Raw genomic sequence first — 72,089 nt, 5'->3', positions numbered from 1 at the left:
TTATTATTATTATTATTATTATATTTACATGCCACTTTTATCGCTTGACTGAGATGCAAAGCAGCTCGCAATATTAAGAAACCATTATGCAGCTTGCGTATTGCACTTCACAATATTAAGAAACCAATAGAATCACAAGATTTTATATTATTATTATTATTATTATTATTATTGAAGAGAAATAAGAAAAGGGAAAGGGAAGAGAGTAAAAAAAGGAAGAAAGGAAGAAAGAGAAACACGAGGGAAAAGGATGGCGGGAGGAAAGAGGATGAGAGAAAAAGAAGGGAAGAGAAAAGGAAGGAAAAGAAGTGATGGGAGGAAAAGAAAGGGAAAAGGTTTGAGGGTAAGGAAGGAAAGAAATAGGAAGAAAGGTAAGATGTACAATGAAGGGAAAGAGGAAGGAAGGAAGGAAGGAAGGAAGGAAGGAAGGAAGGAAGGAAGGAAGGAAGGGAGAAGAGGGAGAGGAAAGGAAGGATGATAAAGGAAAGAGAAACAGGTCTGAAGGGAGGGAAGAAATAGAAGGAAAGAAGGGAAGAGAAAGGAAGGGAAGTAAGTAGGGAAGAAAGAAAGAAAGAAAAGAAGGGAAGAGAAAGGGAAGGGGAACAAGAAGGGAAGAAAGAAAGAAAAGAAGGGAAGAGAAAAGAAGGGAAGTGAAAAGGAAGAAAAGAGGAGGGAGAGGAAGTAAGAAGGGAAGAGAAAAGAAGGGGAGCAAGAATGAAGAAAAGAAGAGAAGAGAAAGAAAAGGAAGCAAGAGATAAAGGAAGGAAAGAAAGAAAAGAGAAGAGAAAGGAAAGGGAGCAAAAAGGGATGAAGGAAGAAAAGGAAAGAAAGTAAAAGCAAATAAAGAAAGGAAGAAAGATAGAGACAAACGAGGGAAAAGTAGGGAGGAAAGAGAAAGAAAGATGATAAAGGGGAAAAGGTGTGAGGGGAGGGAAAGGAAGAAAGGAACGGAAAAGAAGAGATAAAAGAAGGAAGGAGGAAGAGAGAAAAAGAAGAAAGAAGGGAATGTATATGAGAGGAAGCAAGGGAAGAAAGAAAGAAAGAAAGAAAGAAAGAAAGAAAGACAAGAGAGAGGAGGAGGTGTATGAGGGAAATGCAAGGGAGGAAGGAAGGAAGGAAAGAATGAAAGAAAAAGAAAAAGAAGGGAAAGAAAGAAAGGGAAAGGAAAGGGGAAGGGGAAAAGATCTGAGGGGAGGAAAGGAAAGAAAGAGAAAGGAAAGGAAGAAAGAAGGAGGAGGAAGTGTATGTGGGAAATGCAAGGGAGGGAGGGAGGGAGGAAAGAATGAAAGAAAGAGAAAAAGAAGGGAAAGAAAGAAAAAGAAAGAAAGAAAGAAAGAAAGGGAAAGGAAAAAGATCTGAGGGGAGGAAAGGAAAGAAAGAGGAAGAAAGGGAAGAAAGGAGGAGGAGGAGGAGGAAGTGTATGAGGGAAATGCAAGGGAGGGAGGAGGGAAGGAAAGAATGAAAGAAAGAAAAAGAAGGGAAAGAAAGAAAGAAAGAAAGAAAGAAAGGGAAAGGAAAAAGATCTGAGGGGAGGAAAGGAAAGAAAGAGAAAGGAAGGGAAGAAAGAAGGAGGAGGAAGTGTATGTGGGAAATGCAAGGGAGGGAGGAGGGAAGGAAAGAATGAAAGAAAGAGAAAAAGAAGGGAAAGAAAGAAAGAAAGAAAGAGAAAGGAAAAAGATCTGAGGGGAGGAAAGGAGAGAAAGAGAAAGAAAGGGAAGAAAGGAGGAGGAGGAGGAAGTGTATGAGGGAAATGCAAGGGAGGGAGGAGGGAAGGAAAGAAAGAAAGAAAGAAAGAAAGAAAGAAAGAGAAAAAGAAGGGAAAGAAAGAAAGGAAGGGAGGAAAGAAAGAAAGGGAAAGGGAAGGGGAAAAGATCTGAGGGGAGGAAAGGAAAGAAAGAGAAAGGAAGGAAGGAAAGAAAGAAGGGATGAAGGAAGAGAGACAAAGAAGGAAAGAGAAAGAAAGAAGAGGGGAGAAAGTAGGCAGTCAGTGGTCCCAACGAAACCTGTGCAACATTAGGTAGATATGCTCGTTCTTATCATATTTAGAGCTGACTTTCCTTGCTTAGGTGAGACTCAAAGCAGGTAAGTACGTGAAAACGAATACTGTTTACAATTGAAATGTGTTCAAGAATATTCCAATTTTCCTGGCAACCGCCCTCGCCCTTCCCATAGTATTTCCAATATCGGAAAGCTTTGCAGGGCATTGGAAAGAGAAGATAGGGGAGAGACAGAAATGCACTGAAACCCAGATAGAAAAGCAAGCGAAAGAAAGAGAGGAAAAGCCAGAAGAGAATAGTCATCCGGAATAAACAGTGTCTGATATTGATTTAGGCCCATGGTTAAGAAGAAGAATGTGAATTGCTGCAAAACTCGGAGTGGACAGCCGGCGTTTGGCGGGCCTGATCAATAGCCCAATACATCAGGCAGTCGCCATGGCAACCCCAGGTTGGAGATATGGGGGGGGGGGAGAAGGCGTGCGAGGGGGCACACACGTGTGTTTTGCGTGTGCAAAAATGAAACCCGGGGATTATTAAAAAGGAAAAGGTTGGCTGTTTTGTTTTGTTTTTTTGTCCTCCATCATTATAGATTCAGGGCAAAACGAATAATTTCCTTCCCTTCCCGACATTGATCGCAATGATGGAGATACAGGTCAAAGAGGGCTTATTATTAATTTATTTATTAGTTTATTATTATTATTATTATTATTATTATTATTATTAATTAAAAATCATGGCGTTCGTAAGTTAGGTTTTGAAAGCAGCTTCTGGTGTCGACTTCCAAGACGCATCCACACTGTAGACTTAATGCAGTTTGGTCCCACTTTTATGGCTCAATGCAACCTTGGGATTTGTAGTTTGGGATATAGTTTAGGATTCTTAGCCAAAGAGCGTCATTACTTTGAAAGACCCAATTTCTTCCATTCTAAGGCGCCATCGATTGTAAGACGCACATTAATTTCAGTACCAGTAACAGATTCCTCTTTCTCTCCCTCCTTCCTTCTTTTATCTTCCTTTCCCCCTTTTCTTTCCCTTCCTCTTTCTTGCCTTCCTTCCTTCTTTTCCCTTCCTTCCCTCCTTTTCTTTCCCTTCCTCTTTCTCTCTTTCCTCCCTTCTTTTCCCTTCCTTCCCCCCTTTTCTTTCCCTTCCTCTTTCTCTCCTTCCTCCCTTCTTTTCCCTTCCTTCCCTCCTTTTCTTTCCCTTCCTCTTTCTCTCTTTCCTCCCTTCTTTTCCCTTCCTTCCCCCCTTTTCTTTCCCTTCCTCTCCTTCCTTCTTTTCCCTTCCTTCCTTCCCTCCTTTTCTTTCCCTTCCTCTTTCTCTCCTTACTTCCTTCTTTTCCCTTCCTTCCCCCTTTTTCTTTCCCTTCCTCTTTCTCTCCTTCCTCCCTTCTTTTCCCTTCCTTCCCTCCTTTTCTTTCCCTTCCTCTTTCTCTCTTTCCTCCCTTCTTTTCCCTTCCTTCCCCCCTTTTCTTTCCCTTCCTCTCCTTCCTTCTTTTCCCTTCCTTCCTTCCCTCCTTTTCTTTCCCTTCCTCTTTCTCTCTTTCCTCCCTTCTTTTCCCTTCCTTCCCCCTTTTTCTTTCCCTTCCTCTTTCTCTCCTTTCTCCTTTCTTTTCCCTTCCTTCCCTCCTTTTCTTTCCCTTCCTCTTTCTCTCCTTACTTCCTTTCTTTTCCCTTCATTCCCTCCTTTTCTTTCCCTTCCTCTTTCTCTCCTTACTTCCTTCTTTCCCCTTCTTTCCCTCCTTTTCTTTCCCTTCCTCTTTGCTTCCTCCCTTCTTTTCCCTTCCTTCCCCCCTTTTCTTTCCCTTTCTCTTTCTCTCCTTCCTTCCTTGTTTTCCCTTCCTTCACTCCTTTTTCTTTCCCTTCCTCTTTCTCTCCTTCCTTACTTCTTTTCCCTTCCTACCCTCCTTTTCTTTCCTCTTTCTCTCCTTCCTTTCTTTTCCTTCCTTCCCTCCTTTTCTTTCCTTCTTTCCTTCCTTCCTTCCCCCCTTTCTTTCCCTTCCTCTTTCTCTCCTTCCTTTTTTCTTTCCTTCTCTCCTTCCTTTCTTCTCTTCCTCTTCTCTTCCTTCCTCCCTTTTCTTTCCCTTCCTCTTTCTCCCCTTTCTTCCTTCTCTACCTATTCTTGGACTGCAACTCCCACCAGTCCTCCTGATCGATCTACCAACCTACCTACCCATCTATCTCTATCTAATCTAACTATCTGGAGGATTGCTGGGAGTTGCAGTCCAGGAATAGGAAATTGGAAATCTGCAGGGATTGGGATGCTCTCAAAGAAATCCAAGGAGAATAAAGCTTACATCTTGGAAGCAGTGCATTTGGATCACCCTCCTCTCCTAAAGGGCCTTTTCTAGGGGATGCTGGGAACTGTAGTCTGGAAGAGAGTGTGGATATGCTATTGTGTGTTTTGTTTGCCAGGGGGAGGCATTTTGCGCATGCACAGTATCATGCTTTTGCATTTTTGACTTTTTATATCCCTTATGCTGTGTTTTCCAGTGTTTTTTTGAGTGAAGGACATACATTGGGTTGTTGGGTGTCTTGTGTCGAAATTCGGTGTCAATTTGTCCAGTGGTTTTTGAGTTATGTTAATCCCACAAACGAACATTACATTTCTATTTATATAGATTACAAGCCATCCCCTGCCCCACGTTGCTGTGGCCCAGTCTGTGTATTTGTGTTTTGGGTGTGTATATATGTGTATATGTGAGTGTGTGTGTTTGTGTATATGTGTGGTTTTGGACATGCGTTGTAATGTATTTTTTGTCTTTTTATACCTCTTCTGTTGTTTTTTAATATATATATATAGAATTGTCCTTCTTTAGGGGTCCCTTTCAAATCTATGATACTATATCTTTCTGTGTGTGAATCATATCTATCTATCTATATCTATGGCTGGATGGCTCTCTGTCAGGAGGGCTTTCATTATGTTTTCTTGCCCTGGTGAAGAAGGGAGTTGGACTGGATGGCCTTAAGTATTTTCTGTTGGTCATGGGGGATTCTGTGTGGGAAGTTTGCCCCAATTGTGTTGTTGGTGAGGTTCAGAATGCTCTTTGATTGTAGGTGAACTATAAATCCCAGTAACTTCAACTCCCAAATGTGAAGGTCTATTTCCCCCAAACTCCATCTGTGTTCACATTTGGGCATATGGTATATTAGTGCCAAGTTTGGTCCAGATCCATCATTGTTTGAGTCCACAGTGCTCTCTGGATGGAGGTGAACTACAACTCCCAAACTCAAGGTCAATGCCCGCCAAACCCTTGTAGTGTTTTCTGTTGGACATGGGAGAACAGTGTGCCAAGTTTGATTCAATTCCATCATTGGTGGAGTTCAGAATGTCGTTGGTGGGGTTCAGAATGCTCTTTGATTGTAGGTGAACTATAAATCCCAGTAACTTCAACTCCCAAATGTGAAGGTCTATTTCCCCCAAACTCCATCTGTGTTCACATTTGGGCATATGGTATATTAGTGCCAAGTTTGGTCCAGATCCATCATTGTTTGAGTCCACAGTGCTCTCTGGATGGAGGTGAACTACAACTCCCAAACTCAAGGTCAATGCCCGCCAAACCCTTCTAGTGTTTTCTGTTGGTCGTGGGAGAACTGTGTGCCAAGTTTGATTCAATTCCATCATTGGTGGAGTTCAGAATGTTCTTTGATTGTAGGTGAACTATAAATCCCAGCAACTACAACTCCCAAATGACAAAATCATTTTTTTTTTTTAGTGAAGGACATACATTGGGTTGTTCAGTGTCTTGTGTCCAAATTTGGTGTCGATTTGTCCAGTGGTTTTGGAGTTCTGTTAATCCCACAAACTGTCATTACATTATTATTTATATTATAGATAATACGAGGTTGCGTCAAAAAGTAATGCCTCCGTCACGCTAACTTTTCCTTCTTTCACAACTACAGGAGTATCGATGCATGATCTGATAGAGGCTATTGATATAGTCTATTGATATAGTCTATAGACTATTGATATAGTCTATAGACTATTGATATAGTCTATTTCTCCCCAAAATTGTTTTCGATGCCTGGGTTAAACGATGGCACAAAAGTGTCCAAATGGATGGAGACTCCACTGAATGGTAGGTTTACATAGAGGACAGTTGAGGCTCTGATCTGGAGCAAATTCTGCTGTTCTAGGTTCATTCATAATGTTTTTATGACATAGGAGGCAAAACTTTTTGACCCACCTTCATATAGACACACAAACAAACAACCACCGCAGTTGGCCACCTTGATTTGCATTGAATGGCCTTGCAGCTTCAAAACCTGGCTGCTTCCTGATGCAAGTGTGAATTGCAACATTCACGCTTGCCTCCAACAGACATTTCATTCTTTCTCCCACCCTGGACATCATTCCACAGATATAGAAACCCCATTTGCCGAGTTTCCAACACAACCTCTGAAGATGCCTGTCGTAGATGTGGGCAAAATGTCAGGAGAGAATGCTTCTGGAGCATGGCCAGACAGCCTGAAAAACTCACAGCGAACCAGTGATTCTGGCCATGAAAGCCTTTGACAACAACAACAATATTTAATAATGTACAATAATAATATTAGGCTTCCAATCCTGCCAGCTTCTGTAGATGCATTGTTGTCGTCGTTGTCGTTAGTTGTTATTCTCCTTTCCAGCTTCTCATCAACTCCAGTAAATTGCCAAATAAGAAAATATGTGTTGTCAAGGGCTTTCATGGCGGAATCACTGGGTTTCTGTGAGTTTTTCAGGCCGTCTGGTCATGTCCCAGAAGCATTCTCTCCTGACTTTTCAGCCACATCTATGGCAGGCATCCTCAGAGGTTGTGAGTTGAGCAACACAATAATAATGTAACTACAGAAGCTTGCAGGATTGGAAACCTAGTATTATATTATATTGTTGTAAGGTCTAAGAACGTGATTTCTATGCTTCTTGCATCCATTCTCGGCTCAACAATTACGTATATATCCAGAAAAGGTGCATAGCCCCCAAATGTACATTTATTTGACCACCGCAAACAAGGAAAACAAGAATCCATATACCGTAGCTTTGCAAACAGAGGCAGAATTCCGCATACAAAATTGCCCGCAACTGCAAAATCCACATACAAAACCATACATGGAGAGGGGAGATGATGAAATTTTGCATACAAAATTGTGCGCAATAAAACTGCAACATCCACCTACAAATCCATACATCGATAGGGTAGATGGTGAAATTCAGCATACAAAATTGTGCGCAACTGCAACACCCACCTACAAATCCCAAAATTCAGCATGCAAAAAATTCCCAAAACTGCAACATCCACCTACAAATCCCAAAATTCGGCATACAAAAAAATCCCAAAACTGCAACATCCACCTACAAATCCCAAAATTAGGCATGCAAAATTGTGCCCAACTGCAACATCCACCTACAAATCCCAAAACTGCAACATCATTCGGCATGCAAAATTGTGCAAAACTGCAAATCCCAAAAGTGCAACATCCACCTCCAAAATTCGGCAAAAACTGCAAATCCCAAAAGTGCAACATCCACCTCCAAAATTCGGCATGCAAAATTGTGCAAAACGGCAACATCCACCTACTAATCCCAAAACTGCAACATCCACCTACAGATCCCAAAATTCGGCATGCAAAATTGTGTACAACTGCAACATCCACTTACAAATCCATACATTGATATGACAAAATTCAGCGTACAAAATTGTGCACAACTGCAAAATCCACACGCAAAACCATTGCTAGGGTAGATGATGAAATTCTGCATACAAAATTTTGCACAACTGGAAAATCCACATACAAAACCATATATAGATAGGGTAGATAATGAAATTCGGCATACAAAATTGTGCGCAACTGCTAAATCCACATACAAAACTGTACACTATGTAACACAATTTTTCTTCCTTTGTTATCAATGTCATTTCCTGAGAAAATGGGTTTATTAAACTGCAAAAAACTTTGTTTCGGCACAGGATATCCTGCGGTACATTTTTGCTCTGATTTTTCTCATCGTGGAGTGTGAACCAATTGTGGCAGACACAAAAACGAAATTTCTGGAATATGACAACTACTTTCAACGCAACGGTCGCACTATTAAACAGGAAATAACACTTTCGAACCAGGAACGGATTTTCTTTCCAGGTGTTCCACCCTTTCGTTCAAATTTCCAAAAACTTGGGCCGCCCAAAATAGCTCCGCAAAAACATTGCGTCAAAATGGGATGCAAAATTTCGCGATTCTGGTTAACAACGATACAAAATTCGGATTGTGCGTTTCTCCCAACAAGTGGAAAGGCGCCCCCTGCTGGCGTCAACCAGCGGAACCTCTCGCCACTTGATATCCAGGCCTACAATGCGACAGAGAATGAGTGCCGAATGGATAAGACACAAGAGGGAACGGGCCTGACCGAGACCAGGATGTGGTATCAACCGAGGTGATCCGGTACCTCTCTTTCGTGCTCCCATTGACTCACCTGCATCTGCAAGACGAAGGTGGAGTGACCCAAGAGTCCGGCCCGGCAGCCGAGCCTCCTTCCGGCCTCCCTCTGCTCCTTCCAAGCCGAGGAAAGGCAGGCGGAGCGCACACTCGCACCGTCCTTCCGGCACATTATGCGCCGGGCCCCGGCGAGCGAATCCTCGAAAACCCAGAAACATATCGCAAAGGGTGGGGGGGGGGGGAAGGAGAGGTTATTGATTTTCATTCCTGCGGTGCCCCCCCCATCCCTTTCCACCAGATCAATGCGGCCCCGATCAATACGCCGAGTGGGAGATTCACCCATGTGGCACACACACACACTCCAACGTGCGCTTTCTCTCTCTCGCTCGCTCTCAAACGCACACGGCTCTTGATGAACAGGGCACGCGATGGGTTTTTTCTGTATTTATTTGCACAGAGAGAGAGACGAGAAGCCTGTGCCCCATTCAAAAGGGGGTTTGAGGATGCTCATATGCAGTTGGAGGTCTTTGACATTGCAATAGGAGGCCTTGAAATAGAGGCCAGACCAGTGGTTCCCAACCTGTGGTTCGTGGACCACCAGTAGCCCACACACACTAAAATATGGCGGCCTCACCATTACTATGCCGTTGCAACAAGAGCGAATGATTGCGCAAAACCTTCTTATAGTGCTGAGGCTTATTAAATACAAGCATATGGCAACTACTGGATGGCATATGTTCTGTATCAGAAACTAGAGCTGATGTGGTCTATCCAGTGCAAAATATCGTCCACAGCCTCAGCGTTACTATACCATTGCAACGAGAGCGACTGGTCTCATGAGATCTTCTTACAGTGCCAAGGCTTATTAAATATGTTTTTCTATGAGTGAGTACATGATCACTACTGGATGGCATATCTTCTGTATCAGGAACTAGAGCTGATGTGGTCTATCCAACGCAAAATATGATCCACAGCCTCAGCGTTACTATACTATTGCAGCGAGAGCGACTGGTCTCGCAAAACCCTCTTATAGCGCCGAGGCTTATTAAATACGTTTTTCTATGAGTGAGCACATGATGACTACTGGATGGCATATGTTCTGAATCAGGAACTAGAGCTGATGTGGTCTATCCAATGCAAAATATGGTCCACAGCCTCACCATTACTATACCATTGCAATGAGAGCAACTGGACTTGCAAAACCCTTTTATAGTGCCAAGTTTTATTAAATATGGTTTTTTTGTGGCAACTACTGGATGGCATATGTTCTGTATCGGAAACTAGAGCTGATGTGGTCTATCCAATGCAAACTATGATCCGCGGCCTTACCATTACTACACCATTGCAACTAGTGCGACTAGTTGTGCAAAACCAGTCGCCCTTATTAAATATAAGCATATGGCAACTACTGGATGGCATATGTTCTGTATCAGAAACTACAGCTGATGTGGTCTATCCAATGCAAAATATGGCCCACAGCCTCAGCGTTACTATACCATTGCAACAAGAACGACTGGTCTCGCAAAACCCTCTTATAGTGCCGAGGCTTATTAAATACGTCTTTGTGTGAGTGAGCACATGACGACTACTGGATGGCATATTTTCTGTATCAGGAACCAGAGCTGATGTGGTCTATCCAGTGCAAAATATGATCCACAGCCTCACCATTACTACACCATTGCAACTAGAGCGACTGGTTGAGCAAAATCCTCTTATAGTGCTGAAGCTTATTAAATACAAGCATATGGCAACTACTGGATGGCATACGTTCTGTATCAGGAACTAGAGCTGATGTGGTCTATTCAATGCAAAATATGGTCCACAGCCTCAGCATTACTATACCATTGCAACGAAAACGACTGGTCTCACAAAACCCACTTATAGTGCCGAGGCTTATTAAATACATTTTTCTGTGAGTGAGCACATGATGACTACTGGATAGCATATGTTCTGTATCAGGAACCAGAGCTGATGTGGTCTATCCAGTGCAAAATATGGTCCACGGCCTCAGCGTTACTATACCATTGCAACGAGAGCGACTGGTCTCACGAAATCCTCTTATAGTGCCAAGACTTATTAAATACGCTTTTCTGTGAGTGCGCACATGATGACTACTGGGTGGCATATATTCTGCATCAGGAACTAGAGCTGATGTGGTCTATTCAATGCAAAATATGGTCCACAGCCTCACCATTACTATACCATTGCAACGAGAGCGACTAGTCTTGCAAAACCCTTTTATAGTGCCAGGGTTTAATAATTATGGTTTTTTGTGGGCAAGCAGATTGCAACTACTGGATGGCATATGTTCTGTATCAGAAACTTGAGTTGATGTAGTCTATCCAATGCAAACTATGGTCCACAGCCTCACTGTTAATACACCATTGCAACAAACAGCGACTGGTTGTGCAAAACCAGTTGCTCTTATTAAATATGAGCATATGGCAACTACTGGATGGCATATGTTCTGTATCAGAAACTAGAGCTGATGTGGTCTATCCAATGCAAACTATGGTCCACGGCCTCACCGTTACTACACCATTTCTTTCCTTGAAGGTGTTCAAGCACAGACTGGCCATCTATTGGGAAGGCTTTGATTGTGTCTCCCATCATGGCAGGGGGTTGGATTGGATGGTTCTTGGGGTCTCTTCAAACTCTAGGATTCTAATAATAATAATAATAATAATAATAATAATAATAATAATAATTTCAATTTCCTTCTTTGAAGGTGTTCAAGCACACTGGTCATCTATTGGGAAGGCTTTGATTATGTCTCCCATCATGGCTGGGGAATTGGACTGGATTGCTCTTGGGGTCTCTTCAAACTCTAGGATTCTATTAATAATAATAATAATAATAATAATAATAATAATAATAATAATAATAAGTTCCTTCCTTGAAGGTGTTTAAGCAGAGACTGGCCATCTATTAGGAAGGCTTTGATTGTGTTTCCCATCATGGCTGGGGATTGGACTGGATGGCTCTTGGGGTCTCTTCAAACTCTAGGATATTATATTATTATTATTATTATTATTATTATTATTATTATTATCTCCTTCCTTGAAGGTGTTTAATCAGAGACTGTCTGGCCATCTATTGGGAAGGTTTTGATTGTGTCTCCCATCATGACTGGAGATTGGACTGGATGGCTCTTGGGGTCTCTTCAAACTCTAAGATTCTATTATTATTATTATTATTATTATTATTATTAGTGGTAGTAGTAGTAGTATTAACATTTTCCTTCCTTGAAGGTGTTTAAGCAGAGACTGTCTGGTCATCTATTGGGAAGGTTTTGATTGTGTCTCCCTTCATGGAAGTGGCTTTGTCTGGGTGGCCCTTGGGGTTTCACCCAACTATAGCGTTCCATTATTATTATTATTATTATTATTATTATTATTTATTATATAATGATCATAATAATTTCCTTCCTTGAAGATGTTTAAGCAGACTGTCTGGCCATCTATTGGGAAGGCTTTGATTGTGTCTCCCATAATGGCTGGGGATTGGACTGGATGGTTCTTGGGGTCCCTTCGAACTCTAGGATTCTAATAATAATAATAATAATAATAATAACAACAATTATTATTATTATATTAAGTTCCTTCCTTGAAGGTGTTTAATCAGAGACTGTCTGGCCATCTATTGGGAAGGTTTTGATTGTGTCTCCCATAATGGCTGGGGATTGGACTGAATGGCTCTTGGGGTCTCTTCAAACTCTAGGATTATTATTATTATTATTATTATTATTATTATTATTATTATCTCCTTCCTTGAAGGTGTTTAATCAGAGACTGTCTGGCCATCTATTGTGAAGGCTTTGATTGTGTCTCCCATCATGACTGGAGATTGGACTGGATGGCTCTTGGGGTCTCTTCAAACTCTAGGATTATTATTATTACTACTATTATTATTATTATTATTATTATTATTATTATTATTATCTCCTTCCTTGAAGGTGTTTAATCAGAGACTGTCTGGCCATCTATTGTGAAGGCTTTGATTGTGTCTCCCATCATGACTGGAGATTGGACTGGATGGCTCTTGGGGTCCCTTCAAACTCTAGGATTCTAATAATAATAATAATCATAATCATAATCATAACATTTTTCTTCCTTGAAGGTTTTTAAGCAGAGACTGTCTGGCCATCTATTGGGAAGGTTTTGATTGTGTCTCCCTTCATGGCTGGGGATTGGACTGGATGGCCTTTGGAGTCTCTTCCAACTCTAGTATGTTGTTGTTGTTGTTGTTGTTGTTGTTTCTTCTTCCGGCTGGCCCTCTGTTGGGATGAAAGAGACGAAAGCGATGCTTTGCAAAGGGAAAAGGAACTGCTTTCTATTTTTCAATCCTATCGATTTTCAAAGCCATTTCAAGCCAGGCTCCCAACCTTAAAACGCTTGGCAGTTTTTATTTGGCCCCTAGATGGGCCAAATAGATGGGCAGCAAAGCGGAACCAACGGCCGTGACAACGGTTCTCTTTGGGTGTAGAATTAGTGCAGTTTGCCACTGCCAGGGCTCAGAATAATGGGAGTTGTAGTTTTACACTGTCCTGGAATAATAACCCTGTGTCCAGTTCTGGTCAAAGCAAGATGTCCAGAGAAGGCCCACCAAAATGGTCAAAGGCTTAGCTTGAGATCTGGTGGAGTCTCCTTCTCTGGAGGTTTTGGATGACCATCTTTTGGGAGTGATTAGATTGTGCCTTTCTGTTTTGCAGAATGAGGTTGGACCGGATAGCGTTTGGGGTCATTTCCAACTTTAGAATTCTATAATAATAATAATCATTATCATCGTCTTTGATAATAATCATGGTGATGATGAGTGAGCTAGATGACCATCTGTCGGGTGGGCTTAGATTGTGTCCTGCTGTTTTGCAAAATGAAGTTGGACTTGATGAACTTTGGGGTCTCTTCCAACTTTAGGTTTCCATCATCAACAGCGTCTTTGATAATAATAATGGTAATGATAATGGAGGCCCCTTCTCTGGGAGTTTTAAAGCAGTAGCTCAATGGCCATCTGTTGGGAGTGCTTTGATTGTGTCTTGCTTCTTTGCAGATTGAGGTTGGACTGGATGTCCCCTTGAGGTCCTTTCCAACTCTTGGATCCTATAGAGCTATAATTAAGGGGCTGGATGGCCATCTGTCAGGAGGGCTTTGATTGTGTCTTGCTTCTTTGCAGAATGAGGTTGGACTGGATGGCCCCTTGGGGTCCCTTCTAACTAGGACCCTATAGTTCTGTGATTCGGGGGCTGGATGACCATCTATCAGGAGGGCTTTGATAGTGTCTTGCCTTCCAACTCTAAGATCCTATAATTCTATAATTCAAGAGCTGGGTGGCCATCTGTCAGGAGGGCTTAGATTGTGCCTTGCTTCTTTGCAGAATGAGGTTGGACTGGATGGCCCCTTGGGGTCCCTTCTAACTAGGACCCTATAGTTCTGTGATTCGGGGGCTGGATGACCATCTATCAGGAGGGCTTTGATAGTGTCTTGCCTTCCAACTCTAAGATCCTATAATTCTATAATTCAAGAGCTGGGTGGCCATCTGTCAGGAGGGCTTAGATTGTGCCTTGCTTCTTTGCAGAATGAGGTTGGACTGGATGACCCCTTGGGGTCCCTTCCAACTCTCAGATTCTAGGTTTCTATGATTGAGGTGCTGGATGGCCATCTGTCAGGAGGGTTTTGATAGTGTCTTGCCTTCCAACCCTAAGTTCCAATAGTTCTATTATTCAGGGGCTGGATGGCCATCTGTCAGGAGGGCTTAGATTGTATCTTGCTTCTTTACAGAATGAGGTTGGTATGGATGACCCCTCAGGGTCCCTTTCAACTCTTAGATTCTATAGTTGTATGATTCAGAGGCTGGATGGCCATCTGTCAGGAGGGCTTTGAAAGTGTCTTGCCTGCTAACTCCAGGATCCTATAGCTCTATGATTCAGAGTCTGGGTGGCCATCTGTCGGGAGGGCTTAGATTGTGCCTTGCTGCTTTGCAGAAAGAGGTTGGACTGGATGACCCCTTGGCGTCCCTTTAAACTCTAGGATCCTATACTTCTATAATTCAGGGGCTGGATGGCCATCTGTCGGGAGGGCTTAGATTGTGTCTTGCCTTCCAACTCTAGGATCCTATAGTTCTATGATTCTGGGGCTGGACGACCATCTGTCAGGAGGGCTTAGATTGTATCTTGCTTCTTTACAGAATGAGGTTGGAATGGATGATCCCTTGGGGTCCTTTCCAACTCTAGGATCCTATACTTCTATAATTCAGAGGCTGGATGGCCATCTGTCAGGAGGGCTTTGATAGTGTCTAGCCTTCCAACTCGAAGATCCTATAATTCAGGAGCTGGATGGCCATCTGTCAGCAGGGCTTAGATTGTGCCTTGTTTCTTTACAGAATGAGATTAAACTGGATGACCCCTTGAGTTCCCTTCCAACTCTCAGATTCTAGGTTTCTATGATTGAGGTGCTGGATGACTATCTGTCGGGAGGGCTTAGATTGTGCCTTGCTGCTTTGCAGAATGAGGTTGGACTGGATGACCCCTTTCAACTGTCAGATTCTATAACTGTATGATTCAGAGGCTGGATGGCCATCTGTCGGGAGGGCTTAGGTTGTCTCTTGCTTCTTTACAGAATGAGATTAAACTGGATGACCCCTTGGGTTCCCTTCCAACTCTAGGATCCTATAGTTCTATAATTCAGGAGCTGGACGACCATCTGTCAGGAGGGCTTAGATTGTATCTTGCTTCTTTACAGAATGAGATTAAACTGGATGACCCCTTGGGTTCCCTTCCAACTCTAGGATCCTATAGTTCTATAATTCAGGAGCTGGACGACCATCTGTCAGGAGGGCTTAGATTGTATCTTGCTTCTTTACAGAATGAGATTAAACTGGATGACCCCTTGGGTTCCCTTCCAACTCTAGGATCCTATAGTTCTATGATTCAGGGGCTGGATGGCCATCTGTCGGGAGGGCTTAGATCGTGCCTTGCTGTTTTGCAGAATGAGGTTGGACTGGATGACCCGTTTCAACTGTCAGATTCTATAACTATGATTCAGAGGCTGGGTGGCCATCTGTCGGGAGGGCTTAGGTTGTGTCTTGCTTCTTTGCAGAATGAGGTTGGACTGGATGACCCCTTGGGGTCCCTTCCAACTCTAGGATCCTATAGTTCTATATAATTCGGGGGCCACCTTGAGCATGCCTTGCTGCTTTGCAGAAGGAGGTGGGACTGGATGGCCTTTGGGGATCCCTTCCATCCCTCTTGGCTTGAATTGGGCCAAGGGAAGCCAGCGAAGAGGAGGAGGAGGAGGAGGAGGGCGGCCTTTCTTTCTCCGTCCAGGAAGGCACCCTCTTCTCCTCTTCTCCTCCTCCCTCCCTGCCTTGCTGAAAATGTTTTATCGAGCCGTTCCCCGGCAGCCAAGAAGTTCGGAGCCATCCGGCAAACAGGCCCTAATTCTTGTCTTCCCCGTTGCCATAGCTGCAGCGCAATTCCGGGTGTATTGATGTTCCCCCATTGATCTGCGCGATGGTGCGGTGTCTGGACATGAGGCAGCCGGGCCATTGTGCCGGGGAGGCTGACAGACACCAATCAATACCACTCTGCCTTGTGCTCCCTCTCTCTGCCATCTGACTCTCCAGCACCAGCCTCCCTTTCGCACCCCCGGCCGGCCGGCCGGGAGAGACGTAGCGCCGGGACCCGGGGTCACTTTGGGGGGAGGCCTAGGGGTGCGTCTGCACTGCAGGCTCAAAGTGGTTCAACTTCCACTCCCATGGTGCCATGCAATAGAATCGTGGGGTCCAGAATGCAGAAAGCAGGACAACAGTTTGCCTTAGAATTAGTCTAGATTTGGAGTCGATCCGTTGACCCGCGGATATGGGGGCCCAATGGGCTTCCATATCCACAGTTCAGGGGAACACCGTTTTGGCCTCCCCGGGACGCTGTAAGAGCATGCCACAGAAAGCGAGGTAACAGTTAGCCTTAGAATTAATCTAGGAAAAAGATGGCTGGTTTGGAGTCGATCCGTTGACCCGCGGATATGGGGGGCCCAATGGGTTTACGTATCCGCAGTTTAGAGGAACGCAGTTTCAGCCTCCCCGGGACGCTGTAAGAGCATTCCACAGAAAGCGAGGTAACAGTTAGCTTTAGAATTAGTCTAGGAAAAAGGTGGCACCGGTTTGGAGTAAATCCGTTGACCTGCAGGTACGGGGACCAAATGGGTTTCCGTATCCGCAGTTTGGAGGAACACAGTTTCAGCCTCCCCGGGATGCTGTAAGAGCATGCCACAGAAAGCGAGGTAACAGTTAGCCTTAGAATTAGCACCGGTTTGGAGTCGATCCATTGACCCGCGGATATGGGGGCCCAATGGGTTTCCGTATCCGCAGTTTAGAGGAATGCAGGTTCGGCCTCCCCAGGATGCTGTAAGAGCATGCCGCAGAAAGCGAGGTAACAATTAGCCTTAGAATTAGTCTAGGAAAAAGGTGGCACCGGTTTGGAGTCGATCCGTTGACCCGCAGATATGGGGGCCCAATGGGTTTCCGTATCCGCAGTTTAGAGGAACGCAGTTTTGGCCTCCCTGGGACACTGTAAGAGCATGCCGCAGAAAGCGAGGTAACAGTTAGCCTTAGAATTAGCACCGGTTTGGAGTCGATCCGTTGACCCGCGGATATGGGGGCCCAATGGGTTTCCGTATCCGCAATTCAGAGGAACACAGTTTCGACCTCCCCGGGACGCTGTAAGAGCATGCCACAGAAAGCGAGGTAACAATTAGCCTTAGAATTAGTCTAGGAAAAAGGTGGCACCGGTTTGGAGTCGATCCGTTGACCCGCGGATATGGGGCTCCCAATGGGTTTCCGTATCCGCAGTTCAGAGGAACGCAGTTTCGGCCTCCCCTGGACGCTGTAAGAGCATGCCACAGAAAGTGAGGTAACAGTTAGCCTTAGAATTAGTCTAGGAAAAAGATGGCACCGGTTTGGAGTCGATCCGTTGACCCGCGCATATGGGGGCCCAATGGGTTTCCGTATCCGCAGTTTTGAGGAATGCAGGTTCGGCCTCCCCGGGATGCTGTAAGAGCATTCCACAGAAAGTGAGGTAACAGTTAGCCTTAGAATTAGTCTAGGAAAAAGATGGCACCGGTTTGGAGTCGATCCGTTGACCCGCGGATATGGGGGCCCAATGGGTTTCCGTATCCGCAATTCAGAGGAACACAGTTTCGGCCTCCCCAGGATACTGTAAGAGCATGCCGCAGAAAGCAAGGTAACATTTAGCCTTAGAATTAGTCTAGGAAAAAGATGGCACTGGTTTGGAGTCGATCCGTTGACCTGCGGATATGGGGCCCCCAATGGGTTTCTGTATCCGCAGTTCAGAGGAACACAGTTTCGGCCTCTCTAGGACGCTGTAAGAGCATCCCGGGCGAGCCAGCAGTGATCTGCGGCTCGGGAAAGGCAAGGTTCATGTTAGAGTGTTAGAGGCAGTAAAGGGACACAACGAATCACTATGGAGAGGAGAAGTTGCAATCTCCACAGTCCCTTCGATGTTGGCCCAACCAGATGTTCTGGAACTGCGGAACTCCCTGATGCGGTTCAAATCAGCCTGAAAGCAGGCTGATTTGAAGTTTGTCGACCTCAGGAGTTTGGCAGGGCCTTCTCCAGCAAAGAGCGTAGATGCCTCCGTTAACTACAACTCTCTCTCATTCACGTTGAATACAGTTGGAGCCCACATTTGGCTCAATGCGATGGGATCCTGGGAGCTGTAGCTTGACAAGGCGCTTTGCAAAGCCAACAGTGAAAGATATGGGTTACTGTGAGTTTTTCAGGCTGTCTGACCATGTTCCTGTAGCATTCTCTCCTGACGTTTCACCCACATCTGACAGGCATCCTCAGAGGTTGTGAGGTCTGTTGGAAACTTGGCAAGTGCAGTTTATATAACTGTGGAATAACTCTTGTCTGTTGCAGGCAAGTGTGAATGCTGCAATTGGCCACATTGATTAGCGTTGAATGGCCCTGCAGCTTCAAAGCCTGACGGCTTCCTGCTGGGGAGAATCCTTTGTTGGGAGGTGTTAGCTGACCCTGATTGTTTCCTGTCTGTATTTCCCGTGTTTTGAGGGTTTATATATCTGTGGAATGATGGCGAGTGCGATTGTTGCAATTGGCCCCCTTGATTAGCATCGATTGGCCTTGCAGCTTCAAAGCCTGGCTGCTTCCTGCCTGGGGAATCCTTTGTTGGGAGGTGTTAGCTGGCCCTGATTGTTTCCTGTCTGTATTTCCCATGTTTTGAGGGTTTATATATCTGTGGAATGATGGCAAGTATGAAGGTTGCAATTGGCCCCCTTGATTAGCATCGAATGGCCTTGCAGCTTCAAAGTCTGGCTGCTTCCTGCCTGGGGCAATCCTTTGTTGGGAGGTATTAGCTGACCCTGTGTTTTGAGGGTTTATATATGTGTGGAATGATGGCAAACGTGGATGTTGCAATTGGCTCCCTTGATTAGCATCGAATGGCCATGCAGCTTCAAAGCCTGGCTGCTTCCTGACGGGAAGAATCCTTTGTTGGGAGGTGTTAGCTGACCCTGTGTTTTGAGGGTTTATATATGTGTGAAATGATGGCAAGTGTGAATGTTGCAATTGGCCCCCTTGATTAGCATCGAATGGCCATGCAGCTTCAAAGCCTGGCTGCTTCCTGACGGGAAGAATCCTTTGTTGGGAGGTGTTAGCTGACCCTGTGTTTTGAGGGTTTATATATGTGTGGAATGATGGCAAGTGTGAAGGTTGCAGTTGGCCCCCTTGATTAGCATTGAATGGCCTTGCAGCTTCAAAGCCTGGCTGCTTCCTGCCTGGGGGAATCCTTTGTTGGGAGGTGTTAGCTGACCCTAACTGTTTCTTCTCTGGGTGTCCCGTTTTTTGAGGGTTTATATATCTGTGGAATGATGGTGAGTGCGATTGTTGCAATTGGTCCCCTTGGTTAGCATCGAATGGCCTTGCAGCTACAAAGCCTGGCTGCTTCCTGCTGGGAAGAATCCTTTGTTGGGGAGGGGTTAGCTGGCCCTGATTGTTTTTTCTCTGGATTTTTCCTGTTTTTTGAAGGTTTATATATCTGTGGAGAGAAAAATAAAAGATATGGTTTGCAAAGGGAAAGAGGGGCTGTTTTCTATGTTGGTGTTACACCAGTTAGTTAGTTAAATAATACTAATTCTAATAATTATATTTATTGCCTGCCTCTCCTTAGGGCTCCATGCAAGTGCTTGTGCCGCCAGGAACGGGCCCATGGATCCAATGCTCCCATTGATCCTGACCAAAGCTGCATCGATTCTGCAGGTTTGTGTTGATACAGATCCTGGAGGTCCCCGAAAGGCGCTCTGCACATGCTCCGAGGAAGGCACCCTCCCTGCCTTTAATCTCTGACTTTCTCCTGCAAATGAGTCTTTTTCCGCCTCCGGGAAAGCTTCGGAGCCCCTCGATTTTTGTTGTTTTGCCCGCATTTCATGCCCGGCGCTCCCCCTTCTCCCTCTCGTGCGCTGCTAAGAATAACCAGCCGCACATTAAAAACCCATCTTCTGGCCTTGTTGTTGTTGTTGGGCATTTTTTTTAAGTTGGAGAGGCTTTTTGTGGCACTTTGCTTGTTTAATGGCTCATCTTCAGCTGGCTTTAATGTCGGCTGTTGAAAGCGAAGGGCGGAGGAGAGCGGCTCCCAGGGACCGAAATAAGCACAAGCCTCCCTTTTGCACGGCCGGCCAGGAGAGACGTAGCGCCGGACCCTGGGGTCACTTTGGGGGGAGGCCTAGGGGTGCGTCTGCACTGCAGGCTCAAAGTGGTTCAACTTCTACTCCCATGGTGCCATGCGATAGAATCGTAGGAGTTGGTGTCCAGAATGCAGACAGCGAGATAACAGTTTAGAATTAGTCTAGGAAAAAGATGGCACTGCTTTGGAGTCGATCCGTTGATCTGCAGATATGGGGCTCAATGGGTTTCCGTATCCGCAGTTTAGAGGAACACAGTTTCAGCCTCCCCGGGATGCTGTAAGAGCATGCCGCAGAAAGTGAGATAATATTTAGCTTTAGAATTAGTCTAGGAAAAAGATGGCACCGCTTTGGAGTCGATCCGTTGACCCGCGGATATGGGGGCCCAATGGGTTTCCGTATCTGCAATTCAGAGGAACGCAGTTTCGGCCTCCCCAGGATGCTGTAAGAGCATGCCGCAGAAAGCGAGGTAACAGTTAGCCTTAGAATTAGTCTAGGAAAAAGATGGCACCGGTTTGGAGTCGATCCGTTGACCCGTGGATATGGGGGCCCAATGGGTTTCCGTATCTGCAATTCAGAGGAACGCAGTTTCGGCCTCCCCGAGACGCTGTAAGAGCATGCCGCAGAAAGCGAGGTAACAGTTAGCCTTAGAATTTGTCTAGGAAAAAGATGGCACCGGTTTGGAGTCGATCCGTTGACCCGCGGATATGGGGGCCCAATGGGTTTCCGTATCTGCCATTCAGAGGAACACAGTTTCGGCCTCCCCAGGATGCTGTAAGAGCATGCCGCAGAAAGCGAGGTAACAGTTAGCCTTAGAATTAGTCTAGGAAAAAGATGGCACCGGTTTGGAGTCGATCCGTTGACCGCGGATATGGGGGCCAAGTGGGTTTCCGTATCCGCAGTTCAGAGGAACGCAGTTTCAGCCTCCTCGAGACACTGTAAGAGCATCCTGGGCGAGCCAACAGTGATCTGCGGTTCAGAAAAGGAAAGGTCCATGTTAGAGAGTGTTAGAGGCAGTAAAGGGCAGTTAGAGGCAGTAAAGTTGGCCCATCAGGGCCAGCTTACGCTTCTCAACGAAGGATTCCCCCCAGCAGGAAGCAGCCAGGCTTGAGGCAGCGAGGCCATTGTGCCGGGGAGGCTGACAGACACCAATCAATACCACTCTGCCTTGTGCTCCCTCTCTCTGCCATCTGACTCTCAAGCACAAGCCTCCCTTTTGCACGGCCGGCCAGGAGAGTCACTTTCAGGGGAGGCCTATGGGTGCGTCTGTACTGTAGGCTCAAAGTGGTTCAACTTCTACTCCCATGGTGCTTTAGAATTAGGCTAGGAAAAAGATGGCACCGGTTTGGAGTCGATCCGTTGACCCGCGGATATGGGGGCCCAATGGGTTTCCGTATCCGCGGTTCAGAGGAACGCAGTTTCAGCCTCCCTGGGACGCCGTAAGAGCATCCTGAGCGAGCCAACAGTGATCTGCGGTTCAGGAAAGGAAAGGTCCATGTTAGAGAGTGTTAGAGGCAGTAGAGGGACAGTTAGAGGCAGTAAAGTTGGCCCATCAGGGCCAGCTAACACCTCTCAACGAAGGATTCCCCCCAGCAGGAAGCAACCACAAGGCAATTCGGTGCTAATCAAGATGGCCAAGTGCACCTCTGTGGTCATATGTTGACCATGGAATTATGCTGGAGGATCTACAGATTGGGTTGTGGTAGGTTTGCCGGGCTGTCTGGCCATGTTCCAGAAGCATTCTCTCCTGACATTCTGCCTACATCTATGGCAGGCATCCTCAATGATCCTCCATCTGTACATCCTCTAGCATAACCTTGATTAACATTGAATGGCATTGCAGCTTCAAAGCCTGGCTGCTTCCTGCCAGGGGATCCTTTGTTGGGAGGTGTTATTTGGCCCTGATTGTTTCCTGTCTGGAATTCCCCTGGGTTTTTTTTTTAGTGTTGCTCTTTATCAAATTCTTAAAGAGAGCCCGTTTTCTACAAACCTTAGGCCCTCCAGTGTAATGTTATGGTTAAGCCATTAAAAGGGACATTAATAGAGTTGTTAGTTGGCCCCGATTGTTTCCTGTCTGGAATTCCCCTGCTTTTTTCAGTGTTGCTCTTTATTTACTGTTCTGATTTTAGAGGGCTTTTTGAAGAACTCTTCTCTGCTTGAGGCAGGTGTGAATGTTGCCATTGGCCACCTTGATTAACATTGAATGGCCTTCCAGCTTCAATGCCTGCCTGCCTCCTGCCTGGGGTAGTCCTTTGTTGGGAGGTGTTAGTTGGCCCTGATTGTTTCCTGTCTGGAATTCCCCTGCTTTTTTCAGTGTTGCTCTTTATTTACTGTTCTGATTTTAGAGGGCTTTTTGAAGAACTCTTCTCTGCTTGAGGCAGGTGTGAATGTTGCCATTGGCCACCTTGATTAACATTGAATGGCCTTCCAGCTTCGATGCCTGTCTGCTCCCTGCCTGGGGGAGTCCTTTGTTGGGAGGTGTTAGTTGGCCCCGATTGTTTCCTGTCTTGAATTCCCCTGCTTTTTTCAGTGTTGCTCTTTATTTACTGTTCTGATTTTAGAGGGCTTTTTGAAGAACTCTTCTCTGCTTGAGGCAGGTGTGAATGTTGCCATTGGCCACCTTGATTAACATTGAATGGCCTTCCAGCTTCAATGCCTGCCTGCCTCCTGCCTGGGGTAGTCCTTTGTTGGGAGGTGTTAGTTGGCCCTGATTGTTTCCTGTCTTGAATTCCCCTGCTTTTTTCAGTGTTGCTCTTTATTTACTGTTCTGATTTTAGAGGGCTTTTTGAAGAACTCTTCTCTGCTTGAGGCAGGTGTGAATGTTGCCATTGGCCACCTTGATTAACATTGAATGGCCTTCCAGCTTCAATGCCTGCCTGCCTCCTGCCTGGGGTAGTCCTTTGTTGGGAGGTGTTAGTTGGCCCTGATTGTTTCCTGTCTTGAATTCCCCTGCTTTTTTCAGTGTTGCTCTTTATTTACTGTTCTGATTTTAGAGGGCTTTTTGAAGAACTCTTCTCTGCTTGAGGCAGGTGTGAATGTTGCCATTGGCCACCTTGATTAACATTGAATGGCCTTCCAGCTTCAATGCCTGCCTGCCTCCTGCCTGGGGTAGTCCTTTGTTGGGAGGTGTTAGTTGGCCCTGATTGTTTCCTGTCTTGAATTCCCCTGCTTTTTTCAGTGTTGCTCTTTATTTACTGTTCTGATTTTAGAGGGCTTTTTGAAGAACTCTTCTCTGCTTGAGGCAGGTGTGAATGTTGCCATTGGCCACCTTGATTAACATTGAATGGCCTTCCAGCTTCAATGCCTGCCTGCCTCCTGCCTGGGGTAGTCCTTTGTTGGGAGGTGTTAGTTGGCCCTGATTGTTTCCTGTCTTGAATTCCCCTGCTTTTTTCAGTGTTGCTCTTTATTTACTGTTCTGATTTTAGAGGGCTTTTTAAAGAACTCTTCTCTACTTGAGGCAGGTGTGAATGTTGCCATTGGCCACCTTGATTAACATTGAATGGCCTTGCAGCTTCAGTGCCTGCCTGCCTCCTGCCTGGGGGAGTCCTTTGTTGGGAGGTGTTAGTTGGCCCTGATTGTTTCCTGTCTGGAATTCCCCTGTTTTTCAAGTGTTGCTCTTTATTGTTCTGATTTTAGTTTTGGAGTTGATTCATTGACCCGCGGATATGGGGCCCCAATGCGTTTCCGTATCCGCAGTTCTCTGCTTGAGGTAGGTGTGAATGTTTCAATTGGACACCTTGATTAACATTGAAGGGCCTTGCAGCTTCAATGCCTGTCTGCTTCCTGCTGGGGAGAATCCTTTGTTGGGAGGTGTTCGTTGGCCCTGATTGTATTATTAGGCCACCCACCCTAATTATATTTAGAGAAACCCCAGAGGCTTCTCGCAGAGACCCAAGGGCTCCCCGGAGCACAGTTTGAGAACCGCTGGCCTAGAGGGATGCCCTTTCTCGCAATCTCGGTCCTCCAGTGCGGCTTCCATCTTGGAATGATGCTGGGGGAGCCGGAGAGTCTCAGAAAAGGGGAGGGGCGCGGAGGCCAAAGTCCCACCTTGGCGACAACAGGGGAATTTATGGACCGCGCGAACCCAGGGCCCCAGCGGATCCCGCACCCGCCGCAGGTTATCGGAAAAGTCTAAATTTAGCTCCTCCAGGCAGACCGCCAGGCTTCTGCGGAGCGGCTGAACTCAGAGCTTCCCTGAATTATTAACTCCACTTTCTCTCTGCCTGGTTGGCCTGGCCCCGCGGCCCACTAATAGAGGCGTTTTAATTTGTGTCTGTCTCAACTCTCCCGTGGAAGCCACGGCGTTGAGAAGGAGGTCGGGCCCCCTCCAGTGGACAAACCCGGGGCTGCAATCGGGTCCCCGTTTCGTTCGAGAGCTAATTGTACGCACAATTTTTCAAATGACTGTGCATGAAATTTCTGGATAAGACATGCATTATTATTGTTGTTGTTATTGTTGTTGTTATTATTATTATTATTATTATTATTATTATTATTATTATCGGCATAGGATGCAGGGCAGATGGAAACAAAGCAGGTTGTCAATTCTTTGCTTTTGCAATTTGGAAATTAGAGGAAAATTTCGTGGGTGACCTGAATGATCTGGGTTGCAAATCTCTCCATCCATCTCTCTCTCAGTCCAAATTTGCAAAAAATATTCCCAAAAATAATCATGAAAATATTCACAAAAATAAGCAGGACAAAATATATTGTGCAAAAAATATATTGCACAAAATATATTCACAAAAATAGTCATGAAACTATTCGCAATGAAATACATTTACAAAAATAATCATGATAATATTCACAAAAATATTTGTGTTATATATATATATATATATATACACACACAAAAATATTTTAAAAACATATTCACTAAAATATTCACATAACATATATACTCAAAAATATTTGCGAATCATATTCACAAAAATAATCATGAAAATATTCACAAAAATAATCACAAAAATATTCACATAAAATATATACACAAAAATAATCATGACAATATTCACAAAAATATCCACATAAAATATCTACACAAAAATATTTGCAAAATATATTCACAAAAATGTTTGCAAAATATATTCACAAACATAATCATGAAAATAGTCACAAAAATAATCAGAAACACTTTGCATAAAATATATTCACAAAAATATTCACAAAAATAGTCATGAAACTATTCACAATGAAATACATTTACAAAAATAGTCATGACAATAGTCACAAAAATATTTGCATAAAATATATAGACAAAAATATTTTGAAAACATATTCACAAAAATAGTCATGAAACTATTCACAATGAAATACATTTACAAAAATAATCATGACAATAGTCACAAAAATATTCGCATAAAATATATACACCAAAATATTTTAAAAACATATTCAGAGAAATATTTGCATAATACACACACATACACAAATATTCGCAAAACAGTCACAAAAATATTTGCATAAAATATATACACAAAAATATTTTTAAAACATATTCAGAGAAATATTTGCATAATACACACACATACACAAATATTCACAAAACAGTCACAAAAATATTTGCATGAAATATATGCACAAAAATATTCATAAAATATTTTAAAACAATCGAACTATTCACAATGAAATATATTTACAAAAATAATCATGACAATATTCACAAAAATATTTACATAAAATATATACACATAAATATTTAAAAAACATAGTCACAAAAATATCTGCATAAAATATATTTACACAAAATATTTGCAAAACATATTTCACAAAAATATTCCCATAAAATATATACACAAAATATGCATAAAATATTTTGAAAACAATCGAACTATTCACAATGAAAAACATTTAAAAAACAATCATGATAATATTCACAAAAATATTCTCATAAAATATATACACAAAGTATTCATAAAATATTTAAAAAAAATAAAATATTCACAATGAAATGCATTTACAAAAATAACCATGACAATATTCACAAAAATATTCATAAAATATTTTTAAAAATAATTAAACTATTCACAATGAAATACATTTACAAAAACAAAAATATTTGCATAAAATATATACACAAAAATATTTATAAAATATTTTTAAAAATAAAGTATTCGCAATGAAGTGCATTTACAAAAGTAATCATGACAATATTCACAAAAATATTCACATAAAATATATTCACAAAAATATTAGCAAAACATATTCACAAAAATAATCATAATCATGAAAATATTCGCAAAATATTTGCATAAAATATATACACAAAAATATTCACATAAAATATATACACAAAATATTTTTAAAACCTATAAAAAATATTCCCATAGAATATATATATATATATATATACACACACACAAAATATTCGCAAAACATTTTCACAAAAATATTCTCAAAAATAATAATGAAACTATTCACAAAAATAATGAAATAAATTCACAAAAATAACCATGAAACCATTGACAAAAATAATGAAATAACTATCTATCCATCCTTCAATCTCTCCACTTTTGCCCTCCCTCTTTTTTTATCTATTTTTCAATCCATGTATCTGTTCATTTATCATCTATCGATTTATCATCGATATCTACCCATATGTCCATCCACCTCTTTCTCTCCATTCATCCATCTATCTATCTATCTATTATCTATCTTCCTTTTCTTTCTTTCTATCCGTGTATCTATCCCTCCTACATGAATAGATCTATCTCTATCTATCTATCTATCTATCTATCTATCTTATCTATTCATCAGTCTCTCATCTGTTTCTTTTTTCTATCTATCTATCCATGTATCATCAATCTATCATGTGTCTATCTAGCTATCATTTATATAGCCATCGTCTATAATCTATCTATCTATAACGCTATGTAGCAAAATTTGAAAAAATGTCTTATTCCCGGTTCGAAAATATTATTTCCTGTTTAATTGTGCGGTCCTTGCTTTGAAAGTAGTTGTTGCATAGTGTTATGCAAACGTTATCTCGCTATCCATCCCAGTCTTAGAGGCGTCTCTCCCCAAAGGCAACCTCAAAGTGGGCAGCTCCTCTGTCTTGGGTGTTTTAAAGACTCGCTGTTGACCCCGGCATGGTTTCTGACTCGGCTTTGCCCCACCGACTGGCAAAGAGAGGCGAACATGGATCTGGCACGGCTCATTACCTCCAGATCGATTTCCTCCCGGCCTTTTCTCCTTCCTCTCCCAGGCGGAATGGGATCTTCCCTTAAGGAGCACGTGCGGAGCCGAGAGCAGGGCATGAGACCTATATACTTAATTTGCTTGGTTTCCAGGTGAAAGGCGGTCCTGGTCGGAGTTGACTTGACGCATCTTCCTCTTGGCATGTTTCTCTCTTTCGCCCTCCATTAGTGCCTCTTCAAATTCTGCAGCACTGCTGGTCACAGCTGACCTCCAGCCGGAGCGCTCAAGGGCCAGGGCTTCCCAGTTCTCAGTGTCTATGCCAGAGTTTCTAAGGTTGACTTTGAGCCCATCTTTAAATCTCTTTTCCTGTCCACTAACATTCCGTTTTCCGTTCTTGAGTTCAGAGTAGGGAGACGGTGGTTGGGCATCCGGACAACGTGGCCGGTCCAGCAGAGTTGATAGCAGAGGACCATCGCTTCAGTGCTGGTGGTCTTTGCTTCTTGCAGCACGCTGACGTTTGTCCGCTTGTCTTCCCAAGAGATTTCCAGGATTTTTCAGATGGAATCGTTCCAGGAGTTGCATGTGACATCTGTAGACAGTCCACATTTCGCAAGCTTATAGCAGGATTGGGAGGACAATAGCTATATAAACAAGCACCTTTGTCTCCCTACAGATGTCCCGGTCCTCAAACACTCTCTGCTTCATTCGGAAGAATGCTGCACTCGCAGAGCTCAGGCGGTGTTGAATTTCAGTGTCAAGGTTGACATCTATAGACAGTCCACGTTTCGCAGGCGTATAGCAGGGTTGGGAGGAAAATAGCTTTATAAATAAGCCCCTTGGTATCCCTATGGATGTCCTGGTTCTCAAACACTCTCTGCTTCATTCGGAGAAAGGCTGCACTCGCAGAGCTCAGGTGGTGTTGAATTTCAGTGTCAATGTTGACATCTGTAGACAGTCCATGTTACGCAGGCGTATAGCAGGGTTGGGAGGAAAATAGCTTTATAAAGAAGCCCCTTGGTCTCCCTACAGATATCCCGGTCCTCAAACACTCTCTCTGCTTCATTCGGAAAAATGCTTCACTCGCAGAACTCAGGCGGTGTTGTATTTCGGTGTCAATGTTGACTTTGGTGGACAGGCATGTAGCCAGGGGGGGGGGGCTCGGGGGGCTTCAGCCCCCCCCGAAATTCTCATGGTGGTTCGCGAAAAGGCCTTACTGGTGCATTATTTAAACTGTTATGTTTATTAATATCATGATTTGATCACCATACTCAATATATCCCATATGTATGGGGGTATTGGGCTAATGATACAAAAGGTTTGCTAGGCTAGACCCTCTTTCACTCAGACTCAGCCCCCCCCGAAACTCAGCCCCCCCGAAACCCCCCCTGAAAATGTTTTACCCCCCCCCCCCCCGAAACGAAATCCTGGCTACGGGCCTGTTGGTGGAGATGTGGCTGCCAAGGGAGCAGAAATGGTCAACATTTTCTAATGTTACACCATTAAGCTGTATTTCTGGCATTGGAGAGGGATTGACTGGTGACTGCTGGAAGAGCACTTTGGCTTTCTCGATGTTCAATGACGGGCCGAGCTTCTCGTATGCTTGTAGGTCTTCTTCTGCATGCGCACAGATGATGTTGTCATCAGCATATTGGAGTTCTATAACAGATGTTGTTGTAACCTTGGTTTTGGCTTTCAGTCTGCTGAGGTTGAATAGCTTGCCGTCTGTCCGATAGATGATTTCCACTTACGAGGATTTTCCCAGCGGAGGTTAGGAGGGAAAGGCCTCGATAGTTTCCACAGTCTGTTCTTTCCCCTTTTTTTGAAGAGGGTGATGATGGTGGCATCCTTGAAATATTGCAATATAATGGTATAGTACAATAATACTGATATATACGGCTTTGAGAAAGGCAGGGTAAACATAGTAAATAAATAAATAATTTCAAGGCTCCCTGGTTGAGTGGTGATGGCACGATCGTCAGAGTAGATGAAAGTCTCTTTCTGTCCCTTCTGGCAGTGGCTGGTCGTTTGTGTCAATATTAAACATTGATGGTTTAACATATCTGTGGAATGATGTCCAGGGTGGGAAAAAGAACCCTTTGTATCATTTAATAGCCTATCAGCTTCAAAGTCTGGCTTCTTACTGCCCGGGGGAGCATTTATTAGCCTATCAGCTTCAAGGTCTGGCTTCTAACTGCCCGGGGGAGCATTTAATAGCCTATCAGCGTCAAGGTCTGACTTCTTACTGCCTGGGGGAGCATTTAATAGCCCTTCAGCTTCAAGGTCTGGCTTCTTACTGCCCGGGGGAGCATTTAATAGCCTATCAGCTTCAAGGTCTGGCTTCTTACTGCCCGGGGGAGCATTTAATAGCCTATCAGCTTCAAGGTCTGGCTTCTTACTGCCCAGGGGAGCATTTAATAGCCTATCAGCTTCAAGGTCTGGCTTCTTACTGCCCGGGGGGGCATTTAATAGCCTATCAGCTTCAAGGTCTGCCTTCTTACTGCCCAGGGGAGCATTTAATAGCCTATCAGCTTCAAGGTTTGGCTTCTTACTGCCCAGGGAGCATTTAACAGCCTATCAGCTTCAAGGTCCGGCTTCTTACTGCCCGGGAAGCATTTAATAGCCTATCGGCTTCAAGGTCTTGCTCCTTACAGCCGGGGGAAGAAATCCTTTGTTGGGAGGTGGTTAGCTGTCCCTGATTATTTCTTGTCTGGAGTTCCTCTGTATTTTTGCCTCATGGATGGACCCATGCCAACAAAACAAAGCCCATGGGGCTACAGTACCACAGCTTCAAGGACTGTGAGGTATTTTCAAGGACTACAAAGCCCATGAGGCTTAAACTCCTCGCCCTGGGAGTTCCTGAAGCCCTTGAAAGGAAAGCAGCCTTCTGCGCATGCGCGCTGTGCTGGAAGCAGGGGCGGGTTTTTCAAAAAATCCACTCTTTTCCTCAGTTTGAAAACCTCCTCCGCCCATTGGCTCAATTAGATTAATCCCGCCCTACCAGTTGCTCCCTTATTGGCCAATCGATCGGCTTTCCTTGTTAACTATTGGTAGAAAGTGTTGTCAATCTAACCGGCTTTTCCCCTCCCTTCCAATTCTCTGTCAATCACTGGGCAACACGAGGCATGATTGGCCAACTGGAGTAAGACCCGCCCCCATCCTCAGAAAGTGTTCTCAAGCTAACCGACTTTTTTTCCCTTCTCCAGTTTTCTGTCAATCATTGGCCAACACGAGGCATGATTGGCCGACAGGAGTAAACCCCGCCCTCCGCCTAAGAAAGTCTTATCAATCTAACCGACTTTTTTTCCCTTCTCCAGTTCTCTGTCAATCATTGGGCACCACGAGGCATGATTGGCCAACTGGAGTAAGACCCGCCCCCTCCTAAGAAATTGTTCTCAAGCTAACCGACTTTTTTTCCCTTCTCCAGTTCTCTGTCAATCATTGGGCACCACGAGGCATGATTGGCCGACCAAAGTAAGCCCCGCCCCCTCCTAAGAAAGTGTTTTCAATCTAACATTGTCAATCATTGGGCACAACGAGGCATGATTGGCCGACCGGGGTAAGACCCGCCCCCTCCCAAGAAAGTGTTCTCAATCTAAATGTGTCAATCATTGGGCACAACGAGGCATGATTGGCCGGCCGGAGTAAGGCCCGCCCCCTCCCAAGAAAGTGTTCTCAATGTAACAGATTTTTCCCCCCTTCTCCAGTTCTCTGTCAATCATTGGGCATAACGAGGCATGATTGGTCGGCCGGAGTAAGCCCCGCCTAGTCCTAGGCTATGCCGCGATTTGATTGGTCGCTCACGGGAAAGGGGCGGAGGAAGCGGCGGCCATTTTGGCTCAAGCGGCGAAAGTGACAGGAGAGCGGAGGAGAGGGCGCCGGAGAAGGAGCGCTGGGCCTCAGCGCCTCGACCCTCGCCTCCGCCGCCCTCCCGCCTGCAGGGCCGCCATGTCGGAGACGCTCGGCGAAGACGCCCGCTCTGAGGAGACTGGCGAAGAGAAGCAGGTGAGAGAGGCCGGGTAGGCCCTTCGCCCCGCCCCTCGGCGCAAAGCCGCCCCTGATTGGCTGCCTTCGAGCAGTGCTCTTCGCTCATTGGCTCGCTCCTTTGACGCAGGAGGGGACGCTCTGATAGGCTCACCGCCACGCCCCTCTTCCTGAATCCGGCTCCTATTGGTTGTTTCCGATCAGCGCTTGTTTTTCATTGGTTGGAGCCTTTGCTTGGGCGGTCTTTCCGGTGTTTAGGGCCGTTGGGGCTCTGAATGTAGTGGGAGGCATCCTGGGCTTCCGGTTTCTAAATACTGAGGCGTTCGTCTGAGGCGAAGATGGTAAGTGGGGTCTGGAAGGGCCTCTTGAGGAGCCATTTGGACTACAACTCCCATTTGCTGAGAGTGATAGGGGTTGTAGTCCTCACCACTTAGAAGGGCGGGAACCTGAGGAAATTCGGATTATATGGGTTGTGGGTTCTTTGGGGTGTCTGGCCATGTTCCAGCAGCATTCTCTCCTGACGTTTCGCCTGCATCTATGGCAGCCATCCTCAGAGGTTGTGAGGTCTGTTGGAAACTAGGAAAATGGGATTATAAAACTGTGGAAAGTCTAATGTGGGACAAAGGACTCTTGTCTGCTGGAGCTAGGTGTGAATGTTTCATTTGCCCACCTTTTTTAGCATTTGATGGCCTTGCAGTTTCAGGGTCTGGCTTCTTAGTTCCTGGGGGAATCCTTTGTTGGGAGGTGATTAGTTCATAGAATCAAAGAGTTGGAAGAGACCTCCTGGGCCATCCAGTCCAACCCCATTCTGCCAAGAAGCAGGAATATTGTATTCAAAGCACCCCTGACAGATGGCCATCCAGCCCCTTTTCGGGCTATATGGCCATGGTCTAGAGGCATTCTCTCCTGACGTTTCGCCTGCATCTATGGCAAGCATCCTCAGAGGTAGTGAGGTCTTTTGGAACTAGGAAGAAGGGTTTATATATATGTGGAATGAGCAGGGTGGGACAAAGGACTCTTGTCTGCTGGAGCTAGGTGTGAATGTTTCAATTGCCCACCTTGATTAGCATTTGATGGCCTTGCAGTTTCAAGGTCTGGCTTCTTAGTGCCTGGGGGAATCCTTTGTTGGGAGGTGATTAGTTCATAAAATCCTAGAGCTGGAAGAGTCCTCATGAGCCATCCAGTCCAACCCCATTCTGCCAAGAAGCAGGAATATTGTATTCAAAGCAACCCTGACAGATGGCCATCTAGACTCTTTTCAGGCTATATGGCCATGGTCTAGAGGCATTCTCTCCTGACGTTTCGCCTGCATCTATGGCAAGCATCCTCACAGTGAGGTCTGAACATGGGGAAGAACTTCCTGACTGTGAGAGCCGTTCAGCAGTGGAACTCTCTGCCCTGGAGGGTGGTGGAGGCTCCTTCTTTGGAGGTTTTCAAACAGAGGCTAGATGTCGAAGGCTTTCATGGCCGGAATCACTGGGTTGTTGTAGGTTTTTTCGGGCTATATGGCCATGGTCTAGAGGCATTCTCTCCTGACGTTTCGCCTGCATCTATGGCAAGCATCCTCAGAGGTAGTGAGGTCCACTACTGAACGGCTCTCACAGTCAGGAAGTTCTTCCTCATGTTCAGATGGAATCTCCTTTCAGTTCTCCCTGATTGTTTCTTGTCTGGAGTTCCCCTGTTTTGTTTTTTTTTAGTGTTCTTTGTTTACTGTTATGGTTTTAGAGTTTTAAAGGGGAAATACAGAAGAAACGATCAGGGCCAGCCAATCATCTCCCAATCAACAGCAGGCAAGTGTCACCCCAAAGGGAACTCAGACCGGCTTACAAGATACATATACATACAATATGTATATTCTGTATGTATATATATCAGTAATAATTAATACTGATATTGTACCGTGTTAATAATATCAGTATTATTACTGTATTGTGTTATACCATTATATTGTGATATTATTAGTAATATTACATGCAATATAAATATATAATTATAATATCAAATTAGTATTAGTAGTATTATATTGCATTACATTATAATAATATAAATATTATATTTATATGTAATATGTGAGAGGAAGTCACAGGAAGGAGGGAGCAAGCTTGTTTTCTGCTTCCCTGGAGACTAGGACACGGAACAATGGCTTCAAACTACAAGAAAGGAGATTCCATCTGAACATTGGGAAGAACTTCCTGACTGTGAGAGCCGTTCAGCAGTGGAACTCTCTGCCCCAGAGTGTGGTGGAGGCTCCTTCTTTGGATGTTTTTAAACAGATTGCTGGATGGCCATCTGTCAGGGCCATCTGTCAGGGGTGCTTTGAATGCAATATTCCTGCTTCTTAGCAGGGGGTTGGACTGGATGGCCCATGAGGTCTCTTCCAACTCTATGGTTCTATGAATCTATATGTATATGCAATGTATTATATTATATTATTTACATAGCAGAGGGGACTCATAGAGTCAGTGGTCTAATGGAGTGTCAGAGCAGGCAACTTCTTAGGAAACATAGAGCAAAAGAAAGAAAGCTGCATACCAGAACATACCTACAATAAGTAAGCAATAGGATTATAACAACCGCTCTGTGCCAGAGTGAAGAGGCATTGAATGTTTTTCTTTTTTGTTTGGAGTCTGACCTGAGTTCCTTTGGGGAGATAGAGCGGAATATAAATAAATAATTATTATTATTGAAGGGGGGGGGGCTAGGGGACAGTTCCACCTTGTCTCCTGTGCTATCCTAATAATATAATATACTGTATATTCATCTAATATTTATAATATTATAACATAATGCAATATAATAATACAATATTATAATTATATATTTATATTACATGTAATATTACCATTAATATTACAATATAATGGTATAGTACAATAGAGCAATATTTAATACTGATATTGTACTATGCTAATAATATATATTGTATGTATATATACCTTGTAAGCTGCTCTGAGTCGCCATCGGGTTGAGAAGGGCGGCATATAAATGTAATAAATAAATTACTAGAGGAAGCTTGAAGAAGGTTGCGATTTCCAGCATCTTTTTTCCTGCAATTTGAACCCATGCCTCCACTGTTTGTTAGAAGAGACCCTCAAGGGCCATCTAGACAAACCCCTTGCCAGGCAGGAAAACACAAGCCTTAAAATCTCCAATAATTGACACCAAATTTGGACACAATGCACCTATCAGGCCAATGAGTGTCCATCACTCCCAAAAACACACAAAAAAATCCCCAGCAGAACAGACAACCCTTCCCCCAAATAACCTATATATACATATACACTCATACACATGCACAGATACATACAAACAGACACACACACACATATATACACAAGAACATACAAATACACACACACATATACACATGCACATACACATATATTTACATATACACATGCACACATATACATATAGACATACATGCACACATATATATACACAAGCACACACATATACACATATAAACACAGAAATACACAAATATACACACACGTATACACCCATATATCTATCTAAATCTATCTATCTGTATATGCAAACACACATATATACACAAATATATACACACAAACACATATAGACACACACAAAACATACACAGACTGGGCCACAGCAACGTGTGGCAGGGAACGGCTAGTAAAAATATAAATTTAGAATTCATAGTTCAAAATTGACAGTGTAGGCATTTCTAGAACAGATAGGACTTTCATTCTGTTTTAAACTAGGTACTTGTATATTGCAGGATTGCATTGGATGCAAAATATAGGTGTTGGGAAATTAAATCAACTTTATAGTGGGACGGAGAGGGTTTTCCAAGATGGTAAGAATCAAGGATGGGTAGAAAACAGCCCTGAATGTATTGCTATTTGGTGTGATTCTGGTAAGAGTTCTGCCCTCTCCCTTTGGAATATTTGCATATGCATAATAACATATTTTGGAGATGGGGTCCAAGTCTAATAATGAAACTCCTGCATTTGTCACAGAGATTGTAAATAGTGTTGTGCATGAAACAAAGTCATTGGTCCATCAAAAAGAACGATGTCCCTCTCTCAGTCACCCAAGGTAACAATTTTGGGGGTTGTGGAGCATTTTTCATCATTCTGTTTCTAATATTGGTGTGAATTTGTTTTGCTAATCCCCAAGAGATCCATTGAATCGGAAGAACTTACGCTTTGATTCACTGGCTGGGATTTACAGTTCAATTAAGTCCATTGTAACGAGAGGGAGAAGCGGTTCTCCTTCCCTTTTTGTTGCGCATCATTTCATAAGTTTCTCCTCTTGCATTTCTGTCAGGAAGCATCAATGCATCTGTCTTGTGATCTGCTGAGAGCTGCAGAGAGAATGACTCTTCAACCGTTTGGGGGTGTAGTCACAGCTAGTGGAGTGTGGAAAGTTGTCCCAAGCCTGCTTATAAAAACTCCCTGTTTGGTTGAAGAGTCCTTCTCTGAATTGCTGCAAACGCACTGGCCCCACAGCACAGGGAAGCACTGTTTTCTTTTCCTTCTTTGCCAGGGGCAAAACCCAACTGTGGGCAAGTTTCCTACTCATGAGACCATACAAGAATCGCCTTTTCAGCCAGTGCTGGATTGCTTCCATCTCCGTTGTTTCTGTAACTGGGAGGGATAGGGAAAGGGTTCTGACTTGTCCTTGAGGCCTGGCTTCAAGAGTATATTGTCAGGAAAGGGGCTAGTCTTGACATGAAGATCTGGGTGTAGAGCAGTGGTTCTCAACCTTCCTAATGCCACGACCCCTTAATACGCTTCCTCGTGTTATGGTGACCCCCAACCACAAAATTTGTTCCATTGCGACTTCACAATTGTCATTTTGCTGCTGTTATGAATAGAAATGTGAATATCTGATATGCAGGATGTATTTTCATACACTGGACCAAATTTGGCACAAATACCCAATACACCCAAATTTGAATACTGGTGAGATTGGGGCAGGGTATTGATTTTGTCCTATGGGAGTTGTAGTTGCTGGGATTTATAGTTCACCTACAATCAAAGAGCATTCTGAATTCTACCAACGATGGAATTGAATCAAACTTGGCACACAGAACTCCCATGACCAACAAAAAATACTGAAAGGGTTTGGTGGGCACTGACCTTGACTTTTGGGAGTTGTAGTTCACCTACATCCACAGAGCACTGTGGACTCAAACAATGATGGATCTGGACCAAACTTGGCACGAATTCTCAACATGCCCAAATATGAACACTGGTGTAGTTTGGAGGAAACAGACCTTGACATTTGGGAGTTGTAGTTGCTGGGACGTTTAGTTCACCTACAATCAAAGAATATTCTGAACCCTACCAACGATTGAATTGGGCCAAACTTCCCACACAGAACCTTCATGACCAATACAAAATACTGTGTTTTCTGGTGGTCTTTGGTGACCCCTCTGACACCTCCTCGTGACCCCTCCAGGGGTCCTGACCCCCAGGTTGAGAAACACTGGTGTAGAGGGAAGAGAAGGACCTGGACCCACCTTGTATGAAATCAGGCGACTGATCCTATTTATTTATTTACAACATTTATATGCTGCCCCTCTCACCCCAAAGGGCACTCAGAGAGGCTTACAGCTTCTGCCAACCTAGCAGTCCAAAAACATGCAAATGTGAGTAGATGAATAGGTACCGCTCCGGCGGGAAGGTAACGGCGCTCCATGCAGTCATGCCGGCCACATGACCTTGGAGGTTTATTTATTTATTTATCATGTCATCCGCAACCAGAACATTGTATTACATTTCTAACAGAACAAAACAAACAAACAGATTAAAAAAAAACACACACAAATTTTGCAAACTTGGTAGCTGATTAAATGTCCTTTGACCAGTATCTGGCCCCTTGGAGTGCCTCTGGTGTTGCCGCAAGAAGGTCCTCCATTGTGCATGTGGCAAGGCTCAAGGTGCATTGCAGCAGGTGGTCAGTGGTTCGCTCTTCTCCCCACTCGCATGTCGTGGATTCCACTTTGTGGCCCCATTTATTGAGGTTGGTTCTGCATCTCATGATGCCAGAGCACAGTCTGTTCAGCGCCTTCCAAGTCGCCCAGTCTTCTGTGTGCCCAGGGGGGAATGTCTCATTTGGTATCAGCCATTGGTTGAGGTTCTGGGTTTGAGCCTGCCACTTTTGGACTCTCGCTTGCTGAGGTGTTCCAGCAAGTGTCTCTGTAGATCTTAGGAAACTATTTCTAGATTTAAGTCGTTGACGTGCTGAGTGATACCCAAACAGAGGATGAGCTGGAGATGTCTCTGCCTTGGTCCTTTCACTATTGGCTGCTACTTCCCGGTGGATGTCAGGTGGTACAATACCGGCTAAACAGTGTAATTTCTCCAGTGGTGTAGGGCGCAGACACCCCGTGATAATGCAGCATGTTTCATTAAGAGCCACATGCACTGTTTTAGCGTGGTGAGATGTGTTCCACACTGGGCATGCGTACTCAACAGCAGAGTAGCATAGCACAAGGGCAGATGTCTTCACTGTATCTGGTTGTGATCCCCAGGTTGTGCCAGTCAGCTTTCGTATGATATTGTTTGATATTGTTATTAATATTAATATCATATATCACAGGTTCGCAACTTGGGGGTCCTCCTGGACTCATCGCTGAGCCTGGAATCCCAGGTTGCAGCGGTGGCATGGGGAGCGTTCGCACAATTAAAACTTGTGCGCCAGCTTCGCCCATACCTTGGGAAGTCAGACTTAGGCATGGTGGTCCACTCTCTCGTTACATCTAGGATAGACTACTGCAACACACTCTATGTGGAATTGCCTTTGAAGACTGCTCGGAAGCTTCAAATAGTCCGACGAGAGGCAGCCAGGTTAATAAGTGGGGCGGCATACAGGGAGCATACAACTCCCATGTTACGCCAGCTCCACTGGCTTCCAGTTTGCTACCGGGCACAATTCAAAGTGCTGGCTTTGGCCTATAAAGCCCTAAACGGCCCCAGTCCGATTTACCTGAACGCATCTCCCCCTATGAACCATCTCGGAGATTAAGATCCTTTGGGGAGGCCCTGCTTTCTGTCCTGCCATTGTCACAGGCACGATTGGTGGGGACGAGAGACAGGGCCTTCTCGGTGATGGCTCCCTGGCTATGGAACTCCCTGGTGAGATCGGGTCAGCCCCTTCCCTCCTGTCCTTTAGAAGGATGGTCAAAACTTGGCTGTGGGACCAAGCTTTTGGGACAGGGCAATAAAGTGGCAATAGGAAAGATGATCAGGCCAATTAGATTTGATGCGGATGACTAGGACGGTTTTAAATGGTGTATTTTAATATTATGATAAATGTTTATTTTAAAGTTTATGTTATGTGTATGTGAATTTGTGTCCTGGCATTGAATGTTTGCCGTGATATGCTGTGCTCCGCCCTGAGTCCCCTTTGGGGTGAGAAGGTCGGAATATAAATGTTTTAAATAAATAAATAAAAATATTCTTATATTGTATTATAAAATTATACTGTAATATTATTAGATTCAATAAAATATAACCTTTTTTATTTACATTGGCAGGTGGATCAGTCCCCTGCCAGGTCTGGCATCCAGATTATTATTATTATTATTATTATTATTATTATTATTATTTGAAACACCACAAGATGAGTCCACAGCAGACACTCTGCTGGCTGTTGTATTGGATCACACATCAGACACTTCCCAATATTATTATTATTATTATTATTATTATTATTATTATTATTTCAAACACCACAAGATGACCCCACAGAAGACACTCTGGATCGCACGTCGTACCCTTCTAGGACTGTGTGATTTATCGGTGAATGATGCGTGCAGATCCCAGTAAGGTGGCCTTCTGCAGCTGACAGATGGTAATTTTGTCAGCGCCGATTGTATTTAAGTGCAGGCCAAGGTCTTTAGGCACTGCACCCAGTGTGCCGATCACCACTGGGACCACCTTGACTGGCTTGTGCCAGAGTCTTTGCAGTTCAATTATATTATTATTATTATTATTATTATTATTATTATTTGAAACACAGCAAGATGAGTCCACAGCAGACACTCTGCTGCCTTTTGTATTGGATCTCATGTCAGACACTTCCCAAGTGTCTAGAATTATTATATTATTATTATTATTATTATTATTATTATTATTATTAGAAACACAGCAAGATGAGTCCACAGCAGATACTCTGCTGGCTGTTGTATTGGATCACATGTCAGACACTTCCCAAGTGTCTAGAATTATTATTATATTATTATTATTATTATTATTATTATTATTATTATTAGAAACACAACAAGATGAGTCCACAGCAGACACTCTGCTGGCTGTTGTACTGGATCACACGTCGGACACTTCCCAAGTGTCTAGAATTATTATTATTATTATTATTATCATTATCATTATTATTATTATTATTATAAACACAACAAGATGAGTCCACAGCAGACACTCTGCTGACTGTTGTATTGGATCACACGTCGGATACTGCCCAAGTGTCTAGGAGTGTGTGATTATTATTATTATCATTATTATTATTATTATTATTATTATTATAGATTAGCCAAAACCCTGCCAGTTAGTCCCAGAGAAAGATGGTTCAGGACATTTGCAAGGGAGCCAACTTGAAACTGCTTGCTTCCCATTGTGCAGATTTGGGCACCCCCTTATTTCCAACCGGTTTCTACTCCTTTGTGGTCAACAGGCATCTGTGGTTCCAAAATGAGCCGGTTTATCTCAGCAGGGAGTGGAAACACCTGACGGGGCGCATGGAGCTTGGGTTACTCATTGCCCCAAATAAGAAATGCATCACAGCCAAGCTCAAGTTGGCACCTCAAAGGGCTGGGTAAAGCCCAACAGCCCTGGCAAGTATTGAAGGCCGCCAGTAATTTGCAGGTTGTCCGGTTTTTATGACAAGAGTTGGCTAAAGGCTGAGTGACAGGGAGCTAGAAATAATAATAATAATAATAATAATAATAATAATAATTTTTATACCCTGCCACCATCTCCCCAATGGGGACACGGGGAGACCCCTTCCACCCAGCTGTATAAAATCCACATTGAAATGGATTATATGGCAGTGTGGACTCAGATAATCCAGTTCAAAGCAGATATTGTGGGTTATCTGTCTTGATATTCTGGGATATATGACTGTGTGGAAGGGCTCTTTGTTTTTCAAAGGGGTTTTGTAAAGTATACGTAAGGGCAGAAAAGATCCCAAGGCCTGACAGGTGGAAAGGTGCAATATTTTTTGAGCCAATCTTGTCCAGAATCCTTTGTTGGGAGGTGTTAGGTGGTCCTGATTGATTCCTGGAATGTCCAGGGTGGGAGAAAGAATTTGACTGTGTTCCAGTCTTCTCAGCGTTTGCCTCTAGCCCTCATGGATTTGGGGGGAAGGTCAGGACTATTCCGCATCAAAAGCTGAAAAAGCAGAGGATGTGGCAGTTCCTACCCATTTGGGTTGTTGTGAATATGGCCATGTTCCAGAAGCATTCTCTCCTGACGTTTCGCTTGCATCTATGGCAGGCATCCTCAGACGTGAGATCTGTTGAAAAACAGGGTTTATTATTATTATTATTATTATTTGAAATACAACAAGATGAGTCTACAGCATTGTGTTGTTATTGTATATTCTTTGTATGTTAACACATGTTGTGAACCGGCCCGAATCCCTCTTTGAAGGTGAGAGGGTCGGTATATAAAACCTTGAAATAAATAATAAATAAATAAGCAAACAAGATCCCTCTGCTGGCTGTTGTATTGGATCACATGTCCGACGCTTCCCGTTGTTGTTGTTATTATTATTATTATTATTGTCATTATTATTATATCTGTGGAATCTCCAGGGTGAGAGAAAGAACTCTTGTCTGCTTGAGGCAGGTGTGAATGTTGCAAATGGCCACCTTGATTGGAATTGAATGGCCTTGCAGCTTCAATGCCTGGCTGGTTGCTGCCTGAGCGGAATCCTTAGTTGGGAGGTGTAAGCTGGCCCTCATTGTTTCCTGGAATGTCCAGGGTGGGAGAAAGAACTCTTGTCTGCTTGAGGCAGATGTGAATGTTGCAAATGGCCACCTTGATTAGCATTGAAGGGCCTTGCAGCTCCAATGCCTGGCTGGTTGCTGCCTGAGCGGAATCCTTTGTTGGGAGGTGTTAGGTGGCCCTGATTGATTCCTGGAATGTCCAGGGTGGGAGAAAGAAGTCTTGTCTGCTTGAGACAGGAGTAAATGTTGCAGTTGGCCACCTTGATTAGCTTTGAATGGCCTTGTGGCTTCAATGCCTGGCTGGTTGCTGCCTGGGGGAATCCTTTGTTGGGAGGTGTTAGCTGGCCCTGATTGTTTCCTGGAATGTCCAGAGTAAGAGAAAGACTTCTTGTCTGTTTGAAGTAGGTGTGAATGTTGCAAATGGCCACCTTGATTAGCATTTAATGACCTAGCATTTTCAAGGACTGGCTTCTTCCCATTTCTTCATCTCTCTATAGTGAAAAGTCTTACTTGTATGTATGTTTTTCGGACTAAATTGCCATGTTCTAGAGGCATTTCTCCTGACATTTCGCCTGCATCTATGGCAAGCATCCTCAGAGGTAGTGAGGTCTCAACCTCTGAGGATGCTTGCCATAGATGTAGGCGAAACGTCAGGAGAGAATGCTTCTAGAACATGGCCATATAGCCTGAGAAACCTACAACAACCCAGTTTTAGTTGTGTAACACACGTCCATCATTTTATTCATGCGGGAATCCAACACAAAATAGCATACGGGGATAAAAGAAGAAACTAAAAGCACACTAAAAGCATATGAAAAGTAAAAACGTAGTACTTAACTGTCCTCCAACCAGCCCAGCCTCAGGAGGAAGAAAGACAACTGATAAAAGGAGCTTAAGTTAGTGTGGGCCAAGTAAACAGCAATGGAAGCACTTTGGTCCGCACCAAGAAAGCTTTCCTGGTGGCTGCGGATGTATTTGTGTAGTGGGTGCCATTGTGCATTCTGCACAAAACGAGCTCTGCCCGGGGGCTTGGTGCGAAGAAGGGCTGGCTTGACGCAAACACTAGCGGAGGCCGGAGCTGACGCAGCAGTGCAAACCCACTGTACCAAAAAAAGCCATTCCCTGTCATCCCACATCACTCCCCCGGGCCAGCATTTCCCCCCCTCCTTCCCTTTGGCATTCGTGTTTTTCTGAGTCATCCGCCTTTATTTTTATTCCAGAACACGGCCCACTATCGAGCACCTCCTTCCCACCGAAGGAGCATCCTTCTTCCTTCGCCGTGTGCGTCACTGGGTTCTTAAGAGGAGAGGGCTCTTCTTCTTTTTTATCTCCATCCCTTTTAATCAACGCTGCATTGCATTCTTCCCTAGTTCCCGACTTCTAAGTATATTGCAAACTTCCATCAACAGTTGGTTTTATTTCTCGTGTCAGGGCAGCCAGTCAATTATATTACATTTCTAACAGAACAAAGCAAACAAACAGAGAAAATACAAAATGTGTGAGTTTGGTAGTTGATTAAATGTCCCTTTGACCAGTATCTGGCCACTTGGAGTGCCTCTGGTGTTGCCGCAAGAAGGTTCTCCATTGTGCATGTGGCTGGGCTCGGGTTGCATTGCAGCAGGTAGTCAGTGGTTTGCTCCTCTCCACACTGGCATGTCGAGGATTCCACTTTGTGGCCCCATTTCTGAAGGTTGGCTCTGCATCTCGTGGTGCCAGAGCGCAGTCTGTTCAGCGCCTTCCAAGTCGCCCAGTCCTCTGTGTGCCCAGGGGGGAGTGTCTCATTTAGTATCAGCCATTGGTTGAGGTGCTGGGTTTGAGCCTGCCACTTTTGGACTCTCGCTTGCTGAGGCGTTCCAGCGAGTGTCTCTGTAGATCTTAGGAAACTATGTCTGGATTTAAGTCGTTGACGTGCTGGCTGATACCCAAACAGGGGATGAGCTGGAGATGTCTCTGCCTTGGTCCTTTCACTATTGGCTGCCACTTCCCAGCGGATGTCAGGTGGTGCGATACCAGCTAGACAGTGTAATTTCTCCAGTGGTGTAGGGTGCAGACACCCCGTGATAATGCGGCATGTCTCATTAAGAGCCACATCCACTGTTTTAGTGTGGTGAGATGTGTTCCACACTGGGCATGCATACTCAGCGGCGGAGTAGCACAGCGCAAGGGCAGATGTCTTCACTGTATCTGGTTGTGAACCCCAGGTTGTGCCCCAGAAGCAACCAGCATGAAAACGGTTGGTTGAAATGCTGAGATGTTACAGAGTGTTTTCATAGCTTGGATCACATTTTTCTGCTCAGTGAGCAACGGGTGATATTGACAGTGGGGGACTTCCCATCCAATAATAATAATAATAATAATAATAATAATAATACGATCTGAAGAGAAACCAGAGTCTGTTGTGCTGCTGCAGAAGAGGCCAGACATCTCCAGCCAGCCCTGTTGCTGTGTTTGGGACTCCTCGTGAACAGTCTGCAGACCCAGGCCCTTTCCAGCTGAATGTGAATCAGTGTTTCTAATTAAATTTGTGTAAAATTGGGCCCATAAGATAAAATCTCTTGTCTAAGAGCTGATTTATATGCTGTCATTGGAGCAGAGGCCAATAAAGAGGTGTCCAGCAACTCTGTTAGTGGGATTACACTGGAACAGTTTCAGTTGAGGCTAATCAGAATCCTGTTGGAAGCCGACAAGCAAGAAATAAGTGCAAGAGCATCTTATCATTCATAATAATAATAATAATAATCATCATCATCATCATTGCCATGATCCCTCTGTCAACAAACTTACAAAAAACAAACCTCGGCTATCAAACATCTCAGAGATCTCACAAAATTTCACATTTGCTGTACATGGATGACCTGAAACTGTATGGGAAAACCGAAACTGAAATCCAGTCTCTTGACTAACACTGTCCGAATCTTTAGCATGGATATCAACATAGAGTTTGGTTTGCCTAATGGCCAAGCAATCAAGTGTCACCAGCCAGAGGCCTATAAATATCTAAGCATACTACAGCTGGACAACATCAAACATGAACATGTGAAAACTGTGGTCAGCAAAGAATACATTCAAAAGGTCAGAAAAATTCTCCAAAGCAAGCTCAATGGAGGCAACACCATCAAGGTCATAAACACCTGGGCCATACCTGTCATAAGATATACTGCTGGCATCATAAACTGGACACAGGCAGAACTGGACAATTTGGACAGAATAACAAGAAAACTCATGACCAATCATAATTCATTATATCCTCGCAGTGATGTTGACCGGCTCTATCTGCCTAGAAAGTCTGGTGGCAGAGGACTTTTACAAGTCAAACAAGCAGTCGAAGAAGAAAAACATGATGCCCTGGCAGAAGATGCTTTAATGGAAGTCAATAATTGGAAACTTCTCAAAGCACAGCAGACAAAGAGTCAGTACAAGAAAACTGCACTCCCAGCCAGAGCTGACATCTGGCACAACAAAGTCTTGCATGGGCAGTTCCTTGACAAAATTGAAGGAAAAGTTGACAAGGAGAAGACCTGGTGATGGCTCACGAATGGAACCCTGAAGGAGACAGAAGAAGGCCTGATTCTTCCATCCCAGGAGCAAGCCATCAGAACTAATGCAATTAAGGCCAGGATTGAAAAATCAACGGATGATCCAAAATGCAGACTGTGCAAGGAAGCGGATGAAACCATGGACCATCTCCTCAGCTGTTACAAGAAAATCGCACAGACGGACTACAAACAAAGACACAACTCTGTGGCCCAGATGATTCACTGGAACTTAAGTCACAAGGACCACCTGCCAGCAGCAAAAAATTTGGTGGGATCATAAACCCGCAAAGGTCGTGGAAAATGAACATGCAAAAATACTTTGGAATCTAGACTGACAACGTTTTGGAACACAACACGGCAGACATCACGATTGTGGAAAAGAAAAAAGTCTGGATTATGGATGTCGCCATACCGAGTGAGAGTCGCATTGAGGAAAAACAACAGGAAAAACTCAGCCGTTATCAAGACCTCAAAATCGAACGGCAAAGGCTCTGGCATAAACCAGTACAGGTAGTCCCAGTGGTCATTGGCGCACTGGGTGCCATGCCAAAAGATCTCAGCCAGCATTTGGAAACAATAAACATTGACAAAATCACGATCTGTCAACTGCAAAAGGCCACCTGACTTGGAGTTGAGTGTCATCTGCATAGAGGTGGCACCGTACTCCAAAACTCCGGATGACCTCTCCTAGCGGTTTCATGTAGATGTTAAATAGCATGGGGGACAAAATTGAACCATGCAGGACCCCACAGGACAAAATCCAAGAATTGTCTATTCCCAAGATTCGCTTGTGGCTCAGATGACGTATCTTGAGTGTTGTTGTTGCTTTATTGCCGCCACCTTCTCTCCTTTACAACATCCCTGCAATTCCTCTTTAAGTGAGTTACATAAGGCAGTTGTTTTTGACCCAGGAGATAACAAGGGGTGTGTATGGCGAGCTTAATGTGCAAACGTGCAGGAACGAGATCTGTCCCTGTCTTATTGGAGACTTTAAAACTGCAAAGTGGGCTGTTTATGAGACTCCAAGCGGAGGAGAAGAGAGCAGGCATGCTCAGCGCATGGCAGTGTGGTGCGCATGTGTGGGCGAGGGAGAGCATGCGAGGCTGGAGGGAGTCCCTTTGCCAGAGAGGCTGAGTGAGATGGCAAACTTGATGAAGGTTGAGCTTGGGAACTTTTCGCCCACAGTCCGCTCTGCCGGGAATGGCAGACCTGTTCAAAACAATCTCGCCTGCTGATGTTGGCAGAACCCCATTCATGGAACAGAATCCTGGCCAATTGATACCTTTCCAGGCCAGGCAGTGAACTTTTGGAAAGGTGTCATGTTTGATTTGCATTCAGTTTTGGTCAGAGAGCAGCTAGAGAAAATCCTCTAGTCTCAGCAACTCATTTTGCAGCAGTTGAAATAAGCTGAGGGCAAAAGGGGAGGAGGAGAGAGAAACCAGAACACTTTAGAAGCATATGGAAAAATGGGAAGGTAGAGGAGTAATGCCAAATTGGGACAAATGGGGAATGTGCAGGTCAGAGCTAGCAGGATAAGCTAGAGCAGTGTTTCTCAATCTGGGGGGCCAGATCCCCGGGGGGTTGTGAGGGGGGGTCGCCAAAGACCATCAGAAAACACAGTATTTTCTGTATTGTCGAAGGCTTTAACAGCCTATGGGTTGTTGTAGGTTTTTTTGGGTTATGTGACCATGCTCTAGAGCAGGGGTCCCCAAACTACGGCCCGCTGGCCACTTCCGGCCCGCCAAGGGCACTTATCCTGCCCGCGGAGGAGGAGCGCCCCCCCCCACACACACACACACAGTGCCCTCCCTTGGCTGGCTCTCGCTATCCGTCAGGCCTGTTGGGCAGCATGAGCCAGCCAAGGGCAGCTGCTCCAAGCGGCCTACTCGCGCGTAAAGCACCTTGAAAAAACCTACAACAACACAGTGTTTTCTGTTCGTCATGGGGGTTCTGTGTGGGACGTTTGGCCCAATTCTATTGTTGGTGGGGTTCAGAATGGTCTTGGAATGTAAGTGAACTATAAATCTCAGCAACTACCAGTCCCAAATGTCAAGGTCTATTTTCCCCAAACTTCAACAGTGTTCACATTTGCGCATATTGAGTATTCTTGCCAAGTTTGGTCCAAGATCTATCATTGAGTCTGCAGTACTCTCTGGATGTAGGTGAACTACAACTCCCAAACTCAAGGTCAATGCCCACCAAACCCTTCTAGGGTTTTCCGATGGTCATGGGAGTCCTGTGTGTCACATTTGGTTCAATTCCATCATTGGTGGAGTTCAGAATGCTCTTTGATTGTAGGTGAACTATAAATCCCAGCAACTACAACCCCCAAATGTCAAGCTCTATTTTCCCCAAACTCCAGCAGTGTTCACATTTGGGCATATTGAGTATTCGTGCCACGTTTGGCCCAGATCCATCATAGACAGTTACGAAGTAGCAACGAAAATAATGTTATGGTTGGGGGTCACCACAACATGAGGAACCGTATTACGAGGTCACAGCATTAAATTGAGAAACACTGCATTAAAAGAACAAAATGCCATGATACAAAGAGAGAAAGCTATCGAAAACCTTTCCGTTCCAACCCCATTTGCTGACATGATATGCTTTTTCTAATTGCAGTCTACAGGGACAGAAGTTTTATTGTGTTGGTGCCCATGCAGAAAATCTGTTCATCTCAGAGTGGTTTAAATTCACCTCTTGAAATATAATATGTAATATATATAATTATAATATCATATTAGTGTTATATTGCATTACATTATAATATTGTATGTATATAATAAAAGTCAGTGTTTGTATGCAGAAGGAGGACGGGAGGTGTATGTGGCAGCGTTCTGATTGGCTGCCACTGTGGTACTATTTGCATATGGTCTCTGATTGGCCACCAGAACATTCTGAGATAGTAGAGGGAAAAGGAAAGGGGCCTGAGGCTGTCAGGAATAGTTGAAGTCCAAAACACATTGTTGTCCCCAACAATGACAGAACAAGACCAAACCTGGCACACAGACCCCCCCCCCCCCAAGACCCACTCAACATCCTGATGTAGTTTGAGTGAGGATGGACCATGGATGACGGGACTTGCAGTACTTTAACTCACTTCCTTAGAGCACTGTGGTCCACACCAAGGATGGACCAGGACCAAACTTGACACACAGAGGCCCAATGGCCCACTTTACAATCTGGTGCGGTTTAGGAATGGATGGGCCATGGATGATGGGATTTGCAGTACCTTCACCCAATTCACTTCCCACAGAACATCGTAGCTCCTACAAATCACAGACCAGGTCCAAACATGGCACACAGAGTACTCATGACCCACTCTACATCCTGATGCAGTTCTAAGGGGATGGACCATGGATGACGGGACTTGCAGTACCTTTATTCACGTATTAAAACCACTGCAACCCTCATCCAATGGCTGATCAAGACCAAACTTGGCACTGAAAGCCCCCATGACCCACCCTATATCCTGCTGCAGTTTGGAGGAGGGTGGACCATGGATGATGGGACTTGTACCTTCACTAACTTACTGAAACCACTGCCAACCTCATCCAATGACTGATCAAGACCAAACTTGGCACTCAAAGCCCCCATGACCCACTCTATATCCTGCTGCAGTTTGGAGGAGGGTGGACCATGGATGATGGGACTTGTACCTTCACTAACTTACTGAAACCACTGCCACCCTCATCCAATGACTGATCAAGACCAAACTTGGCACACAGAGCACCCATGACCCACTCTACATCCTGCTGCAGTTTGGAGGAGGGTGGACCATGGATGATGGGACTTCAAGTACTTTCACTCACTTCCTGAAAACAATGCAACCGTCAACCAATGACCAATAAAGACCAAACTTGGCATACAGAACCTCCATTACCCACTTTCTCAACCCGGGCAGCGAAGGGTCCCCAAGCTAGTATGTATATATAATTTATTACATTACATTACATTGAAATGTCTTTCCTTCCAGGATACGCAAGAGAAAGAAGCAGCGCAGCCGGAGAGAGCAGAGGAGGCGAAACTCAAAGCCAAATACCCAAATTTGGGACTTCAGAAGCCCGGAGGCTCCGACTTCTTGATGAAGAGGCTCCAGAAAGGGGTAAGAGACTTGTTTGCAAATGCTATGAGTTTTAGTGCAGGGAGGGATTGCTCCAGTGTTGTGTTTTGCGCAATAAACCAACAACCTTGTCTCTTTTTTGGGTGCTGAGACCTGTTGTGAAGGTGTCTTGGATGGTTTGGGAGCTTTGTTGCGGTACTATTGCTCAGGATTTGAAAAACAGTTGTTGCACTGGTTTGAAGAACACACTGGTTTCTGACCCATTTTCTCCCCACCTTTTATCAGCCGTCCCCAGCTTGCTGGGTTGGATTGTTGTTGTCATCACTCCTTGCCACCCCGACCAATGACGTGTTGTAGTTGTAATGCGTCTGAAGGGCAGCAGATTGAGAAAGACAACACTGATAATGTGCGGGATGCAAGTGAAGTGATCTCAGCATGGGGCAAGAGTTTAAAGACTGGGTTACAGACAGATTTTTTTAAAGGCAAAGAACAATTAAAGACACAAAAATAAAGATTATTTAAAAAAAAAGAACAATTAAAGACACAAAGAGCTAATGAATTTTTATTTATTTATTTATGACATTTTTATTTATTTATTTACGACATTTCTATTCTGCCCTTCTCACCCCAAAGGGGACTCAGAGCGGCTTACAAGTAAAAAGTAAATAGAATATATTATTATCATAGAACAATATTAATATTATATATTACATTGTACTGTAACATTATACTGTCATATTATTAGTAATATTACATTTAATATAAAATATATAATTATAATATCATATTAGTAGTAGTAGTAGTACATTGTATTACATTATAATATTTATATACAGGGTTAGTCAAAATGAATAGGCCAATAAGAAAATTAATTGTACCCGAATTGGCCTATTCATTTTGACTAACCCTGTATTATAATGCTGGCGTTGGCCTTTAAAGCCCTAAACGGTTCTGGCCCAAGTTACCTATCCGAACGTATCTGTCTATCAGCCCGCCAGGACCCTGAGATCTTCTGGGGAGGCCCTGCTCTCTATCCCGCCTGCTTCACAAGTGCGGCTGGCGGGGACGAGAGACAGGGCCTTTTCTGTGGTGGCCCCTCGGCTGTGGAACGCCCTTCCCATGGAGGTAAGATCAGCCCCCTCGCTAATGGTGTTCCCAAGAAGATTAAAAACTTGGATGTTCGAACAGGCATTTGGTTAATCAGTGCATTGAATGTGACGATTACAGGAATGGAAATATGGACGACGAATTTGGATCATGACTCTAGTGATGAGAAGCATTGTGTTGTTATTGTTGTGTAATACTGTATATTGTGCTTTTGTGTTTTGAATTGTATATTGTGAATTATTTTACCCTTGTTGTAAACCGCGTTGAGTCGCCAGTTAGGCTGAGAAACTGCGGTATACAAGTAAAGTGTGTACACACACACACACACCATTTCTACGCCGCTCTTCTCACCCTCGAGGGGGGACTCAGGGCGACTAACACAGGCAGCAATTTGATGCCACTATATCAGTAACACAATATAAAATCATAATATATAGCAGATTTAAAACAGTAACATTAATTAAAATCACATAATCATATATTATAATCAACCATTATATCATATTTTATTATTATTATTATTATTAGTAGTAGTAGTAGTAGTATATTGTATTACATTATATTATCAATATTAAATGTATATACAATATATTATATTATATTATATTATATTATATCAGCACAGTGCAGGAGATAAGATGGAACTGCCTTCAAGGCCCCCAAGGGGACTCAGAGTGACTTATAAGATAAGATATATATACATACAATGTATTATTATCATAGCACATTATTAATATTATATATTACGTTGTAGTAGTAATTTTATTGATTAGCCCTTAGGCCATATCACAATAAGAAACAGAACAACAAGACCTGACAAGACCTGATCACACTCCACGTAGTAAGTTAAAATAAGACACTTATAACAATACAGTAAATAAATATCAGTATTAAATGTTACTATATTGTACTATACCATTATATCCTTTATCAACTCGAGGGACCAATAGTTTAGGTCGGCAGGAGGAAACCTGTTGCCTCTGAGCCATTTGGGGCTTCCACCTCCCATTAGTCGTGGCCAACTTGGCAGAGGCCTAGGCTTTCCCCGCCTCCCCCCCCCCCCCCCCCGGCACCCTCCAGATACTTTTGGCACCCAGCTGACTTTCTTGGCAGGAGGAGGCGATGACTCACCGAGGGCTTCTCCCACTCTTTCATCGGGAGTGGGAGAATCATGCGCTCGGTTGCTAAGAGAGCTCATGACATTCCCACAACGCTTTGGGGGTATGTGGCAGGACACCTCCCACTCTCCCTGTCAAGAATCCGCGGAAGTGTAGGATCGTGGGAAGGGGCCCGGCTTCCTTTCGCTCGCGGGGCCAAATGCGGGTGGTTTTACTGGAGCCCCGTACAGGGAGAGATCTACTCCTATGTTATGGCAGCTCCACTGGCTGCCGGTCCCCTTCCGGGCTAAATGCAAAGTGCGGATCACTTTAGGCACTGCACCCAGTGTGCCGATCACCACTGGGACCACCTTGTCTTGTACCTGAGTCATTATTATTATTATTATTATTATCAACACCAGTATGGGAAACCCCTGGTGGCGCAGTGGGTTAAAGCACTGAACTGCTGAGCTTGTTTACCGAAAGGTCGCAGGTTCAAATCCGGGGAGCAGCGTGAGCTTCCCCTGTCAGCCCCAGTTTCTGCCAACCAAGCAGTTCAAAAACATGCAAATGTGAGTAGATCAATAAGTACTGCTCCGGTGGGAAGGTAACGGCGCTCCATGCAGTCATGCCGGCCACATGACCTTGGAGGTGTCTACGGACAACGCCAGCTATTTGGCTTAGGAATGGAGATAAGCACTACACCCCAGAGCTGGACACGACTGGACTTAATGTCAGGGGAAAACCTTTACCTTTCATCAGTATGTCACCCTCCCATTAGCTCTTATTTTACAATGGCTTATTATCATCATCATCATCATCATCCATACAAACACACTCCCATTAAATCCCATTTTACAATGGATTATTATTATTATTATCAACCATACAAACACATTCCCATTAGCTCTAATTTTAGTGAATCATTTATTATTATTATTGTTATTATCCATACAAACACATTCCTATTAGCTCTCATTTTACAGTGAATTATTTTTATTATTATTATCCATACACACTCCAACTCCCATTTTACAATGGATTATTATTATTATTATTATTATTATTATTATCCATACGAACACATTCCCATTAGTTCTCATTTTACAGTGAATTATTTATTATTATTATTATTATTATCCATACAAACACACTCCCATTAAATCCCATTTTACAATGGATTATTATTATTATCATTTTTACAAACATATTCCCCTTAGTTCTCATTTTTCAGTAAATTATTATTATTATTATTATTATTATTATTATCCATACAAACACACTCCCATTAAATCGCATTTTACAATGGATTATTATTGGTATTATCATCATCATCATCATCCATACAAACACATTCCCATTAAATCCCATTTTACAATGGATTATTATCATCATCATCATCATCATCATCATCATCATCATCATCCATACAAACAAATTCCCATTAGTTCTCATTTAAAGTGAATTATTATCATCATCATACAAACACATTCCATTACATCCCATTTTACAGTGAATTTATTATTATTATTATTATTTTCCATACACACTCCCACTAACTCCCATTTTACAATGGATTATTATTATTATTATTATTATTATTATTATTATCCATACAAACACACTCCCTTTAGCTCTCATTTTACAGTGAATTATTTATTGTTATGATTATTATTTTACTGACACAAAAACGCAATATGTCACAGCAAACGAGATCTATATGCTGGGTTTCGTATCACAAAATCACAAGTCGAACACTTCCCAAGTGTCTAGGATTGTATTTTTGAATGATGCACACAGATCCAAGTAAGGTGGCCTTTTGCAACTGACAGATTGTGATTTTGTCAATGTTTATTGTTTCCAAATGCTGTCTGAGATCTTTTGGCACGGCACCCAGTGTGCCCATGACCACTGGGACCACTTGTACTGGTTTATGCCAGAGCCTTTGCACTTCAATTTTGAGGTCCTGATTATTTTTCCTGTTGTTTTTTCCTCAATGTCACCTATTATTATTATTATTATTACTACTACTACTACTACTACTACTACTAGCTGTCCCCTGCCATATATATACATATATGTGTGTATAATATGTGTGTATATATTTGTGTATATGTGTATTTGTGTGGTTATGCACATGCATTGTAATGTATTTTTGTCTATCTACGCTATATTTTTCCATATTTTTATGAGTGATGGTCACTCGTTGGCCGGAGAGGTTTCTTGTGTCCAAATTTGGTGTCAATTCATCCAGTGGTTTTTGAGTTCTGTTAATCGCACAAATGAACATTACATTTTTATTTATATAGATTACTAGCTGTACCCGCCATGTGTTGCTGTGGCCCTCTTTCTCTCCTTCTTTCCCTCCTTCCTTCACTCCCTCTTTCCTTCCTTCCTTCCTTCCTTCCTTCCTTCCTTCCTTCCTTCCTTCCTGTCTTTCCTTCTCTTCATCCTTCCTTCTCTATCTCTTTCCTTCCTTTCCGCTTTTTCTTTCTCTTCTCTTGTCTCTCTTTTCTTCCTTCTCTCTTTCCTTCCTTCCCTCTTTCTCTACATCTTCCCCCTTCTTTCGCTCCCTCTTTCCTTCCTTCTTTCCCTTTTTTCTTTCCTTCTCCCCTTCCTTCTCTAACTTTCCTTCATTCCCCCTTTTTCTTTCCCTACTTCTTTCTCTCCTTTCTTCCTTCTCTACCTCTTTCCTTCCTTCCGTCTCCCTTTCCTTCTTTCTTTCCCTCTTTCTTTATTTTTCTCCCCTTCCCTCCCTTTTTTCTGTATTGTCATTTAGCGTTTTGGGGCATTTTAAGTCCCTTCTGCTGTGTTTTTCAATGTTTTATGAGTGAAGGACATACATTGGGTTGTTAGGTGTCTTGTGTCCAAATTTGGTGTCAATTCCCAATTGTCTGTTAATCCCACAAACAAACATTACATTTTTATTTATATAGATTATTATTATTATTATTTATTTTGTCCTGTTGCCAACTTTCCTCTCCCTTTTCTCGCAGCAAAAGTACTTCGACTCCGGCGACTACAACATGGCCAAAGCCAAGATCAAGAACAAGCAGCTGCCGACGGCCGGGACGGACAAGAACCTGGTGACGGGTGACCACATCCCCACGCCCCAAGACCTCCCGCAGCGGAAGTCCTCTCTCGTCACCAGCAAGCTGGCCGGGTAACCTACACTCCTGAGCGGGCGTCTCCTTTTTTTTCTGTAGGGGTTTCTGGCTTTTTGGGTTTTTCCCCCCTCTCTTTTTCCCTTTGGTCCGACCAGTTGGACTTTGCTGTATAATAGGGCTGGGACGCACTGGACTCTCTTGTAGCGGCGACCGGAAGCCGAGGCCTGGACTTATTTGGACCACGTTGTGGGTCGGGCTCAGATCTGCGCCTGCTTTCCGTCGCTTGCTCTTCCCTCCACGGACGGCAGAAGAAAGCCACCAAAACACCGCTCCCGATGTCCCTTTGCCATTGTGAACCCGAGGCGAGCAGAACCCGAGGGGGTTTGGAAGCGTTATATAATGCTAAGGATTGCACTTTGTGTTTGTATGAGATCACCAGAGAGTACAAAGCCCGGCTGGGAGTTTTCTCATTGCTGGCTCCATTGGAAAGATTAGCATGTAATATCACCGCCGAAGCGAGATACTAAGGCAAAAGGTTCTTGAACTGCGGCCACGTCACTTTATCACCTCTTTATCGCCTCCCTGATGATTGGGAACAAAGGATTCTCTCCCCGCCGAGAGTCACCAGCCATATCTCTCTGGGTGAGATGCAAAGGCCCAGGAGTCAAAGGAAAGCATTTCCATTTTGGGTATCTTTGTCAGGCCAAATAAGCCCTATAACGTCCGCCAAGGCTGTTTTTAGCTTGCTCTAATCTAGGAAGTCTGGGATGAGCTTATCGGTAGCTCTGGGCCCCATAAGTCTGTCATGAATGGGATATCTTTCAGCCAAATCCCTCCAGGAAATGAGACGGCTATTTATTCGCCTCCCGCAGTTCCTTCCGGGGTCTGCCTCCACAAAACAAGTGTCCCGCTTGGTCCAAAGCACATGTGTCAAACTCAAGGCCCGCCGTTTCATTTTATGGAACCCTCCTCCAGAAGCCGGACTACAACTCCGGTATCCCTCATTGTTAGACCTCATGGCTAGAGCTGATGGGAGTTAGGGTACAGCCACATCTGGAAGGCTGCAGTTTGTTTTGTTTAGTCCATAGACTAATACACAAGGTTTGTGGATATGTCTGGCTTCAATGTGTCATTTCGCCTTTCCCCAACCTCAAAGCCACAAGGGCCGTTGGGTTGCTGTTCCCATAATCCCCAGTCTGCATGGCGGATCATCAAGAGCGATGGGTTATTGTTCAGGTTTTTTTTTTTTCATGTCAGGAGCAACTTGAGAAACTGTAAAGAGCAGATAATCCACGGATACGGAGGACCAATTATATATTATTTTAAACATAGTGGTCAGTGTTTGTGTGAGAGAATTGGTAGTCTGCAAAGATGTTGCCCAGGGGATGCTTGGATGTTTTACCATCCTGTGGGAGGCTTCTCTCATGTCCCCGCAGGAGAAGCTGGAGCTGACAGATGGGAGCTCACCCTGCTCCTCAGATTCGAACCACCGACCTTTCAGGCAGCTACTTTCTCAATATGGGCACAGCTCATTGTGTCGGGAGGTGATCTCCTTCCAAAGCAATCTCAAGGGTGTGAGAAGAGCCTGAACTGATAAGGAGAGGCTGGAGCTGACAGATGGGAACTCACCCTGCTCCTCAGATTCAAACCACTGACCTTTTAGCCAGTAGTCTTGCTGGCACAAGGGTTTAACCCATTGGAATGAGTACCATCTGGGGACCTGAACTGGTAAAAACTAAGCATCGACCATTATGTTTCAAAAAATATATAATTGGTCCTCTGTATCCGTGGATCATCCGCTCTTTGAGGGCAACTATAAGGCATATATGGCTCTTGATGAAAATTGATTTGACAGCCCTCATCTCAAGGGTGTGAGAAGAGCCTGAACTGATAAGGAGAGGCTGGAGCTGACAGATGGGAGCTCACCCTGCTCCTCAGATTCGAACCACCGACCTTTCAGCCAGCAGTCTTGCTGGCACAAGGGTATAACCCATTGGAATGAGTAACATCTGGGGACCCAAAATTGGGTAAAAACTAAGGACTGGCCACTATGTTTCAAAAATAATATAATTGGTCCTCCGTATCCGTGGATTATCCGCTCTTTGAGGGCAACTATAAGGCATATGTGGCCCTTGACGAAAATTGATTTGACAGCCCTCATCTCAAGGGTGTGAGAAGAGCCTGAACTGATAAGGAGAGGCTGGAGCTGACAGATAGGAGCTCACCCTGCTCCTCAGATTCGAACCACCGACCTTTCAGCCAGCAGTCTTGCTGGCACAAGGGTTTAACCCATTGGAATTAGTAACATCTGGGGACCCGAACTGGATAAAAACTAAGTACTGACCATTATGTTTAATATATATATATATAATTGGTCCTCCGTATCCGTGGATTATCCGCTCTTTGAAGGCAACCATAAGGCCTATATTGCCCTTGACGAAAATTGATTTGACAGCCCTCATCTCAAGGGTGTGGAAGAGCCTGAACTGATAAGGCAGCCTTTATTGGGTCCACTTAGGGAGGCACGAGGAGCATGCTTTGCAGTTTATGGCTTTGCAGTGTTGTTTCTCAAATAGTCAGGTTTGAGCTAGAGTTGGAAGAGTGCTCGCTGACCCATGTCCCATTTAGTCATTGACACTCTGGGAGTGAGATGTATGCCAAGGGTACTCAGTCGTAATCACAGTCCCACATCTTCCTGTTTTGAGCAGTGTGGGATCAAATCCCAACACCGACATGGTAACACAGCTGTAGGTCTTCCAGCCTTTTTTCTTGCCACCAAAGGACCATTTTAACTATGCTGTACCCCACTTTGAGCCATGTGGAGTGGCGGGGTAATAAATAAAATTATTATTTATTATCATAGGCTGCCAGAATGAGTGAAATTTGCACCTACTTTCTCAATATGGGCACAGTTCATTGTGTCGGGAGGTGATCTTCCAAAGCAATCCCAGGGGCTGTTTGGGATTTCTCCTTCAATAAATATATGTTGAATATTGTTCTGACAAATGGAGCTCTTGAAAAAGGCATTTGGGTTAAGTGTATACAGTGTTCCCTCACTTATTGCAGGGGTTCCGTTCCAGGAACCCCCCGCGATAAGTGAAAAACCGCGATGTAGGGACGCTATACTGTATATGTACAGTATAGTTCCACCCATGCCTCTTTCCCCTTCCTCTACTCTTTCCCCTTCCTTTTTTCCCCCCTCCCCTTGCTGGAGCCACCCTTCTCCCTCCTTCCCTGCTTCCCCACTGGCATGGGGCTCTCACCCGGTCACCTGAGGAGGAGCGAATGGGAAGAAGCCCTGGCGGAAGCTGCCTTGGCGGTCCTCTCCAGCCCCAGAGGAAGAAGCCCATTCACCCAACAAGGGTTATGGGCCCAGCACACTTCCTCTGCGCTTAATCAACAAAATTTTAGATCTGGTACACATAAAATATTGTCCACATTGGGTTGCTGTGGGTTTTTTCGGGCTATATGGCCATGTTCTAGAGGCATTCTCTCCTGACGTTTTGCCTGCATCTATGGCAAATATCCTCAGAGGTAGTGAGGTCCATCACTATCACCTATCTATCGGGACCCGGAGGTACGCCTCTCTTAGGTCCATCACTATCTATCTATCTTTTTGTCTGTCTGTCAATTGAGACCTGAAGGTAGGCTCTCTTAGGTCCATCACTCTTCTATCTATCATCTATCTATCTATCTATCTATCTATCTATCTATCTATCTATCTATCAGGACCTGGAGGTAGGCCTCTCTTAGGTCTGTCACTATCTATCTTATCTATTTGTCTGTCTGTCAATTGAGACCTGAAGGTAGGCTCTCTTAGGCCCATCACTCTTCTATCTATCTATCTATCTATCTATCTATCGGGACCTGTAGGCTTCTCTTCGATCCATCACTATCTATCTGTCTATCTATTGGGACCCGGCGGTAGGCCTCTCTTAGGTCCATCACTCATCTATCTATCTATCTATCTATCATCCATCTATCTATCTATCTATTGGGGCTGGAGGTAGGCCTCTCTTAGGTCCAACACACTACCTCTGAGAATGCTTGCCATAGATGCAGGCAAAACGTCAGGAGAGAATGCCTCTAGAACATGGCTATATAGCCCGAAAAAACCTACAACAACGCAGTGATTCCGGCCATGAAAGCCTTCAACAATACATTGTCCACATTATTCCCTAAACAAGGAATACAGTGTGTCCCTCAGCACTTGTATTGACCTCACTACCTCTGAGGATGCTTGCCATAGATGCAGGCGAAACGTCAGGAGAGAATGCCTCTAGAACATAACCATATAGCCTGAAAAAACCTACAACAACCCAGTGATTCCGGCCATGAAAATCTTCAACAATATATATATTTTAACCGTGAAACAGCGAGTTTGCGGGAAGCGAACTGCAAAGTACCAAGGGAACACTGTAATCCTTGTTTAAGGAAAAATGTGGACAATATTTTACGTGTACCGGATCTAAAATTTTGTTTATTAAGCGCAGTGGAAGTGTGCTGGGCCCATAACCCTTGTCGGGCAAGTGGGCCTATTAACAAAAGACCCTCCTCATAAATGCACCAGTAGCCCAAAGTGATAAAAAGAACAAAAACACACAGACCGATGTTATCTCTTCCATATGTGGCTTTTCTTTATAGTAAAATAATATGGCTGCACTGTTTACAAGATTTCCATAACACGAACAAAGTTCCTTGTACTTCCTTATTTGCTTCCACCCAATATATTCATGGCAGTGAGATGTCACAAATGAATGGCAGCCATCTTTAAATAACTAAAAGGATGTTTTGCTGCTGCTTCAGAGACAAAGACATGATCAAGTGATCAGAAATTCCATCTAAACAAGAGGCAGAAGTTGTTGACTCTAAGAGGGTAGCCTTTACGTTGGATGGGCATCTCTCAGGAGTGTTTTAGCTGTGTATCAGCTCTTCAGTTCTACGATTCTTTGCCCCCCCCCCCAAAATCTCTCCCTTTGTTGCTTCTGTCTTGTTTCTGGCAGCCTTTGAAAACACCTGTATGGGATAAATCACGCGGCAGTGACGTCTTTGGACTTGAGAGCCTTCTCCGAGAAAGCACAAGATCTTCATCCCTTTGTTTTGGTTTTTTTAAAAAATAAGGGCTTTTCTCACCTTCAGTCTTTACTTTTTTCTGGGAATTACTGCTGTAATAGCTCCTCAACATTGTAGGTTTCTCTCTTTCATGGTGGGCAACCAAGCCTACTGTTACAATGTGTTACCCTTTGGTCTCTCTGCAGCCCCGAGGGTCTTTACCCTCGGGGCTGCAGAGAGACCAAAGGGTAACACATTGAAACAGTAGGCTTGGTCACCCACCATGAAAGAGAGAAACCTACAATGTTGAGGAGCTATTACACAGTAATTCACTCCCAAGAGTTGGCCTGGCTGGAGTTGTGTTTGCTAGTCTTGGGGATCGGATACCAAACTCTAAATGACATCCCCACATGCGGGGAAGTATTAGCCCCCATTTTGAGACCTGGGCTTTTGAGGTTCGCGGGGAAAATTCCCCAAAAAATAAGTGAAAGAGAGGGAGCTGCCTTTTGAAATGGAGGGTTCTTCAGACATAGAGGAAGGGCTAAACCCTTACTCTCATCACCTGTGGGATTCCATCTTGGCATCCCTTTAGTGTCAGGATATCTTCATAATTTCCTGACCCTGAGGACTATAACCATTGGAAAGAAAGATATCTTTTGCTTAGGATTGAAAAGGTTTTGAAGCAGTGACTGGGGTTCGGTTAGGACTTCAAGATGAAGTTGTTTCTGACTTTTGGAATGTGTTTGAATGATTTTTAAAAAGCCGAACATTGCTGGCTTCGTTTGTTTGCAGGTCTGGGGGTGGCGATTTATTTTTCAATCGGGAGCAATGTTGGCATGGAACTGTGCCCTCCCTCCATTGCTTCAGGCTAGCCTCAGTTTCCTGCTGGGAATTATCTAGGCTGGCTATAGGGCCTGGATTCATTTCCAGGAGCAGCTAGATGCGGAGATGAGCTTGAACCGATGGCAGCCGTAACAGAAATCGAAACAGCTGCCTTGAATGAATCCCTGCATGGCTTCCTTACGACCAAGAAGGTTTTGTTTGCAGAGAAAATGGCTGTAATGGGGCAGAAGAGGAGACACGAAAGATGGGAAAGGGAGGAGACTAGGCTTCAAATGCTGCCCTGGAGACTAGCCTTCAAATTCCAGGGAAGGAAATTCCACCTGACTGTAAGAGCTGTTCAACAGTGCAACTCTCTGCCTCTGAGTCTGGCGGAGGCGCCTTCTTTGGAGGCTTTTAAGCAGAGGTTGGATGGCCATCTATCTCGGGGTGTGTGAAGGGAAAGAGACTTCTGCCTGGCAGAAGGGGGCTGAACTGGATGGACTTTGGGGACTCTAGGATTTTAGAGTTCCGATATACTTTTGCAGAGAGAGATTATAGAGCAACAATGACGTGACACACTGGGAGCCAGATGTGGGGGATCCTTTGGCCCCTTTTGCTGCAGATGTTTCAGCCAAAAGTCATTTTGAAGGAAGGCAGGCACTTGCACACTCTTCAATATTACGAGGGTTATCCGGAAAGTAAGGTTACAAGATTTTTTTAAAATACAAAGAATGAATATATTTTAATTGAAGCATTGGTATTACATTATTTTTCCACATAATCACCATTCAGTTCAATACATTTCATCATCTGTGGGAAGAGTTTTTGATGTCTGTGTCATAAAAGTTTCCCTCTGCCTTTTCCTCGTTACTTCGATTTTCACCTTGTTGGCGTCGGAAAAGTGTGTTCCTTCAATTTAGTGAAAGTCACTGGGTGCGACATGAGGGCTGTGAGAGAGGTGACTTCAAACATCCCAACCAAATGAAGTCCACAACTCTTGTGTTGCATGAGCGGACGCCCATTGTCATGAAGGAGACAGGCTCCCGTCGTCAGCGTCCCATGACGTTTGTTTTGGATGGCTCTGCGAAGCTTCTTCATGGTCTCACAATATATTCCATACCCATTTTGTCTTGACATTACGTCCTGTCCATAAACTGAAATGATTTTGCAATAAATTGCAGCAGCGTTCATGCCCTTATCATTTAGGTTACGTATTACAGCGCGAACTTTGCACTTGGAGGGAAACAGAATGAGTACGCTCATCTCTAACCTTCATCACAACACCAGTTGATGAGCTACTGACGACTGGCTCTGCTCGTTTGCTTCTGCTGGCTTCTTGTTACATGGAAGTGATACAAACTTCCCCTGAGAAAATTTCCTGCAAGAGCGACGTGCCTTGTAACCTTACTTTCTGGATATCCCTTGTATAGCACGAACTTCGCACGTGGAGGGAAACGGAATGAAGACGCTCATCTCTAACCTTCACAATGCCAGATGATGAGCTACCAATGACTGGCAGTGCTCATTCGCTTCCGCTGGCTTCCTGCTACATGGCAGTGATACCAACTTTCCCGAGAAAATTTCCCGTGGGAGCGACATGCCTTGTAACTTTACTTTCTGGATATCTCTCGTACAGCACGAACTTCGCACTTGGAGGGAAACGGAATGAGGACGCTCATCTCTTACCTTCACAATGCCAGATGATGAGCTACCAATGACTAGCAGTGCTCATTCGCTTCCGCTGGCTTCCTGCTACATGACAGTGATACCAACTTTCCCGAGAAAATTTCCCGTGGGAGCGACATGCCTTGTTACTTTACTTTCTGGATATCTCTCGTACACACGAACTTCACACTTGGAGGGACATGGAATGAAGGCGCTCATCTCTAACCTTCATCACAACGCCAGTTGATGAGCTACCGACGACTCACTGCATGAACTTCACACTTGGAGGGAAATGGAATGAGGACGCTCATCTCGAACCTTCACCACAATGCCAGTTGATGAACTATCGACGACTGGCTCTGCTCTTTCGCTTCCGCTGGCTTCCTGTTACATGGCAGTGATACCAACTTCCCCGAGAAAATTTCCCATGAGAGCGACGTGCCTTGTAACCTTACTTTCTGGATATTCCTCGTACAGCATGAACTTCGCACTTGGAGGGAAACGGAATGAGGACGCTTATCTCTAACCTTCATCACAACGCCAGTTGATGAGCTACCGATGACTGGTACTGCACGAACTTCACACTTGGAGGGAAATGGAATGAGGACGCTCATCTCTAACCTTCATCACAACGCCAGTTGATGAGCTACCGATGACTGGCACTACTCGTTCGCTTCCGCTGGCTTCCTGCTACATGGCAGTGATACCAACTTTCCTGAGAAAACTTCCCATGAGAGTGACATGTCTTGTAACCTTACTTTCTGGATATCCCTCGTAAAGCACTTGGAGGAAAATGGAATGAGGACACTCATCTCTAACCACAATGCCAGTTCATGAGCTACCAATGACTGGCGCTGCTCGTTTGCTTCTGCTGGCTTCCTTCTCCATGGCAGTGATACCAACTTCCCTGAGAAAATTTGCCGTGGGAGTGACATGCCTTGTAACCTTACTTTCTGGATATCCCTCGTATAGCAGTTGGAGGGAAACAGAATGAGGACACTTATCTCTAATCACAATGCCAGTTGATGAGCTACCAATGACTGGCACTGCTCATTTGCTTCCGCTGGCTTCCCACTACATGGCAGTGATACCAACTTCCCCTGCAAGAGCTACGTGCCTTGTAACCTTACTTTCTGGATAACCCTCATAGAATTGGGGCACTTTTCGATATCAGATCTCCTTGAGCCATAGCAGTGTCTCCGAACTCCCTAAAGCCCTCCATGACTTTCTGCACTGCGTACAAAGTGTGATTTTTGGGACCTCAACCATATCAAGGCGGAGGAATCTCACATCCCACCTTTCGCTGCCTTCCCTGGTCCTGTGGGTGGTTGGGTTTGTGTCCCTGTATTTATTTACACTGCTTGCACCCGATTCACAACCCATAGATTAGCAGCTCCCATTATTACCAACGGCAGCCTCCGCTTTGCCTGAGTTCAGAGTGCCGTCGTATTCCTTTCCTCTGATGCTCCTGCCATGTTTGGTTCTTTCCTTCCTTCTTCTGGAGCCGCTTTGGGAACAGGCTCTCGATTTCTTTGTGGTCTCCTTTTCCTTCCAAAGGCCGTCTCTTCCGTATTCCTTCTCCAGCTCGCCGCCCTTCTGCCGTTTTGTCCCGGCCGTCACTGTAAATAGATATGAATCATATATATATAAATATATAAATATAATATACTTTTGTACATCGCTGTCATCTCTTGGATCTTCCAGTGTTTGCTTCCTTTGTTTTCTAATAAAATGTGTGAAAGGGAGGGGAGAGGACGTCCAATGCCAAAAATGAAACTCCGCAACACACTCCGCATCCATCTGCCACCGCTTGCGGTCTCGGACCGTTCGGGCGCATTGTAACAAATAGGATTGGGGTTTACTGTCTTTCGGAGGGGTTTTGTCTCTTTCTCCCCCCCTGTTTTTTGCTTGGGTCCTGGGCAAGTTTCCTCGTGTGCGAAGGGAAAGAGCCGGCGAGTGGTAACCGTTTGGAAATAAACGTAACCCTTGTCTCAACGTCATGGCTTGGGCGTCTCTGTCTTTGCTTCCGTAGAACCTCACGGCACTCATTAAAACCTATGAGTAAAAAGTACGAAATTTACACTCAACAATTTGAAAACACAGCAGCGATAACAGGGCAGCGCACACACAACCTTTCTGGAGAGAAATAGAGAAAGCCATTAACAAAATGGAATCAGATAAAGCACCAGGCCCAGACGGTTACACTGCAAAATTTTATAAAACATATAAACCGGTATTATTACCTCTTCTAAAGAAAGTCTTTAATGAGGCAATGGAATATAAAACTCTTTATCTGCCAGCGACAAAGAGAAACACAACCAGTCTTTGCATCCCTCTCTAATTTCCTAGGTTTGCTTCTGCAGTGACTTACATCAACTTACAGTAACCTATATGTGCTATGCTAATAATATAATATAATGTTGCAAACTAGGCAAGTGGGGTTTTTTTATATATTGGTGGGAGAAAGAATGAAATGTGAATGTTGCAATTGGCCACCTTGATTAACACTGAATGGCCTTGCAGCTTCAAAGCCTGGCTGCTTCCTGCCTGGGGGAATCCTTTGTTGGGAGGTGTTAGCTTGCCCTGATTGATGATTGTCTGGAATTCCGGTGTTTTCTGCGTGTCAGAAAACGCAGGAATTCCAGACAATAATCAATTACTGCCCCAATTTTAGAATTTTCTTAAATACTGGTAGCCAGATTTTGTTCATTTTTATGGTTTCCTCCTTTCTGTTGAAATTGTCCACATTCTTCTTGTGGATTTCAATGCTTTCTCTGTGTATTCCACAGATATATCAACCCCACTTGCCTAGTTTCCAACAGACCTCACAACCTCTGAGGATGCCTGCCATAGATGTGGGCGAAACGTCAGGAGAGAATGCTTCTGGAACATGGCCAGACAGCCCAGAAAACTCATCACAACCCAGTCTCCCATATAATCTGCTCTTTCCTAATAATAATAATAATAATAATAATAATAAATATATTGTTGAATTATTTAATATAGACTTGTGTTTCACATATTATTTGATTTGTAGGCTCCCTTTTCCAGTTTGCCGATGCCTGGCCCCATGGACAACAACTGTATTATTATTAGTATTATATTGTTATACAATATTATGATCAATATTATATGTACATACAATATATAACAATTATTAGCATTGCACAATATTACTATTACATATTACTATATCGTACTATACCACTATATCGCAGTATTATATTATTATTATATTATATTTATATTATATTATTAGTAATATTACATGTAATATACAATTATTATATTGTATTATTAGTATTATACTGTGTTGCAATATTATGATCAATATTATATCTACATACAATTATATTATTAGCATAACACGATATTAGTACTATATATTACTATATTGTACTATACCACTATACTGCAGTATTATTAGAAATATTACATGTAATATACAATTATTATATTGTATTATTATTAGTATTATATTGTGTTGCAATATTATGACCAATATTATATGTACATACAATATATTATAATAGCATGGCACAACATTACTATTACATATTCCTATATCGTACTATACCTCTATATTGCAATATTATTATTAATGTTACATGCAATATAGTATACAATTATTATATTGTTTTATTTATTTACTTATGGCGTTTATATGCTGCCCTTCCCACCCCGAAGGGGACTCAGAGCGGCTTACAAGGTATATATACATACAATATATTATTAGTATAGTACAATATCCGTTTTAAATATTGCTATATTGTACTATATCAATTACACTGTAATATTATTAGTAATATTACATGTAATATAAATATATAATTATAATCTTTTATTATTTGTAGTATTATATTGCATTACATTATAATATTATATATATATATATATATAATATTAGGATATTAGAATAGCACAGGATATATTATATTATATTATTACATATTATATTATATTACACTTGTGATCCATATTATATGTACATACAATATATTATAATTATAAGCATACCACAATATTAGTATTATATATTACTATATCGTACTATACCACTATACTGCAGTATTTTAGTTAGTTAGTTTGGGTTTCTTTCCCTCCTTGGTGTTCACAGAGTCCATGACTCGGGAGTCACATTGATATGTAATTATTGCAGATTTATTTCCCTGCTCATCTCAGATGGTAAACATGTTCAAGCCTGGATCGCCTTTGGGGACGGTCGAGGAAAACTATGTGCCGAGGGGAACATTTCAGAGGAAGGACACAAACCGACGGATTTGATTTGCAGACAGATTTGAATTGCAGTTCCCATATTAGAAAGAACGCCTTGACTGTGAGAGCGATCCTATTTACTCAAATGTAATGCTAAATAGCATTCATACGGTCACCTTAGTGCTGAGCCAAAGCAAAAGGGTGAGCTGCTCCACGAGCTCCTATTTAATAATAATAATAATAATAATAATAATAATAGGGACATCATCTCAGTGCTGTGCAATCCTGGGATCTTTAGTTTGGCGAGACATCTGCATCCCTTGTACCTTTGCAGCATTAGGGATCCTCATCTTTCAGGAACCCCTTAGGATGTTATGATTGTCTGGAAGGAGACATTGCAACTTTCCTCGCGACCGGCAGAGGGCAAACCGAGCCAAATCCCAAACTTTGTCTTGCTGCCAAAACGAGAGAGTTAGACTTTGCTTTGCATTTTCCAGTGCTGAGATCATAGCCTGGGAAGTGTGGGAATATATAGTGGGGAGGGGATTTGCAAAGGCTGTAGGAATTGTGCCATTTGCCCTTTGGCTCCAACTCCAGTCAACACAAGGCTCCTTACTGGGTTGCTGTGAGTTTTCTGCGCTAAGTTAAGGAAATGTTTACAAGGTTCCTTACGTTAAGAAAGAAGTCAACACAAGGCTCCTTACTGGGTTGCTGTAAGTTTTCTGGGCTGTATGGCCGTGTTCCAGAAGCATTCTCTCCTGACATTTTGCCCACATCTATGGCAGGTATCCTCAGAGATTGTGAGTTCTGCTGGAAACTAGGCAAGGAGGGTTTATATATCTGGAATAATGCCCAGGGTGAGAGAAAGAACTCTTGCCTGTTGGAGGCAAGTGCGAATGTTGCAATTTGCCAGCTTGATTAGCATTTAATAGCTTTTCAGCTTCAAAGCCTGGCTGCTTCTTGCCTGGGGGAGTCATTTGTTGGGAGGTGTTAGTTGGACACCTCCAAACAAAGAATCCCCACCCAGGCAGAAACCAGACAGGCTTTGAAGCCACAAGGCCATCAAACAGAGAAAGAGTTCTTTCTCCCACCCTGGGCATCATTCCACAGATATGGAAACCCATTTGCCTAGTTTCCAACAGACCTCACAACTCTTGAGGATGCCCACTATAGATGCTGGGAGGTGTTAGCTGGCACTGATTGTTTCCTGTCTGGAATTCCCCTGTTTTCTGAGTATTCCTCTTTATTTATGCCATAGATGTGGGCGAAACGTCAGGAGAGAGTGCTTCTGGAGCCTCGAAAACTCACAACAACCCAACTTTCCCGGCGTTTCTTTAGCTGGAAAACAAAGCCTTTGAAAGCAGCTTGGCCTCTTCTTCTTAAGTCTTTCCAGTCCAGCAAAGTCAACAGGGATATTTTCCGCGCAGGCTGTGTTTTTCAAAACAGTCCTCTCCCTGTTTGCTTTCAAGGTTTAATTGCTGTTTTCTTTTGAGCCCAGGTGCCCCACACTTGGCCATTAAACCCGGAGCGCATTCTGACATCACTTTTTGGCAGGTACAAGATCGTGAATGATGGGCGGAGGAGGAAAAAGAGGGAGAGAAGGAATGTTTTGCTCCAAAATGTGGGTAAAAGCTTTAGGACACAAGAGCAGAAGGAAAGGTTTGCTCAGGCTTAGGATCCTTATAAGATGGAACTGAGTGTGGACCACCCCTAGGGCTATTATTATTATTATTATTATTATTATTATTATTATTATAAACACAAGATGAGTCCACAGAAGACACTCTGGATCACACATCAGACACTGCCTAGAGTTGTTGTTATTGTTATTATTATTATTATTATTATTATTATTAGAAATACTACAAGATGAGTCCACAGCACACACTCACCTGGCCGTTGTATTGGATCACACATCGGACACTTCCCAAGTGTCTAGAGTTATTATTATTGTTGTTGTTATTAGAAACACAAGATGACTCCACAGCAGACACTCACCTGGCTGTTGTACTAGATCCCACATCAGAAATTTCCCAAGTGTCTAGAGTTATTATTATTATTATTATTATTATTATTATTATTATTAGAAATACAAAAGATGAGTCCACAGCAGACACTCACCTGGCTGTTGTGTTGGATCACACGTCGGACACTTCCCAAGTGTCTAGAGTTGTTGTTGTTGTTGTTGTTATTATTATTATTATTATTATTATTATTAGAAATACTACAAGATGAGTCCACAGCAGACACTCATCTGGCTGTTGTATTGGATCACATGTCAGACCCTTCCCAAGTGCCTAGGACTGTGTCATGTATCGGCAAATAATGTGTGAAGATCCCAGCTGGCAGATGGTAATTTTGTCAGCGCTGATTGTGTTTAAGTGCAGGCCAAGGTCTTGAGGCACTGCACCCAGTGTGCCGATTACCACTGGGACCACCTTGACTGGCTTGTGCCAGAGTCTTTGCAGTTCGATCTTTAAATCCTCATATCGTGTCAGCTTTTCCAGTTGTTTCTCTTCAATTATTATTATTATTTTTAATAATAATAATAATAATAATAATATGCTTCTGGTACCCTTTGGGATCAAACTATTCTCCAAAGTACTCTGCAAAAGCCCTTGACTCCTCCATTTCTGCAGTCTTTGAAGCAGCCCTTTTTTGTATCATTGCAAGTTTTTGCCCATATCATAGCACCAAAAGGACCCCACAGTGGGTTAAACCGCTGAGCCTGCTGACCGAAACATTGCGGGTTCGAATCCAGGGAGTGGGGTGAGCTCCTGCTGCTAGCCCCAGCTTCTGCCAACCTAGCGGTTCAAAAACATGCAAATGTGGGTACCATTTCTGCAGGAAGGGATGGGTGCTCCATGCAGTCATGCTGGCCACAAGACCTTGGAGGTGTCTATGGACAATGCCGGTTCTTCGGCTTAGAAATTGCAATTCCTGGACAAGACTAGACTTAATGTCTGGGGAAAATAGGAAATACTAATAGGACTGAGAGAAAGGCCTTCTCTGACTTGGATACTATCTAATCTTGCAAGCCAATCCTACAAAACCCATGGAATCGGGAAGAAAGGGGAGGTTATCTCAGAAACGGCTCTTGTTTATTGTCTTTCGGAACAGGAAGTCTCTTTCCGATCTGCTGACTCCTCGCCCAAAAATAACTCCAAAGGAATGCTTGGTCCGACAAACCCGGCTCAGATCTACCCCCAGGCTCTGAAAAGTGTGACTCAGAGGGCTTCCAAAAAGGAGAAAAAAAGGGAAAGAAAACAGAGGAAGGGGATCCGAGTGGAATTCCAGATCCCTTGGTATCCCTTGGGTGCATTGGGATTTCTTTATAGGAACTGTTTTATTTTGATAATACTAATAATAATAATAATAATAATTATTATTATTATTATTATTACTGGTGATCTTTCTCTCCTGTGCAACACAATTATCCTGTTTCCTTTTGATGATGATGATGATGATGCTTATCTTCCTCTCCTGCAGCACAAACCTCTCCCTGAAAATATAATAATAATAATAATAATAATAATAATAATAATAATGTTTATCTTCTCCCGCAGCTCAAATCTTCCTTTCAATACAACAACAATAATAATAATAATAATAATAATAATAATAATAATAATGGTTATCTTCCTCTCCTGCAGCTCAAACCTCCCTTTGAAAATATAATAATAATAATAATAATAATAATAATAATAATAATAATAGTGTTTATCTTCCTCTCCTGCAGGTCAAGCCTCCCTTTAAAAATATAATAATAATAATAATAATAATAATAATAATAATAATGTTTATCTTTCTCTCCTGCAGAATAATAATAATAATAATAATAATAATGTTTATCTTCCTCTCCTGCAGCTCAAACCTCCCCCTGAAAATATAATAATAATAATAATAATAATAATAATAATAATAATGTTTATCTTCCTCTCCTGCAGCTCAAACCTCCCCCTGAAAATATAATAATAATAATAATAATAATAATAATAATAATGTTTATCTTCCTCTCCTGCAGCTCAAGCCTCCCTTTGAAAATATAATAACAATAATGATAATAATAATAATGTTTATCTTCCTACCTGCAGCACAAACCTCCCTTTGAAAATATACTACTACTACTAATAATAATAATAATAGTTATCTTCCTCTCCTGCAGCTCAAACCTCCCTTTGAAAATATAATAATAATAGTAATAATAATAATAATGTTTATCTTCTTCTCCCGCAGCTCAAACCTTCCTTTCAATATGATAATAATAATAATAATAATAATAATAATAATAATGGTTATTTTCCTCTCCTGCAGCTCAAACCTCCCTTTGAAAATATAATAATGATGATGATGGTGGTGGTGGTTATCTTCCTCTCCTGCAGCGCAAACCTTCCTCTGAAAATATAATAATAATAATAATAATAATAATAATAATAATTCCTCTCCTGCAGCTCAAACCTCCCTTTGGAAATAATGATGATGATGATGATGATAATTATTATTATTACTATTATTATTATTATTATCTTCCTCTCCTGCAGCTAAAACCTCCCTTTGAAAATAATAATAATAATAATGTTTATCTTCCTCTCCTGCAGCTCAAGCCTCCCTTTGAAAACATAATAATAATAATAATAATAATAATAATAATAATAATAATAGTAATAATAATAATAACAATTTTTCATATCAGGAGCAACTTGAGAAACTGCAAGTCACTTCTGGTGTGAGGGAATTGGCCGTCTGCAAGGACGCTGCCCAGGGGACACCCGGATGGTGTGATGTTTTACCATCCTTGTGGGAGGCTTCTCTCACATCCCCGCATGGGGAGCTGGAGCTGTCAGAGGGAGCTCAACCAGTTCTCCCTGTATTCAAACTGCTGACATGTCGGTCAGCACTCCCGCTGACTGACATGACAGTAATAAAGACTCTGGCACAAGCCAGTCAAGGTGGTCCCAGTGGTGATCGGCACACTGGGTGCAGTGCTTCAAGACCTTGGCCTGCACTTAAACACAATCGTTGTGGACAAAATTACCATCTTTCAGCTGCAAAAGGACACCTTACTGGGATCTGCATGCATTCTTGCTGATACATCACACAGTCCTAGACACTTGGGAAGCATCCAACATGTGATCGAATACAACAGCCAGCAGAGTGATCTTGTCTGCTGTGGACTCATCTTGTGTTTCTAATAATAATCATAATCATAATCATAATAGTATGACAACAGGGATCAAGTATGTGAGAAGCTGTATTTTTCGTTCAGACCAGGAGAGCGTGAGTGCAAGCAATGTGGGCCCAGCCTTGCCCTTTGGCATCATTCAGTCTAATCTCGTGTACACTTTGTTCTGGGCATGAACTTTCCATGGGTTTGCCTTCCCTCCGCACCCGGGGCCAAAGAGCAACCCTAAGAATGAATGTCCTGGAGCAGTCTTGGCACTCTTTCCCAAGAGTCTCCTCTGAGATCATGATTATTCCTGTTCCCAGGAAAAATCATAATCTATATAAATAAAAAGGTAATGTTTGTTTGTGGGATTAACATAACTCAAAAACCACTGGACGAATTGACACCAAATTTGGACACAAGACACCTCTCCGGCCAACGAGTGACCACCACTCATAGAAACAAAAAATACACAGTGGAAGAGACTTAAAAACTCCAAAAAAAAACCCCAAAAAGACATTACACCGCATGTGCGAAAATTATTCCCTATAAGTCTCCCTTCCCTCCGATGCCCAGGCAAGTGGTAGAGAAGGAAGGAAGGATAGCACAAAAAAAAGGGGGGGAAGGAAGAAAGGAGAGAAAGGAAGAGGGAGGGAAAGAAAGAAGGAGGGAAAGATAAAAAGAAAGATGGACGCAAAGAGCGAAGGAAGGAAAGAAAAAAAAGGTAGGAAGGAAGAGAAGAAGAGAAGTAAGGAGAGAAAGAAAGAGAGAAGGAAGGATGGACGCAAAGAGCAAAGGAGGGAAGGAAGGAAAGAAGTAGAGAAGTAAGGAGAGAAAGAAAGAGGGAGGGAAAGAAAGAGAAGGAAGGATGGACGTAAAGAGTGAAGGAGGGAAAGAAGTAGAGAAAGAAGAAAGGAGAGAAGGAAAGAAAAAAGGAAAGGTAGGTAGGAAGGAAGGAAAGAAGTAGAGAAGTAAGGAGAGAAAGAAAGAGGGAGGGAAAGAAAGAAGGAAAGAGAGAAGGATGGACACAAAGAGCAAAGGAGGAAAGGTAGAGAAAGAAGGAGAGAAGGAAATAAAAAAGGAAA

At 43.5% G+C, this 72,089-nt stretch overlaps 2 protein-coding genes across 4 annotated transcripts in view; one reads left to right on the top strand and one right to left on the bottom strand.

Annotated features, from left to right (window-relative positions):
* Positions 1-8,578, bottom strand: part of LOC132764185 (hepatocyte nuclear factor 6-like) — a 90,890-nt gene extending 82,312 nt beyond the window's left edge. Inside the window, exon 1 of the mRNA XM_067472345.1 lies at positions 8,442-8,578. The gene's annotated coding sequence lies outside the window, so the exon portion shown is untranslated. The remainder of the gene's footprint in view (positions 1-8,441) is intronic.
* A 22,490-nt stretch (positions 8,579-31,068) lies between these two features.
* Positions 31,069-64,626, top strand: ENSA (endosulfine alpha). 3 transcript variants are annotated; one of them, XM_067472342.1, is made up of 4 exons: positions 31,069-31,254; positions 48,689-48,817; positions 53,976-54,142; positions 64,415-64,626. In XM_067472342.1, the coding sequence occupies exons 1-4, from the start codon at positions 31,198-31,200 to the stop codon at positions 64,461-64,463; spliced, it is 402 nt and encodes a 133-aa protein (XP_067328443.1). In that variant the 5' UTR covers positions 31,069-31,197; the 3' UTR covers positions 64,464-64,626. The 3 variants fall into 3 exon arrangements, with proteins under 3 accessions (XP_067328443.1, XP_060614051.2, XP_067328444.1); XM_067472343.1 differs by lacking the exon at positions 31,069-31,254 and adding an exon at positions 31,472-31,574; XM_060758068.2 differs by lacking the exon at positions 64,415-64,626 and having other exon boundaries at positions 31,071-31,254; positions 53,976-59,053.
* The last annotated feature ends 7,463 nt before the right edge of the window (positions 64,627-72,089 follow it).

This window comes from Anolis sagrei, chromosome 12, assembly GCF_037176765.1.
Source record: "Anolis sagrei isolate rAnoSag1 chromosome 12, rAnoSag1.mat, whole genome shotgun sequence".
Classification (NCBI taxonomy): domain Eukaryota; kingdom Metazoa; phylum Chordata; class Lepidosauria; order Squamata; family Dactyloidae; genus Anolis; species Anolis sagrei.
Note: the sequence above shows the minus strand (reverse complement) of the source record. Positions and strands in the feature narration are given on the sequence as shown.

Bases quoted from the DNA above. Each gene is read 5' to 3' on its own strand.
- ENSA (XM_067472342.1), top strand. From the start codon at position 31,198: ATGTCGGAGACGCTCGGCGAAGACGCCCGCTCTGAGGAGACTGGCGAA. The intron at 48,818-53,975 runs GTAAGAGACTTG...CTTTTCTCGCAG, and splicing joins TGAAGAGGCTCCAGAAAGGG to CAAAAGTACTTCGACTCCGG. The intron at 54,143-64,414 runs GTAACCTACACT...TGTATTCCACAG, and splicing joins GTCACCAGCAAGCTGGCCGG to ATATATCAACCCCACTTGCC.